This window comes from Anas acuta, chromosome 5 (genome assembly GCF_963932015.1).
Source record: "Anas acuta chromosome 5, bAnaAcu1.1, whole genome shotgun sequence".
NCBI lineage: Eukaryota > Metazoa > Chordata > Aves > Anseriformes > Anatidae > Anas > Anas acuta.
Genome location: NC_088983.1, coordinates 65,480,782 through 65,552,870, shown reverse-complemented (window position 1 = coordinate 65,552,870; position 72,089 = coordinate 65,480,782). Strand labels below are relative to the sequence as shown.

The 72,089-nt window shown below is 37.8% G+C and overlaps 1 protein-coding gene across 2 annotated transcripts; it reads right to left on the bottom strand.

Moving 5' to 3' along the window:
* Positions 1–22,529: 22,529 nt before the first annotated feature.
* On the bottom strand, positions 22,530–60,094 carry FAR1 (fatty acyl-CoA reductase 1). 2 transcript variants are annotated; one of them, XM_068685421.1, is made up of 12 exons: positions 59,937–60,094; positions 47,302–47,496; positions 44,056–44,231; positions 41,241–41,420; positions 40,066–40,243; positions 38,991–39,035; positions 38,780–38,898; positions 38,148–38,215; positions 36,483–36,654; positions 29,321–29,450; positions 27,494–27,621; positions 22,530–25,405 (listed from the first exon to the last, which is right to left on the bottom strand). In XM_068685421.1, exons 2-12 carry the CDS (start codon positions 47,488–47,490, stop codon positions 25,243–25,245), a joined length of 1,548 nt encoding a protein of 515 aa, XP_068541522.1. In that variant the 5' UTR covers positions 47,491–47,496; positions 59,937–60,094; the 3' UTR covers positions 22,530–25,242. The 2 variants fall into 2 exon arrangements, with proteins under 2 accessions (XP_068541522.1, XP_068541523.1); XM_068685422.1 differs by lacking the exon at positions 59,937–60,094 and adding an exon at positions 59,639–59,778.
* Between the last annotated feature and the right edge of the window lie 11,995 nt (positions 60,095–72,089).

Sequence of the window (72,089 nt, the reverse complement as noted above, 5' to 3'; positions counted from 1 at the left end):
CGCCTTACATGGCAAAATCCAACTGCTTCCATCACATCAGGGACACAGACGTTGGACCTGACAGCACTTATAGTCCAGATTCTTTGCGCCAGTGCAACAGTGTAAAAGAGTGGCAAGTGAACTAGGAAACTATTATTTTTTTCCTCACCCATTTGTTTAAAGCATTGACTAACAAAACCTTTCAAACACACCTCCTCAGTTTTCAAATTCTCCTCATACTTTTGATTATAATCTCCTTTATCTTTTAAAAAACACAGCTCAAACTAGAAGAAAATATTAATTCACACTCTTAATGCTCTGAGTGAAGTTAACACCTAGACATATTTTTCTTATTTTTTATCTCCATCTTCTTATTTTCTTATTTTTTATCTCCATCTGCATGACTTTGGAAGTGATTGATAATTTTCATGCGGCTCCATTTTTACAGAGGACGTAGCCCTTCGGGCAGAGTAAGCAGAAATGCTTTTGAGACCATGACTTTTCCCCATACAGTCAAATGTCCAATAAACTTTTTAGCTGAGAAAAATGATAAGCAACTTCAAAGATGTGCATATGGAATTTCAGACGCTTTCAACTAGTTAAATTTCCACTTAAAAACAAAAATTCCAGGCTAACTGGCTAGCTGGATAAAAGGACCATCCTTAAAGGTAATATACAAACAAGTAATACTAAATAAATAAATAAATACATACATCATCCAGATAGAAGACAAAGTGGAAGATAAACAATTGTTTACATCTCAATGTGGTTTTGGCAATTACCAATCGGTACCATCTACTTAAAGGCACTGTGAAAAGCTGTAATACTTTGACAGGAATAATGGGATAATACTAGTACTGTATCTTGAAAAAGATAAATGAAATGTTGTTATGAGACAGAAGAATTGTCACAAGTGAGAGAGAAATTACTGTGGAGACTTAATACCAGCACTCATATTTTCTTGAATCCAGGAATGCACCACACTGAGGTCTGTGAATATTCCTGGTGATTCTCTTTCATAATATTTCTTCTTCTCATTACCTATCCAACCACGAGATATCATACCAGCGAGAATCCAGGCACCATGCTTACGTCAGCACAAAAGAGGGCCCCCTGAGTCTCCCTGTGTAAGAACCCCCAAAACCCACAGCTTACAGAAGTGCACGCATACCAACCACTGAGCAAGCCTTTAAGAGTTTATTGAGTTGTCTTTTTTTATTATATTAATAAACCTGCCACAAAACAAAAAAAATCATTTCAAAAAAAAAAAAAAGGCAAAAAAAGAAAAAAAGACATAGTAGTCAGGATTAAGAAGAGAGGGAGAGATTAATTCACTGCGAAGCACATAACTGCTTTTTTTTTTTTTAATTTACACAACAAACAACAATCAATTTTATCCCACTTCCTTCCAAGGCAAAACTTTCTAACTTCCTCCATACTATGTTAGCAGCATTCACTAATCAATGTTTATCCAGTTTACTAAAGTTAGAAAGCTCTATGCATTACTGCACTGGGGTACACTGAAATTGCTGTCAGATCATGCAATTCACACAATAATTAAAATAGAATAATGTAATTAATTGCATTCCTCCATACAGAACTTTTCCAAGAATTCACACGGCAAAAGAAATACACTCCAAGTATCACAATGAGCAAATAAGTACAAATATGTTTAAGACTGGAAGAATGATGAACATTATATAGATAATGTTCATCATCGGAACCTTCCAGAATGGTTGCTCAGTTCTTCTGGTCTAGGGGTGGTTGGGGCTGGTAGGAGGGAATGCAGTCTGCTGTTCAGTCAAGGTCAGTGGACCACTGACACGACCAGACTGAAAAATGTAAATGCATAAATAAATTTCAGACATTATTCTATTCTGACTAGAAAAGTTGTTTCATGTTATGCCATCCATCCAAGAAGAAAGGTGGAAAATAACAGTAACGTGAAGTTTAAAAGAAGAAGAGATAAGGAGTGAAGGATGTAGGATGAAGATCATAACATAAGCAGCAAATGCTGGTTAGTAATTAACCTCTTAGAAGATCACTAGAAAAGAGATATTTAAATAGGAAATTTGTTTTGTTTTGAAAACACTGGCTTGTGCTTTTAAGGGTCACCGATTATCTGAACTGTTTGCAAGGTCACTGCTTGAAAACTGGAAAACTTGTTTGATAAAATTAACAATTCTGTATTTTGAAAATACGGTTTAAATATTAAACTTCATAAATGTTATGATTCATGTATTACATTTATGAATCCAGTAGTTCTTAACCGAAAAGAGAACCAGATGTTTTAATGAAGATTTAATAGGAAATAAATGTATTTCAACTTTCCAAACTAATTTTTCAGCAATTTTAGCCTACTGTAATTCCAATTACTTGATTCAAATCATGCTTCAGTCTGATGTAACAAAAAAATCAATTTTAACTTTCATTATTCCATTATTGCCTAACATTTTTCCAAAGTAATTCAGATACATATAAAAGACACTGCATATAACCAGCACAAAAACAGTCACTTCATTTTTAATGAGCATAAAAACAAACCACGCACAAACCTGCACACATGAATGTTTAACTTTTCGTTCACTATTTTTTCAGACAAAACCTTCATCTTACTTCAGAGAGCAATGTATTGAAAAGCTGAAGGAGTTCCCTTCTTGAAATCTTCCATTCCTAGATTCATAATGTTTAATAATTCATCTACTCACAAACATTTTCTCCTCTGCCTCCACAAATTATGTCTCATCTCAGAGCAGAACTATATGTATGCTACTCTGCCTTTCTGTTATACCTTCAGCTGGGGTTTACATAGCTGGGATTCTTGTACTTTTAGACCAGCAGAGATAATTCAATAAATTTGTTTGACCTCCTGCATACTACAAACCACAGAGTTTCATCTCAACATTCCCACATCAATCCTGCAGCTCCTAGTTCAGCTATTTTATGGTTTATGATTATGCTTGGCAAAAAGATCTACAAACTAAAATTTTGCTAAATAATGCTCTTAATGCTATCAACTCATTTTCCAGAAAGATTCATATCCATGTTTTTTCAGTTAGAACATTTTTAGGAAGCTAGATTTTTACTGAAAATTAAGAAAATAAATATTTATAAAAAATGGCCAGAGATAAGTGTTCAGCAAGGACCATCCTGACCATTCTGAATCTATTAACAAAAACAGTGCTGATGATGGATTGCTACTCTACAAAGGACAAACTGTTAAAAACACACAACGCAAATTCTTCACAAGTGATAAGTATGTTCCCATTGTGCTTGTAGGTTCACAGTTGCTTTAAACCAATCCAAGTTCAGGCTGCTACCAAAAAGACAGCTGTGCCAATCTCCAAAAAAAGCCCCTGTTGCTACTATTGCCCTTGTGCTAGCCCCAGTTCAGGTCAGGCTGTGAGGAGAGCTGAATATTCTTCTTCTCCTTTTTTTTTTTTTTTTTTTTTTTTTAGCTGTAGCTGGATTTGATTTCATAGCTGGATTAGCTTCTTGATAAAAGCTGTTACTCAAAAATTGAATGCTTGTGCCAACGCAAAGGAGGAGAAATGAATGCATACATTAAACAGATCAGTTCATTCTTTTTGATTGCAACCTCCATAATTAAGAATACCTAAACCAACCATGAAACTGAAGCCAGACTGGACTTTAGACTTGATATTGTCCTAAAACCAGACTTAGTGTTTTCAGTTCTATTCTAAGCTTTGCCACAACATCCTATCTGGTTCTGGTTAGCAAATACATCTGAGTTGAACATTTTGTGATATTTAACTCTCAACTACCACACTCTGGGAACTAGAAAGCTCTTTTTCTTAGAGCACGAAGATCCCTGAAAGGACAAAGCATCCTAATACATTTTTAGCAGCATAACAAAAGTTAAAGGGCACGGTCACCCTATATCTCCATAGCTTCAACAGGATAGTTGCTACCACCCCTGCACAGCTTACACCCACTCCTCATCCTCCCAAATATTAGTCTGCCCAATATAACAAATTCTCTTAGATACAGATTACTTTCTAAGACTTTGTGTTCATCATTTCCTCCTCTGTTACCACTGTGCTCCCAATACAGCTTTAAGCACAACTGAAAGGGCCAGTGTTCTTCCCTCACAGAGAGACATTCAGTTATTGTTTCTAATTAACTAAGGCAAGGACTCAGAGGGAGCAGTAAAACAAGAAAGGTTGGCTCTTGACAGTGTTTTTACTTTATCTTGCTGTACCTTTCTAAATTCTTAAGTTGACTCGCCAAGGCACAAAACAAAGCACACAATAGCAAGAATGTTCAGAAGAGTACTTGGTAGAATAAAAACCCACAGAAGTGACCCACAACTTTATTTCCCCAGAACATTTAGTCTTTATTTCAAACTTCTGGATATGCATCAAAATCTATTTGAGTTTCCTGTGCAAAGAAAAAGTGCAACTTCAAAAGAAAATGCATTAAGGTCTTTTTCATTATGCAAAGCAAAGTGGAATAATTGCTACGCTAGCTGAATGTGACTGAAAGCCAAAAGAAACAACACCTGCTAGCATTTTCCCACTTTTCACAGTAGCTCTGTTATTCCTGCTCCCAGAACTCAGCAGTATATGAGTATCATAGATGTACATGTATGCTCAGTTGTATCTGTAATGGATAATGCCGTGAAATACTTTTTCCCTCTGTAACTAAGCCTTCTAACTGATGATGATTTTATCCTTCAGAGTAAACAAGATCAAAACCAATCAAGATGAATGATGTCAACAAATGCAAAAAACACTGCAGACTATAAAAAGCATGACATGTTAAGAAAGAGGCCAAGTCCCCCTTCCTCTCCCTGAATACTACTGACTTAGCTGCACCTCTAAAATTCATATTGCTACCTAATTTGTGCTGTTTAATAGCAGGAGCCAAATTCTGGATGGTTCACCGTGACTGATTTGCCTTTCTGTGTTTTCTGTATTTTCAAAGCCATTCAGCATTTTCCACTGGAATGGGGAAAGAGGACCCATAACATCCAGTAACAGATATAACTTGAAAAGTCAGCTTGCAGCAAAAGCACTTCAGAGCTTATGAAATGAGGGAATATCTGTGCTTGCAACAGTTAATTTTTGCCCTTTAAAGAATTTTTGCCATATACATATATGTGCAAAATCATTCAGATTCTGTGTGAGGAAGAAGTATATCAAAGACCAACTAATCACTGAAGAAGAACAAGTTTCATCTCACATCGATTACTTGCAGCTAAGCTTATAACAAATTAGCCAGTGAGTTAATTACTGGCAATGTGGATGATAATGCAAATTGAATGTTTGCTTTGCAGACACTGTGGTACTTCCCCACATGATCAAAAGGGCAGAGAATGGCTCTGCAGAGTTTAGGCTCTGTACTCACAATCTCTCTAGCTTCTAGAGCCCTAGAAGATTCTCAGAAGGACTGAAAGAAGGGTTTGTTTGTTTGGCAAAGATCAGCTAAAGGTCAGAATTCACTTGTTCTCTTAGAGGTCTTGAGGAGGACACAACATACTGGAGAGGAGCTAGATGAACTCGAGTCATAAACTTGAATCACTGAAGTGTTGTTTTACCAGTGGTATTTCCATGATAGACCAAGGAAGATGATCCTTAGATTCCAGCTCTGCTCTTCAAAGCGAAATGGGTGACTACTACTATTGATGCAAGTCACGAGTGAAGGGATAACACAAAACAGCTCATGGGACATTATCTCAGAGACACCCTTAGAATAGAAGAGAAAGGCACGAGATGGACTTCTGCTTGCCCTTCTCAAATGGTCAGGATATACTTGTTGTCTACACAGCATGCTCTGCCATACTTTCCTTAGTTTCTGGATGTGCTGTCTTTCACTTGGTTTGTAGAAAGCTTCAAATGCTTGTGAGTGGAGGGACTGTACCTGCTGTGGGTGCCCAGAGATAAACCATTTTGTTCTTTCAGATACTGAGAGATGGGATAGCCCCAGAGTAAGAGGACAGCCCTCTAAGGAGAGATCCTCAACATGCAGTTCTCAGTCCTTTTTGCTGCTGACAGCCACAGTGGAAGGTTTCTGTGTGATTTATTCAGTGACTGCAATTTAGATTGACCAAAATTACTGCGAGCACCCTCAGAGCACTTCTCTCTCTTGCAAAGCACTGCATTGCTTTCCTTTTACCTCAGGGGACTTTGGAGAGCTTGTGGCTTGCTCTCTTGATTGAGGGTCCCCCCAATTCTGTCAGTCACTCAAGGATTTCCCTAAGAAAGTTTAGCAAGTTTTTCACTCATTATTTTCACCACTTCAGGAAGAGAAAAGCTAATCATTCAACAGTTCAAGGAAACAATAAGGACGCCAAGTTTTAAGATTTCTTTCTCGATGCCAAATCTAAGCAATTTATAACAGATAGTAAATTTGCATGAGAAAAGCCGAAGAAACGAGAGCACAGAGTACAGGTTTCATCCCATTCAACAGGATCAGTAATTTGTTCATAAGAAGTTATGGCTTGACATATCTCTGTTTTGTTCAAAGGGTTTTATCATGAATAAATTTGAGTACAGCTCTAGTGAAAACACAGCCGTATGTCAGTGTGGTGGTTCACAGCGCCGGGGCAGAATTTAAAATTGAAATGTGTATCTTGCACTGTAAATTCAATACAGACTATAAACTCTTTCAGGTTAGAGCCTGGCACCACATATCCCTGATCATGTTACAGACCAGGACTGCACAGCAGACATTATAAAAAAAGATAAAATTATAAAAAGAAATTGTTTGTAACAAAATGCCTCTGTAACACAAGGAAGACTAAAAATAGCCTGAAAATGTTGCAACATAGCAATGGACTATGACAAATTGCTTATGTTTGAGATCATTTATGATTGTACAATGATTCACACAATTTTATCATGGGGCAAGAGATGGTTGCTTTTTTCAGTATTTCCCCTTGCAAGAGTTTTAAGAGGGAAGATCTTCTGTGCATGGGTCTCTGGGAAGGGAATGCTGTAAGGAAATCATTTCAGGCAGGACGATGGAGATGCTGCGGGAGGTACCCTTTTCCAGATTTCTTTACTTAGAAGGCAGGATCTAGCTGACTTCTTTCCTATAAACATCCTGCTGGCTCTTCACCAGGCCAATCGAAACATGGCTTGAATCATTTATACTCTGAAAGGACTGAAAAAAAAGTTTATTTTGGCAAAGTTATCCCTATGAGCAAGTGCAACAATCTGAGTGATTTGTCTACTTACGTTCTGTGATTCTGTGATCTTTCCTTGGATAAAGTCCAGCCTTCGACCTAGAGCATAACTGATTAATTGGTAAAGGACAAATGAAGAAAGAGAAAGGGAGCAAAATTTGGCTTAGCTTAAGTATTTGGTCAGAGTATCTCAAAATGCTTCGTAAGAAAAGATCAATACTACCCTTTTTTAGCTAAGGACAGACTGCCATATGTACTAAGGAAATCAGTGCTGGTCAGATGTACCCTAGTAGTTGCTTAGCTCCCAGACGTATAGCATCCCCTCAGGAATGTATTGTCACTAATGAAATACATAGTCCAAGAACAGTGGACGCTCCTCAGTAAACATAAAACAAATGTAGGAACGCTAAAGCATTAGTTTCACACAACTGTACTACCATATGCTGAGCTAACATGCTAGCTTTTACTGTTTTTTGTTTTCCTCCTCCGCAGGCATCTAGAACTTATACTTGGCACCCTCTCACATCCAGAAGAGCAAAGCCTGAAATTCAATGAACCTGAGCTCACAAGGCCTTGTACCACAGTTACTACGAGCACAAAGGGCACAGGGCATCTCCCCCCTCAGCAGGCATGTCAACTACAAGAGATAAATGATTGACACTGAAGAAACAGGCCCTCCACTCCCACCAGCTGTCTCAGTCTGCAGTTTTGCACACATACAGCAGAGGGAGGCCTAGAAGGAGAACATCTCTCATTAAATTGCACATCTCTTATTAAAGGACATGACACATCATCCAAAATAAAGCCAACAAATAACTTGATTTTCAGAGAACATAGTGAACACACATTCTAATGTCTGATTTTAACAATTGGGAAAAAGAGTTCCTGCATTACAGTGCTAAGAAATATGCTCAAAATACATGACTGTCCCATCTCAGTCAAACAGCAATTAGATAAATTCTTGCATATTTTTTTCAGAAACATACTAAATATAAATGTGTAGCACATTAGAGTGGATATCCTGCCAGTGTGATGTCTGTACTTCACATCACATCAACATGAGGATACAAAAGGACCACACTTCATGATCCCATTAAGTCTAACATATAAAGTCTAAAACTCAGTATCATTGTGCAGCTGATTTCAGTGAGGGTATCACTGCTTTACCAGTGCAGAGGTGAAACCAAGTCCAAATGATAGGGTATTAGAGATGAAAGATTTGTCAAAGTAGCTTAAAATTCCAAGAGCAAGACATCCTAAAGTAATCCATGTTGTTGCTCCTGAGCAGCTGATGAGACAGCTTCCACTATTGCATAAAAGTAGCACATAACCACAGTCTACGTGCTCTTGACCATGCTTGCTCTCTATGGCTTAACAGCTTATTTTCAGGACCCAGTATGCAATGCAGTCAGCATAGGAAGAAGCAGAAAGCAGGGTAGCAGCCTGCAGGTACTGGTTTAGACCAAGAGGTCCATCAAGAAAAGAATAGAATGGCAAAAGAAGCATGCCTAGAAAACTTTGTGCCAGAACTGCTGAAAGGCAAATTTTAAAATTTTAGGGGTAGTTTTCAGACTGAAATCGGAGCAGGATGGTGGTTTTGTTTGGGGGAAAACACAATACGTTTTTGTTGTTGTTTTTTTTTGTTTGTTTGTTTGTTTGTTGAAAGATGGCAGACATTACCGTCCCTACATTTAAATAGGGAAATAGAGACAGAAAAGCCAGAGAAGAAATCTTTAACAGAGTCAGTAGACAGTTCTGTTTTTATCTCACACTATCATAGTAACACAGGAATACAGGAAGTACAAGGAAGGTCAGCCCAAGCCCACAGAGCAGGCAATTTAGTAGAGAAGTGAGAAGTTAATAAGAACAATGAGAAGACAATATGAAATTTATTGATAATTAAAACAGCCCCTTTCAGAAGCATCTGCACTCATGTTTATTGCTCTAGCTTCCACACATTAATACAAACACAGTAATCTCCATTGAAACTAAAAGTAGGAAGTGGTGTGTCTGGCTTCAGCTCTGCCATAAGGTGGCAGAGCAACACCATTTCTGTCACAGGTGTCGTTGAGCTACATCTGACAGTGTGATAGTTGCTGCAAACACACAGTTATGAAAGTATCTGTAGAAAAGTTTTCCCTCCTGTACTGCTATGGGTTGTGCAAGACAAACCTCATTTAAATCCAGTGAAATATCTAAAATCACATCAGACTGTTCAAAAGTCTTGTTCATGATCCTCTTAACAGACTTTCAAAGAGTCAGTTCTAAACTGTTTCCATGACAGCAGAGAGAACTTGAAGAAAACCAAGAAACCTGAAATGCTATCTAATCAAAAGAAAAATTACTACAAATAACAGTGACACTACACAGCTCTTCCTACATGATTTTTGTATGGCTTTGCCAGTTTTGTATCTTACCCATGCTGACTGCAAGTGACAGTCATTTCTGAATTTTCTCCCTTTGACAAATCTAAGCAGGATTCATCCTAGTATGTGGATATGCACTGATACAGCATTGCCCAAGTTTTCTGGAATTGTTTACATTTCAGCTAGCTTAAGATTTCCTAACTGGATTAACATGCTTACTTTCCCACTTCCATAACTAGCCCTCTGCCAAGAGGCAAAGAAGGGGCAAGCTGCTTCTACCACTACAACCACCTGCAGTATTTTCTGCCACAGGACACTCACTGCTTAGGTATTATCAACCAGCAATGGAACTACTAGTTCTCCCTTTTAGTGAAACATGCTCCGCGTGCTGAGCTGTGGTATATACCACACAGGAGGATTAAAGAGGGGAAGTACAAAACCCTTCTAATGAAGCCAAGGAGACAGATTCCCCGTCTCTGCAGTAGCAGATGTAGCTACGAGTACAAAAAAAAAAAAAAAAAGAAATTAGAAGGTCTGTCTTACAAGATATTAAGCATTTTCAGAGTTTTGAATATGTCAACACAACTGAGGTCTTTGCAAAAAGAATTGTGGAGAGGTGAGGCAAGAAGAACCATCAGCAAAAACTGGTATCTGGGATGAAGTTCAGGTACCTGCTTTTAAAACAGGCAGGGCTGAGACTTCAGGTTTGTAACACACTGGGCAAATGTTTTAATTAATGTCTTAATGAAGTCAAGACAAATGGTCTTTCTTTGGAAAGAGGAGCTTAGGGAACACTAGAAAAGAATTTGAGTACGCCAAGGCCACTGAACAGCCAGTAAATACAGAGAGCTTCCATCAAATACTCTGGGTACAATACAAAAGAGCTAAATAATGCAGCTACTAAAATGTTTTGTACACCAGGAGTGTGATCATGTATGCTATGAAGAGATGACATGGATGTACAGCCATTCCATCTTGACCCCACTTTGGAGGAGGTGAATTTCAGCTGTCTCAGCAAGATTGGGTAGATGCCAGAGCTTGAGGGTTTAAGTTACTGCCATCATATCTGCAATGACAGGCCAGAACAAGCTCCAAGCAGCACATGGCAAAAAAATGATTATAGGAGATTCTTCGTAGCTTAAGAAAATTAACTTTAAAAGGAGTTCCAGTGCTGATATGAGACCTTAGCATGATAAAAATTAAACCACATCACTGGTCAATTCTGTTAAAGCACTACAGTCAAAAACTGAAGGCCTTTAATGAACATCATAACACCACAAAAAACACATTATGTTCAAAGTGGCATTTGCCTTTAATCAGCAGATGTGTGATATTCCACACAATTAGCAATAGTTCAAGCAGCAAAATTCTTTCTACACAGAACAACTGAAATATAGGCCACCTAAGGTTTAATGTCAACTCTGTCTTCAACTTACTATGTTTCTGGAATAATGCTTTGTATGCTATGTGGCAGTAGAAGACCGGATCATACATTTATTACAAGCTCAAAACAATGTGAATTCAACCAATACAGAAGCAGTTTTCAATTAGAATAAGCAACTTAAGAATAAAAGTTGATCTTAAGGAAGGAGATAGAACAAAAACATCCACAAGTTCTGTACATGCTTGACTTACACTTCATTGCCATAGGGGTCTGCCACACATTTGTGAGCAGCACCATGCTGATCATGCAAGATCTCTGGCCAATTCTACCAAAAAAATTGACAGCAAATACTAACTCCCTACAGATAAACAGCTGAAAAACACTGAGCAGCAGTGTTTCTTTTACAACTTTGTACACAATGCAACCCTTTTCATGTAGGAAAGTGCCATGTCAAGCCCCTAGAACACTGCAGCTCACAAATTCTGCAGAATACTGTAGTTTTGTGCCACTATGTGCTAGGTTACATTGAATTAGAGTACATCACTTGCTGCACTATTCCTTGCCCTAATGCAATATGCATAGGATTAGATCACTAATTCATGATTCATGAACTTTCTGCCTTTTTCAGAACAGAGGTCAGAGGTAAGCTGTAGCTTTTGTTATTTTCTCATTCAACAAAGAATGTGTATATATATATATACGTATATATATATGTATATATATATATATATATATATATATATATCACTCCAACTGTGTACATGTGGGAATGGATGGATGACCGGAAATGGGATAGGCTAGATAAACTTGCAATCTAAGTATAGCAAATTTCAGTGAGGCACATCTCAAGATCCAGAGTAAGCAAAAAGTTTGACACTGATGTCATATGGAGTTGAAAACAGGAGAAGTACCAGGACTGTGGGCTAAACATCAGAAGACAGCCAATGGAGGCACTGCCATTGACATTCAAGTAGTTACTCCAAATAAGCTACCCCATCAGGTTAGCAGATTTTGCATGCTTTTCTCCACCAAAACCGAGAGCCGTTTTCTTCCCACACTGTTTCAACTATTTTAGAGTTCTTCCATGCATCTAATGTATTCTTTGGAGTCCTGAGCTGTTGCCATGTGCAAGAAAGCAAACCAAAAATGTTTCTGTAGTTTCAGCCCCTCATCTCACCTTGCCACATTCCAGATTTAAGACCATGAAGAGTTAATAATTAAACTGGTGTCCAGCATTTTCATTGTTACAGGCAGTAAAGAATCATGCAAGATTGCTTAAGAATCATGCACTGGTTGCTTAACAGGTGTGTTCACTGTGAGTCATTTCTAAACCCAAGATAAATCAGTGTGTTTGACACTGCTGTGCCACAAAGCCTATCCTATGGACTGGATTTAACACTGAGAACAAGAAACTTCCAGTTACATTCCAGTTTTCTATCCTTTCACAGACCTTCACTTGTGAGCTGTGTTTAGCCTAGATTCTTCTGCTTCCTAGAAAAAAAATAAGCTTGAAATACACAAAGCAACTGTTTAAACTTCACAACTGTGGAAAAACATTGAGAACAGACCTAGAAACACTTCAGCTTAAAGACTTCTTAAAAATTTAGATTTTTTTTTTTAGTTACCCTCATTCATTTCTCATATATTCATGTTGAAATATCCAAAGTTTCCTATACAAAACCCTATTATTAAAGGATACATTTAAATACAGCCAGAATTAACTCTCAAAATTAACTTCGTATGAGTGGTCACTGCAAAGGTTAGAATAGCACAATGGCTAAATTAACTTAGAATCAGAGAGAAGAAAAAAACACCAATTCATCAATTGTTGTCAAAACAACAATACACTGTAACATCACTTTTATGTTGCATGTCATTTTACACACATTGACTATTTGATCACCCAGAAGTGTCAATATCCTAAACTCTCCAAGCTCTTAGGCTAACCATCTTGACTTCTTATCAGAACAATGAAGCCCACGGAAAGCTCTGTTTTGTCACAGCTGGAATGCTTTGTGTACACAAACTCCCAGCAAGCACTGCAGTCTTCACTAACATGAAGTTCTCTCTAGTAGCTTATGATTCCTTGAGTCACAGAAGATACTTGTAGACTCACTGTTTGCTAGGCAAAGTCATCTGCTGCGTTGTGGCTTTAATCAGCCATCAGCCTCAAACAGCACTTGAGCTGCGTTGTTTGCCTGCTTGGTCATTTTTCCTCCCCTCTCTATTGGGAAAATTACCTTTAATCAGAACAATCCTCTTCCCCAAAAAGATGTTTAGTGTGCACATGTGCACAAAACCTTGGAAAGAGTTGGCTTTGCCATGTAAGGTATCCGTGATCCAGAATCTGTTTTAAACTTCTCAGAAGACCCTACTCCCTCTTTTTATTCATGATCCTGCAGTTGAGATCAGCAGCAGCAAAATCAGGCCTGGCCAAGTTCCACCCTGAAGGCAGGCAGCAGACCTGGAGTTTACTACAGAAACAGTTTTGTAACAACAGGGGCTTGGAGTGACCTCACAAAAACATAAATAACTATAAATAAATAAATAAAGCCAGACATCTGAATTTCTCATCTCTGCAGAGCAGGACATTCACAGTGATGCCACCTGTTAAGAGTAAGTATTACCACGTAACAAGAGATGAACAGGTATATGAAACAAAAAATTAAATGCCTGTCTCAAGGTATCCAACCCCAGGGAATTCTGTTACACCAAGGAAGTCAGACAATAGTCTTAATACAGCATTACTACTGCAGTGGCTTGTCAGAAAACACATTTTCAAAACACAGCACACAGCAATTGCCATTGACGTGCACTCAGTCTATTTATCACTGCTTACCTAACAGTTTGCAGTGCAACAACAGTCTATTGTATGATCCCTGTTTTAAAACTTCCTCCTTTGGCATGCTGTCTCAATTCAAATGAATTGCCAGCCCATAAGCTCACTGAAGCAACAGTATCTGCAATATCATTACTGGTGTATCAGCACTTTCACTCAGCTTCTGCTTGGATGCATATTTAAATTGCTCTAAAAATTAATCCTAGAATATAGCTTCTACAGAGCTGCAGGAAAAAATAAAACTAAAACAATAGACACACACAAAGCATGCACGTGCAGTTACAAACTCCCAGGTTGTTTTCATTAAGTAGCAGCAGGAAAGTGCCTTTCATGGACTGCAGCTGAACTTGCTACTCTTCTCTCACCTTTCCATTTATTGCTACCTGCTTAAGCATGTAGTAGGTGTGTTTAAAATTCTGACAGCCTCCATGCAGGTTTACTTACTAGTGATCAAACATTCAAACCCAACGGTAAATAAACTAGAACCTACATATCTTGATGCAGTCAAAAAAAAAAAAAATTACTTGCAGCCTTTAGTATTTCCAAACTCTTAATACTTTTACTCAAAATTAAATTGTTTTGGAGCAGAACTAACATTACATGCATCACTGTCTCTATATGCAATAGCTAATAATATATCAAAAATACAATGATATGGGTCTAAACTGCATATTACATTTAATATACCTATAATGATAAACCTTTTAGTTCTGTAAAGCAGTGAAAATCCTCTCATACACTTTGAACTGCAAATGTTTGCTATGTTTCTAGAGAATGTTGCTAGAGATAAACACTGAGAAGCCATTCATACATGTATATGCATACACATGCTTAGAATTTAGACAAAAAATAAGGAAGTCATGTATTTTAGAGGATTATTTTTATTTGGAAATAAGTATTGGGCTAGTATTTTAGTAACTAATGACATGGAAGTTGTTTAATTCAATTAAAGTTAGAGCTTTCTGGCAAAATCACAATATAGCAGGTATTATCCATAGCGCTAAACTTCAATTTATTTGAAAAAATACTGACTGTATTAATGACTCATTGCAGTACTTTTAAAAACCCTATAAGGGCAGACATACATCACTTAGTCTTCTGAAGCAAGACTCTTTCCTAAAGAAATTAACTGCCAGGTAACAGAGATCTGGGATCTGTTTCTTAAAGTTTCCAACAATTAATCTTCATAGTCATTCTTTTATTCTAAAAGAAAAAAAGGTGAAAGAACAGGGATGTCAGAAAATCTACTGTGATAATATTACAGTCTGAGTTCATAAAGACAATTATTATGTTGCTTCCTTAGAACACTGAATATTGCTCTTCTGGTATGCTTATTAATGCATGCAGTCCAAACTGATTCAGCAGTTAAATCTAAGCAGAGTATACCAGTTAACACCACATGTATTCAAGTTACTTTAGCTCAAAGCAATCCCAGACAGTGCCCAGAAGTCTGTTGATCAAAACCTGCCGTACAAACTAAATTTCAATTACAGCCTTTTAAAGTTTTGTCTTCCAACAAATATTTTATTTTGGCAGAACAGAATTCAAAAGCCCAAGAAATATCATCCAACAGCAATTTTATTAATGAACTATGGATCAGTTCCTGCATGAGTAAAATCAGTCTTCGAAATAACTTAGTAAGAATATTTACTTTCAAAACAAATCTTATATTTTCCACCCTAAAAGAACAACAGTTGAAATATTTTAAGAGCTGATTTATCATCCAGCTTCCATTTTAACTTGCATTTTCCACTTCTCCAAAGGAGAAGTGAAGATATTACCACATGCTATACAAGTTGTATTAAATCAGTTGTATAAAATAATACTTTCTAACCACTTCACATTTTCTTTTAAGCTCCTGTGCTTCTTACTTTCAAGAAGTGGCAAGGCAGAAGGCTTTAGAGGAGTCTTGGGAAGTAATTCCTGCAATAAGAGTAAAAGGCTTCTTTCTTTCCCCTCCCTCGCTTTACATGAACACACTAGAGATACCAGGTGACAATCTGTGCTTCCATCACTTCAGTTCTGATGCCTGCAGTAAACTAAGTTAAATCTATTAACATTTTAACATCTATTAATTGTGTATGCTTCAGAGGCCTTCTTTAGAAGATTACTGGCAGACACATGCTTAAGAATATTTAATTCTACATCACAGCATCAAGTCAGTAGCCCAGAAGTTTCAAGTAATACTATGCCCAGGTCAACTTCATGTTTTCTTCTCAGACCAGAGGGTGCTCCTTCATATAACACAGAGAAAGGACACCAGACTAGTGCAGCTTTGATACAAGCCAGGTATTCAATGGTTCACACAAGTTACCATAGGCATTGTATAATTAGCCTTCTAATAAAGCAGCTAGATTTTGAAAACAATGTTTCCACCCTTATTTCCAGAAATAGTCCCTGATAGAACAGCAAAACAGAAACCCTGAATAAAAACAGAGCAGAGAAAGACTGGCCATATATACGTTGTTCTTTATATGCATGTGCGTGAATATTGAGATGAGACATGCACGCATTTCGGAAGTTTCTTAAGTTACTATACTATGCGTGCAAATTAGTATTAGTTTTTGCATTGTAATTAACACAGTTGAGTAATACTTCAGTGAAACAAAACAACTTCTAAATCAAGTTCTGCCAAAGACTATTTCCAAGGAGTGTAAATAGAAGAGCAATAATCCAGAAGGCTGGACAACAGAAACTATATGTACTGCATGTAAAGTTAGTTACATAAAACCTATCAATTAAAAAATAGGACATTACACATCTGGAAAAGACAAAGAGTAATTTTTCAGTATACAATATTTCACATTAAAAAAATCTGTTTTACCTTACAGAAGGCTGACTGTGCACAAAAAATCACATCAGTATTTTTCTGGTGAACTGCATCTCCACAGCCAGTCAAACTAAGGACACTGAAGCACTGAACTGATAAAGGACTACATAAGGGAAGTCATTTGCAGTCTATTTATTAGGACAGTTGAGAAGCTCTACAAAACCCAAAATCCATTAAACAAATTCGAATGCCAGCTAAAACAATATAAATTCCAACAGAAAAAAAAAATTGCTGTCATATCAAAAGAGCTACGCTTGCCAAAAGGCCTGCATTTGAGGACAAATGCTTTAATTAAATGCAGTGAAGTAGAGGAAGCAAACGGTCATTTTGGAAGCAACTGTTTACAAGCCAGCATGGAGGGGCATGTCCATTACATGGAATAGATAAAGAGGCAGATCAGCAAGGAGTTCACCATGGGTCAGGTCAGTTCAACCAAGCTGCTATTCAGAAAAATATCTCAGCTTTTTTCTGTTCTCTCCTTGTAGAGAAACAACACTCATTTGTGCTTTTGCCTTACCTGAAAGCCTATGTCCATCTCCAGACCTACTTCCTATGGAACCTTATGAAATAAGCTGATGAAAACAGTAAGCAAAAGCGTCTAAAAGTGATTGAGAAGATACAGCAGCAAACAACCTTGGAGATCAAGGAATGAAAGGAATGGGAAGCAAACTGTGCAGAAAGACCAGCAACGGATACTTTCAGTTGAAAGCAGTGGCAGCCTATTCTTTCACCAGGACTGGGGGCCCAGGTGGGCTTCTCATTCCATATCAGAGCCCCAGGCAGTTAATTATGTGCAACGCCTGTGTCTTCTTACAAAAAGAAATGTTAAGTAGCTGTTCTAAACTCTCCCACCTGGATTTCTAACACAATCTGTCATAACATAGGAGCCATCCAATACTTTCATTGGTGGGAAGCAGAATTAGGAGATAGATGTCCTGAAAGAGATGTCATGCTTTAAATATCAAGATACAAGTCATCATCCTCACTTAGGTTTTAACAGGTCTTGGAGCAAAACATTCAAATGCAAAAACATTCATGGGTGGTAACACCACCTCAGGAGTTAGAAAGGGTATTACTTTAAATATACAGTGACACTGCATTGACACTGACTTTCCACTTTGCATGGCTATTCTAGGTAATTTTTTCTCTGCTCTCCCCACCACAAGTGACTGAAAGAGATGGCCTTTTCAGGCAAGCTATCTTACCATTACATTGCATATCCAGCTTCATATCCACTTTAATCTAAGAGATGTAAGACATAAAAAGGTTAATTACTAAATCTGGATGCCAACTACCTGTGAAGCTACCATGAGTGAAGGGAGCATCTGTTTCAGATTCCCCATTTCAGCTTAATATGCCAGCTAAAGCGACCACTGCTGGCACACAGGGTAATAACTCCTGACATTTCCACAAAAGACAAACAAGAAGCACAAAATCTGAGTCTACAACAGAATGATTAAAATGACAAGATTACACTTAATTCCAGAAGAACAAAAAGTGTCAAGGACTGATTTCCACACCACCACCCCCAGTACTTCCTTTCTGGTGTTGGGTTTGTACGGAAAAGAACTAACAAAGTAGCAGTCAAGTTCTGGTTGGTTATTTGATAGGTATTGGCACCACGTTTAAAGAGAAAAGCACCAACTGCTTCCATGTTTCGCAGCTCTGAATTCTTCCAGTATTCCTCTTCTATGAAGTTGGGTTAATGAGCTAAAAATAGTTTAATTTAGACATAGCTAGTTAGTATTTCCTACTAGTGGTTTAACTCTCTCTCCATTCTAATAGTGGAGACAGATCTAAAAGTGGTATCACTTAGCATTTGTAAAAGTCGAGTGTTCTTCACCTCTCTCTAGCTAAAGGTTTTTATAAAGAAAGCCTTCACAGAATACTATTGGAAAGACTATAAAATATTTTCAGCAGCTTACTATTCTAATTTCAAGTAATTTCATACTCTTTGAATATGTATATATAGATGCTAAGCACCTATTGGTTCTGAAACACAGAAACTACATGGCACACAAAACAGCACTGAAGTAACTAATTCATCCAGAAACTGGCTTACTAGCCTAAGAGCAGCACATTCCTATTAAAAATGAATAGGCTTGGTTTTAAATTGAAGTCAAAGAGTGGAAGTTACATTACATGTTTTTCTTCCAAAATCAAATATTTAACAGGAAAAACATAGGTGCGACTGGTAAGGAAAGATTAGTTGCAGCTTAAAACCACACACAGATTGAGAAGTAGAGGGATCTGTTCTGCTAAGTGACCATACAAGTGTATAATTTAGACGGATATTTGTTATCACAGAGGAACTAGAAGTCTTTCATTTGTTTCCAAGAGTCAGATTTTAATATTCTTTCTTAAAAAAACTTAACTGGCCAATTTCCTGATGTGTTCAGTGCCTGGAGTGCAGCATTTACCATCAAAAACATACAATTTTTTAATCTCAATAGGCCGAGCACCATGGCTAGGGTCAGTCAACTGAGTGGGTGGCAAGACCATAGGAAACAATGGTAGAACTTGAGTGGGGGAAGAAACCCAAGAAGCCAAAAAAAGCACCCCCTCAGAAATGGGAGAGTAAAAATCCAAACACAGAAGCAACCTACGGGATTGTCATTTGTATAATATGATACAGAAACAAGTGATGATTGTGAATCCTAAGCTACCTAACTGTTGTTAAATAGTTGATTACAGACAAGTGCGCTGACAACAAACAATGTAGTGGAAAATGATTTTATGAGTCCTCCAACACAGAATTATAAAAGAGGTCTTTCACTTGCAGTTTTGGAAAACATCGCATGAACAGTCAGAATAGCATATGTTGTTGATTCACAGTTTACTCTGTGAAGGCTCATCAGATTCAGGAGGATTGCGCTGTTCTGGCCTGTATTAGGCTTGAATCCTTTTCCTAGTTACTATGCACAAAACTCTGAAAGTATGTGCTGTGTGTTTTATGCAACAAAAAGCATCTCTGTTGAAAATTGGGAGGGCCTGTGTGAAATTGAAAAGGTAGATGGATTTGAAAGATACAGGCAAAGAAAAAGCTAGACTAACAACTAAATAATTATAATTTTTAAATTGTAAATTAATAAGTAAGTGTGTTGAACAAGACATCCTTGAAAGAACATGAAGCAAGGAAGTCTACAGTACAGCAAATGGATCTGGAAGTATCCATTCTTCCTGCTAAAGACTTGCAGTAGATACCAAGATGTCTTGTTCTAGCCTACGCAATTTGTTCAAGATTAGTTAGCTCCTTGAAGTACATGATATTTTTTAAAGCCCATTTGAAATATTGCATAGGAGTGGTTAATGTGTGTTTGAGGAACACACTGCTGCCTTTTATGTCATGTAAACAAACTTGCAAAAAAGTTTCTATGCCATAAATTGCAAAGATCTCAGCTTCCACAGACTCTGCAGACTTCTATGCACTGTAAGCAATATTGTAAACAGGCATCTCCTTAGCTGCTGTCCCTTATCCTGGAATGACTACTGTCCAAGGAGAGTATACATGTATTAAGTGAGAACACAGCTGATGAGAGACTTAGAGTTAGCTTCTGCTCTGATTGATCTTCTTGGACAAGAAGCTTTATATACAATGCAAATTATGATCCATGTAACAGCAGTGTCAGTAACAGCTACAACACCACATACCTATTAAAATGAGAACAAATACTGACAGTTGAATGATTGGAACAGTCTTAATACTATTTCCTTCCACTTCCAAAGGAAGTATTTCTCTCCACCTTGCAGTATGACTGCTTTTGAGAAGACCCTGTTTAAGCATTTGCCTTACGATTCTGAACCTTAGTAAGAAAATACCTATAATAGAGGAAATCATGCCTCCTAACTTCAGATTCTTGAATTCTGCCTTAGTTATGTTTCTAAAACCATAAGTATTTTTGTCTCTAGACATCCAGTTGTGAGATAATTTCATCAGAAATGAAGGAACAGATAACATATGGAACTTCCTAAGGATAAAAATTTTCAGGTACATGACACTGTCTTGAATCTGGATTAAGGCTAACATGCTACTTAAAGTTAATAGCGGCTAAGCATTAAATAATTTGCACTGAAGTGCAACTAGTAAATCAGACTTCTGTCAACACAAAACAAGAGTACACCTACTTTCTGACCCTTCTTGTAGGAGGCTGAACTGCTGTTTTTACAGATAGAACTGTCCCATATGTCTTTTGTATGCCATACCTTATGAGCCAAGAGCAATTGAAGATTTAATCCTTTTCCTATATCCAGAAAAGGTTAATCAAGCAGTGTTGTGTGTTTTTTTTTTTGTTGTTTTGTTTTTGTTTTTTTTTTTAAACTTTTCACTTCCTCAAAGAACCTTAGGGAAATTTGATGATTGAGGATAAAAGTTCATGCTTTAATCTTCCTTGTGTCCATAAAAAAAAAAGCAACCAATAGGTCCTGCTTCTACACCAGGATATTATCTTTTTTTTTTTGGAAGTGATTATAACAACAGAATTACCATCCTGAAAAAAATAAAAGTCAATTATAATGCAATTAAAGGCTACTGGTAATAATCGCTACAGTTGTGATTAGTGAATATAGCTGAATTAAGAGCATACACATACAGAATAAAAGCCATTCAAAGCTGTCATTGTTCAATATTCCAGAAAAGCCAGTTGTATAATTACTATCACCAATTGTATAATTACTCCTAGTGAGTCATAGCGGTTGCAAAGCAAAGAAAGCCAAAATATGTATCAACTATGCACTGAAGCTCCAGGATAGCATAAGGGAACACAACAAATATCTAAAAAGCAGCACAGGGTTAAGTTTAGTTCAAGATGACAGAAGTAGCTCAGTTTAAGTCAGTTTGTTTAAGCAGCCTTTAACTTGCAGTCATCTCCAGACAGAAAGGAAGACAAAGGTGTCTGAAGAAGCTCTGAAGAATGCTCTAGAAAAAGAAAGCAAGAAAACCTAGAGTTTAAAGTAAAGAGTGAGACCTGCCAACTTTAGTGTTTAAATTTAGTTACAGTATATATTAAAAATTGGGGTAGACAATAGTAGCTCCTGTGGAGCTGTTTTAAGATTTCTATGGATTTATTCATAAATACACAATGAAAGACTCCAAACAAATCTCACATATATCAGCACAGAGATGGACAAACAGCAAAACACATTTTAATGCAACCCACATTTTTCCTGAGTAGCCCTTCTCCGGTCACTGTTTCACTTTTCTTTTAGTCTGCTCAGCAGATTGTTGAAATATGAAAAAATAGTAATATGAAGAGTTATGCTTCCCAACACTGTACAGAATACTTTCCAGATTCAAGTTACCACTGTCAGCCTGTACATCATTTTTGAAAATACACTATGTAATACTATACTACACAGAAAGGGCAAAATGTTTAAGAGCACAAAACATGAGGGATATCACTGTAAGGTTGTTATCCCATAAATTTGAGGATTCTGAGAAATTAACATTTTAAACAGAAGCCAAACAGACTAAGCCACAGCATTTAGGTAATACACTAACAGTGGTACTTTCCTCTGCCTCACCACAAAATGTAGATGCTACAACAGCTGTGGTTGCTTGCAGTTGTTGAAGTGGTAATCCACAAGCTACTGCGTAAACTACAGTGCTCTTTTAACTTACGTGAAAAAAGCACCTACCTATTTAAACAAAACTGAAATTGATATTACAAGTGAGATGTCAGTAACAGTAAGAAGAAAACTACCTGAAGTAAGCTTCCATGACCACGCACCATATGTTTCATTATCACCTCATGAAGATTTAATTTTTTACCTTTTGATTATTTTTGGGTTGATCTGGGAGGATGCTGGGGGAGAAAGGAGGTGTTGCTTTTTTTTTTTATTATTTTTAAATGCAATTTTAGCCATTAACTTGATTTTCCAAGTCTCTCATAAAGGAAAGACCATGTTCATATATATGTATATTAAGACAGAATTTATACATTAGTTTTCCACTAAAACCAGCAAAAATACAATAAACACTAACAACACTTTTAAGGGATTTGTTTATTTTTGGTTTACAAACAAAAGGCACCCAATATTTCTGTTTGTCTTATAAAAGCTCACAGATTTAGCATTTGTTTCCAAACATGTGTTCCTATAGCAGAAAAACATTACAAGAAAAAGCAGTTTTTCCCTGGTCCCAAATTTAATTATCAGTAACTGTTAAGTGACCATGTTGTTGTTTCAACTGCTTCTCCTATTTAACCAATTAGAATACTTTCTGTAACTTGCTAGTCAGTACAGAGAATCAAACTTTCTCTATCAAAAATAAAGTTCAAGTCTGTTTCTGACTAACATCCATTACATGCAAACACTTATGAAGAAATGCAATAAAACAGAGTTCTGATATGGAAATAAAATATTATCTTCAGATAGAAATTTCACAGACTGACCACAAAAAACAGATGTAACAAGTGTGACACTGAATCTACTGTCAATTAAATAGAATGACTGATGGGTTTAAGACACCAATAGTCAACAGATAACCACAGCCCCCAAAGATAAAGATGGTTTTCTAAACTGCCAAGTGTTTAAGAGGAGAGGTTAAGTGTCCTTACATTTGAAGCAATCCTTTTCTTCAGTTATGTATTCAACAGAATAGATTCCTAAGTAGCATGGATCAGAAGTAATCTATTAATTGGCTTCATAGTTCCCAGTATAAACAAATCAACAATAAAAGTATTACGTGTAATGGTGATAAAGAACAAAAAGTCTAAAGTCAACTGCTTCACAGAAATAATTTTCAGAATATGATGCACGTCTTTTTGCAAACCAGTCACATGCCAACACGGGAAGAGGGACATCACTGGATTGTAGGCACCTCTGAAAAAAAAAGTCTGCAGTGCAGGAATGCTTAAGCATACTTTCAGATCTAGTAAGATGCTTCTGGAGGTAACTAAAAATGTAACATACCTAATGTATCTGTTAAAGTATAACATCTTCAGTCACAGAAGCCATAATTTATTTTCAGCCACAGTAAGGTCTCTCACACAAGGTGTGGTCCTAGACCTTTTAGGCTTTCCATCGCTAGCTTTATATATATATATATATACACACAGGTCATTTTAAAAAGGAATTACAGCTTAACTACTACTTACTACAGAATACTTAGCTTCAACAAGGAAGCCATTATCTTTTCAAAATGGCATACACCTGCATGAAAGGTGTTCTCTTTAAAGTAAGTTTCCACAAGAATAGCAAAATAAGTTCTTTACATACTTAATTCAAATAGGACAAAAAAACTACCAAGGGCAAGTATAATGTAGCTCTTGTGTAATTAAGTCATTATTTGCCTTTCCAAGCAGATTCAAGAACATTCACATACAGTATAAATTGAATGAACACACACTGGGCAAGGGTGCTGGTCAGTGCATCAGTAAGAGGAACAGTGTTCTCAAATAGAATTCTGTGCAACCAGAGTTTCAAAGAATCTTTATGTATTGCCTTAAAAAGGGACTCAGGCTTTTCTTACAACTTCTTATGTCTGAGTTTTACCTACCAAAACAAATTACACAGAAAGTTTAAATTATTAGGTTTAAATCTGAAGAAATCTAAGAAATAAATTAAAATCTGTTAATATATTTCAAATTTTGAAGCAAGATGCCTCTTGCTCTGCTTGCCCAGTGAAACAAGAGGGTTTTATTGGGACATAGATGAGTGTGCTTATGCATTGGTCTATCCATGCATCAAATTTCATAGCTCAGAGTTTTTGAAAAGCTATTAGTTCATGAAGTATTTGCTAACATTACTTAGAATTTAAGAACAGGTATCTCTCAATGAAAGCCTACAGTTTGTCCAACTACAGTTACCAATAATATAAGTATCAACTAGGCATAATAAATTCTTTTTAAATACATTTACCTTTTGAAGTCAGAAATGTAACAATCAAGTGCTGGCTCTGTATTCCCAACAAAAATCATTAAAAAAAAGAGGATGGTCAACAAATATTTTCCCCCCCTCATGGTAATGTTCCGTTTCATCTTTTTCAGATAGGATCACTTCTGCTTTTGGAAAAGCAAATTGCTCATGCTGATAAACACAAATAGAATGGGGCTGATTTTGAGCACAGAACTGAATTACTGAGTGCATTCTGAAAACCAGATAAAACAAAAGGCTTTTCCATAATGAAGGGAGATTTATTTTCCTTTTAAAAGCAAAGTAGTCACCATTATGACCATACTTTGAGAAGGGAAGAAGCGAAAGAAGTAAAGAAATTATAGAAGTACTCCACTAGTTTTTCTAGGAGATCCACCAGCATTTATACACCTCTGAAACTCAAAATCCTTTGTAGTTTTAGGATTTCAAAAAGAATAGTTAATAAACTAGCGATTACTATGACAATTTACCTTCCCTAACGTGGTGTAAAAATTAACAGAATAAGTATGTTAAGGCAGATTTCAATCAAAATGTTCCAAATTGCACAGTTATGTTGGTCAGTGGTCTAAAACATTCTCTCCCTAGGTCAATGATTTAAAGTTATTTAAATGCTTGTCTAACGCCAATTCAGACCGGCACTTGACCATTTTATTTTCTATGTTTTCTGGAAGATATACAGTTAACAGTACATATACCATACCATATTTTGCACTCCAATTTAAGATGAAATAATGCTTCTACAAGATGTGAGATGACTACGTTACAGGCTTTGTGTAGTTAGACCACCATATGCATAGATGCCCTAATGCTCAGTTCTCTTCTTCAGTATCTCATAGTACTGGAGGCTCTGAAGTATGAGAGGAACTTGTAACACAGACTAACCACAAAGTACCAGATATTTCTTGCCATTTGTGATCTTGCAATAAAGATACGCCAGATCAGGATCACAAGAATTGTATTGAATCCATAGCGTATATTCCTTAACCTAAGGGGGAAGAAAAAAAAAAACACGTAAAAGCCAAGGTACCAAGAACTACAGGGTAAAGAGCATTAAAATAACTTATAATGTAGAATTTAACTTGTTCATCTATTCATCTCAACACCACTTTAATAAAGTATCTTAAGTTAGGGTATTAAGTAAGCTAGTAAGTTGAAGAACAAGCAGAGAAGGCCTTTCCAATTGTTCACTGCTCAAAGAGAAATGTGAAAATTCAGGAATAGAACCAGCCTTGTAGCTAACTACATGTATTACTGCTTCAGAGTTGCTTGGTAAAACCTTTGAATGCCAAGGTCACACACACTGACTCACCTCAAGACAGCCACTCACCCAAAACCAGGCTAGTTTCACCCTAGCTCCCTTCCAAGCATTTAAAATAATGTATTTAAAATAATGTATTTGTAGAAACACCTATTACTGCTGACAAAAAAGTTCAAGATTTTTCAAGCTACAAAGTTCATAGTCTCTATGGCAATTTTAAACTTGTTCCTTCTCAGAGAACTTCCTCCTTAATCCTTTAAGGATTAGGAAAAAAGGAAGTACTGTTTTAGGGTATCTGTGATTTTTAGCAAATTTCTCATGTAAAAATAGAAGCTCCAAGATGACTTGAAACCAGAATTTGCTCAGATTTCTTAAAAAGAACATGACATCTTTGGTTCAGTAGACTATAAAAATTTGTATTTGAAAGACAGCTCTTTTTAAGAAAATACTCACTGGTCTTACGTTGCTGCATAGGTATACCGGGTGTTATTACCACCAGGCCTTCTTTTACATAGGATGACCAGATGCCATTCCAATATAGGACTATTTCTCATGTTATTTTAGCGTGATCCTTTGTACAAAGAATGTCACTTGTGTTCGGTGCATTTCTGAACTGCATCCAAATCCAAAACTAGAAGGGGACATCTCTTCAGCTATGCCCACCATTATCAAAGATGAAATTTAAAATCTCAAATATACTTTTTAGAGATATTAATCATCTATTTTCTTCTTCGAAAAGAGCCTCATCATAAGAGGATTCAGGAAAAACGTAGTCAAACTAAACATACAAGGATATTTACTTGGTCCTCTAGATCCCTCACTTTTCAGTCTTTTTCTATCAGCGTTAATTCTGTCAGTCAAGTCCTAGTCAAGATTCAGAACTAATCTCTGGAAATCCAGAAAACCTTCATTCCCATTAAAAACAGCCTGCAAATGTAATTCAGGCTTACAACACATCTAGCTGAAACCCAGAATTTCTCACAAATTCAGATTACTTTGTTGCTATACCATGTGTATATTACAAGCATGTATTACAGCTGTGTCTCTGAATATGCTATTGTAAGGTTAACACTAGCAAGTTTAGCCAAAATTCTCACTGAGATTGTGCCATGCCAATCTCTTTTGAAGATGACCTAAACCACTTACCCTCAGGTTGTCAGCATAACAGACAAGCAATATTGCAGAACAAGATAAATTGTTCTTTTTTCAATCTTTGATTTTTCTCTTTAAAGAATATCAACTGTCTTTATGAATCACCCAAAAATAAAATAAGTGACACTATACCAGTAACGTTCTGAATAATTACAATGCATTTAAATTGGAGGAGTTAAGTCACAGATAAGAGGCTAAGAGACTTCATCTTACAGCATCAACAAAGTTTCCTGCACTGCAGTGGAAAGTCCATGCCTGTTTACTTGCCTCCTTCCAGCAGTCATGTTCCCAAAAGAAGCAATTATTGTTGTATTAAACTAGCGTAGTTGAACAAACCATTCTGACCCTGTGTACCTTTTTGATGTTCCAGAAAGGATACACAAGTAACATCAGAAACCTGGATTCCAGCATACACTAGCAATCAGAGCTATGGCCATAAACCAAGATGTACTAGGATTACTAATATAGAGAATAACGCAAGATCTACAAATGAAGGAAGAAAGATGGCATCTGACTAAAGCATTAGAAAATGCTTTAGACAACATGCCTGGAATAGAAGAACTCTGGTGGAACTAAACAAATGCTATTAAGAACAGTAAATTATAAAAATGGGAAAGCGAAATTTGACAAGGACAGAGAAACAAAAATAAGATGTACACTTACTTATTCAAGTGTTTCCGAGCTGCAGGGAGGCCAGACATTTCTTCATTCAACACATATTTCTTTGTTCCCATGCAGTAATTTTCCATGTATTCTGCCCAGTGTAGTTGTCGAACATCAAAATTAAAAGTCTGCATAAAAATTGAAAGCTTTCACTATTAACTGCCATAAAGTCAATCATTTCTGATAAAGATAGAAAGGTAGTTATTTTCTTTACATCAGATCAATTTCATTGCAATGACAAAAAATTTGTCTTTAATCATAAGAATAATTCACATTAAGATCTGTGACTCAACCACCAGATTCTCATACAATCCATCTCCTGCAAATTTCAACTATTCCATGCCTTGTTTTTCCCTCTTCAGTAACATTCTTCTCTCAGCTTCCAAGCACACTAGTTTCACATTTAATCTGTCCATAAAGAACTCTACTTGTTTCCTTTCCAGACAGGAAATAATTCTCACATACTATGGAATAAGCACACTGCTCTGTACTAAGTTCACTGATAGAGATGCAGTTCTTTTAACTGTACTTGTAGTTGTACCACTATGTTGTAAAGAGTCATAAGAATATCTGCTGCAGAAGTTACTACGGTAACTTCACAACTTCAGTTTCTCACTGATGTCCATTACCTCCATCTCAAACAACACTACAGTACAGCAGCCAGTTAAGTCCCAATAAAGACAATAAAACCTCTAGCTCACAGTTTCTGAACAAAACACTTAAACGTTGCTCTGTAAGAACTTGCCTAATAAGACTGTTCTATGAAACCGCAAGCTAATACAACAGCTTGTTTACTGTTTCTGCAAGTTTCACTCCTCTGTTGTTCACAGTTCCTCCTCGGTTACATGATCACACTAAATGTCTTGCAGTGCTCAGTGATAAGCTTTAACATGTTAAAAGAGCAGAAAAAATAATCTGCTGAGCAGAGATGGGAAATCTGATGCTTAACTACTAAAAATACTGTATTTAATGACATTTGAACAAGCTGATAGTGAAATGTCAAACAGGGCAAGTCTGAAATTGACTACAGCTTATGCTATAAAATGTAGTTAGCAACAATAAATATACAATTCCACTGTGTTTCAGAAAATAACATACCTAATCCTGGAAAAGCTATCAAAATCTGGAAGGGGAGAGGATGGAACAACAGGAAGAATAAGGTATTTCTTATGAGAATTCTTATGAGAAGTTTCATTCACTCTTAACTCAGGTCCTCTGTTCAACAACAGTTTTTGTTCCTCCTCAACCACCTTCAGGACTTTTGTCATCCTGCTTCTAGGTACACTTCCCCATTGCACAGGGCAGTTTTAGTTCACAATGAGTGAGAGAATTTGAGGACATGTAGCTGTATTGCCAAAGCACGAAAAGTGTACCCAGAGACTGTCACTAGTTTGAAACACAAAAAGGAAACAAAAAAAAACCTCAAAAACTACTTCCTGTTCCTCAGAAAAACAAGATAGTGGTCAAGAAATAAAGCTTTGTTTTACTCATGATGCAAGTTAAACCAGTAACACAGCTTGGCTACTTGACTGACATATAGGGCAACACCTGATCATGTATGATCAAGCCACCCTAACAACTGTCTTTTGTACACAGCTTCCTTCAAGGAGTCCTGTCCTTATCTCTGATCAGACCACTGATCTGGCTTACAACACAGCCCTGTACAAAACACCTTGGTACACTCAAATGGCTGTGGCAAGACTATCCAGAACTGAGTTCCTACCATGCTTCGTTCCACGTTGCAGTAAGCAGCATTACTGATTCATGTCATATTAGAACAGTAAGTTTGTACTTCACTTTCAGTCTCCATACCATACAGCTACTTACCTTTTTGTCTTCAGGGGTTAGCTGATTCATTAGCATAGTCATATTTTCAGTATTCCAGATCCAAGAATTGCTCGTAAAATATTCTAGTAACATCATGGCCTTATGAAGACGTGATATTGTTTTCATCATCCTACAGTCCAAGGAACAGAATGTATAGGTTACAGTGGTAAATAAAAAAAAAAGTTCTATAACCCCGCACCTCTCCTTCAACATAACCCATCCTACTCTGTATCTAAACCATGAAAAAAGTTAATACACAGAAGTATCCTATCAGTCTAAAGCAAGATGTTACTGGAGTTTAGCTGTCCAATCTTGATATGAAAGCAGAACTTGCTGGACAGCTTTTTTTTTTTTTAATTCTACTTCCCCATGGAACAGTAAGTTTCCTCTCTAAAACGAATGGCCAACAGAAGACAGAGTTTTACCATCCTTTCTTTGTAATTTAGGACAATACTTAATACTTTGATACTTAACACTTCTCATTTCAGCATAACAAATATCTAGCTGTACTGAACAATTTAACTTGATGAACATGTTTAAAATAGAGTTACACAGTGCAGAACACATCAAGGGAGTAAATTTCCCTAACCTTCTGGCACACTGTGCAATGCCACATCTCTAAGAAAAAACTCATTTATGATGGTCAGTAAGAGACCAAGGCTTAGAACCACCAGAAATAGAGCTTTGCCCCCTACTGTTACTGCAGCAAAGAGCAGGATCTATTCAATGGGCAGATAAACCATAGCATATCCTGCTAATTGGGTGATCAGTTCCAGGCTACTTCAAAATATGCAGAAATACCTTCCATTATTCTTTATTACACATGGGTGACAACTCTATAAAAATATCACTTGGAATGCAGAGAAATTATGTTATAAGGATCAATTTGGGCAAATTTCCCTTTGATCAGAATACCTGAAGTAGACCCAAAAAACATGAGTTATCCACTCTTAGATGAAAGAGTTTTCTTGTTGTAAAGTGTTACAGAGCTACAGATGATCACTCAGCTTTAGTAAGTACTAGGTAGTATTTACATGAAATGCTATTACATTTCTGCTTATGGAGCTTGAGCTATTTCCATCTCAAAGAATTGCTTCCAATTTGATCCTTACAGGAGGGCACAATGGTCATTTTAAGCAGAGCAGAGGGGCACATAGGAAAAGCAAAGAAAGCAGAACAACCCAGCAGTAATAGGAAATGGCTTTCTGAAGCTCAGTTTTGTTCAATAAAATACATAGCAGCAATATAATTCCCTGATTTTTCTCAGAAAGTTGCCTTGGTACGTTCATACTTGTAGAGGAGACAGCACAGTCCCAGAAACTCTTCCAAACATTTACATTGACTAACATTAATGACTGGTATCTCACTATGTAAAGGAATAGTGAAATTGCCTCTAAGTCTCATGAAACAGAGTATTACGAATGGCTGAGACCACTGAAAAAGCAAAAATGTATTTGAAGTACAAAAGTATTAACACTTTCTTAAAACCTTTCACAGGAGCATATTAAAGGCTAAAATTGGAATACAGTTCTAACAGTTAATTTCATTTGAAAGCATCTAGGAATGTCTACTAACACCCATTTATAGTTTCCCCAGCTGGGCAAGTTGGCTGTATGGGAGCTGAGTTGGAGTTCCTCTGATTCAAAAAATAATTAAGAATATAGACTGTGTCCAGTATATATCCTGTGCTAACAAGTTTGAACTAAACACCCAAAAAAAAAAAAGGAATGATCCTCCAGCAGCTGTCTTAACAGATAAGTCTGAAAAAGTCACAAAAACATAGACTCAGAAAGCAAAGAGCTCACTGGTCAGAATAGCCAGAAAGAGCACTTCACAAAATGCCCTGGATAACAATAATGCAAAACAGGACAAGGCAGCTACATGTGGCAGACTCTTCTGTGGATGCCTGCCCACTGACAGTCTAAAGTTTATTTAATGTAGTTGAACTTATTGTGCCTCTCCAGTCTGTTATGTTAAACCAGAAGAATAGCTGGATTCTACTTAGAGTGCCTAGACTGCTTTAGTACTAGAAAACTTAGGTCCCTGGAAAAAACTAAATGGTATAAATGAAAATCTGAATAAGTGTAAATTTGGAGCTTGCTACCAGCCCCTGACATTATTTTTAGCTCTTTTTCTAAGAAGAGTCTCTAACCTTCACAGGGAATCCTGCTGACTCTACTTATGGATATGGTTTTAGAATACAGATAAGCTGATTTAAAAAAAAAAAAAAAAAACAAGCAGCTAAAGACAATTCTTTTACCTCAGCTGCAGATTCTGTCTCACATTGGATTTAGTGACTGGCAACAGAACCAGCTAATTAAGTTCGTCATCATAAAATTGAATTTTTTTTTTTTTAGGATTAGCTTCTCATTATATCAGCCAAAAAAATCAAATGTCTCCACATACTCTTAACTGCTAGATCTGACGCGAAAGAAGTGACAGAAACATGTGGCTAAGGGAGGGCAGCTTCCTCAGTGACAAGTTGGTAGCCTGCAATAAATCAGCATGAAACTGTTCTCCTCTCCCACCCACTTTGCAAAAGAAAAGGAATTATAGTGACAACCTCTTATATTCAGAGATATCAGCAATAAGTGTCATTTACTGTACGCTTATTCTGGCAGACTAAGTTTTGTTAGAGAGATTTTCAAACTTCAATAGCACCACATTCCTCCTGCAAATAGCAATACAGATGACAAAGAAGAATGTGAAAAGTATGTAATGAGGCTTTCTCTCAGCCTGAAATTGATACATACACTTGACAACAGTTAGCTACAATTCTTCAATATCAAAACTATATATATAAAGTCAGTGTAATATCAAATACTGTATTACACCTTCAAAAGCTTAGGACAGAAAAATCAGACCTGCTGATGATAAGGAGCCAAACACTTGCTGCAGTCAGCCAGTGTGACAATATGCAAGGCTTTCACCTACGCTAGGTATAATTTTGCCTCTACTAGCTAGCCCTTATTGCCATTAGCACAAAATACAATCAAAACACAACCAATCAAGAAGCACGTCACAGAAATTGAGTTTTAAGCAACAGTTATACAAATCAAGTATCCATAAATTAGGTGGGCATGTTTCTGTAGCAGACAAAAAATAACCTGGCTTAAGGTTATTACCACATTTTCAAGTCTTACACCATCTATTTTCTCTAGGCTATAAGGTTCTGAAGCCAATACAAGATATCCTTCAGAAGATCTGCGTTGTTAATACGCAAGTCTCTGCATAAGCATTAGAGACAGTTGGAAAAAAAATTAAAAGATTCCTCCTAAGGTATATGATACAAGTATTCATATTTGTAAAATGGTAAGTTTTTATTTAGCTATAAGTTTTGAAGTATAAGAGAAAGAGGAATTCTTTGTTTCTAGCAGTTCTGTTGTTCTTGTAAGTGCAGAACTTTTTTTCAAAGTATTTGCAAGGGGAAAAAAGTCATCTATTCAATGAAAATATACTGTTCACTCATTTCTGGTTTGTAAGACAGAGACTATGTCAAGGGTGCCTCATGTTAAGTTTTAAGAAACTTTAACTGAAGTGATCTCTTTAAACCTCTCTGCACCCACCAGCTCTACCTCCTCTGTAGCTTTCTAAGAAGGAGTAGCAGAAAATGAATTGCTGGAGAAACACATAAATTACAGCTTCAATGTTTCATGCTACTTTCTGTTACAGAATCACAGAATGGTTGAGGTTGGAAGGGACTTCTGAAGATCTAGTCCAACCCCCCTGCCAAGCAGGAGCACCTAAAGCACACTGTGCCAGATGGCATCCAGGTGGGTTTGAGTATCTCCAGAGAAGGAGACTCTACAATATCTCTGGGCAACCTGCTCCAGTGCTGTCACCCTCACAGTAAAGAAGTGCCCTGTCATATTCAGGTATATTCCCTGTGCTTGTTCTTCCAGAGTAATTGGAAAGACCTGCTGGGTGCATATTTTCAAATGGCTTTAAAGATATCATATACACTTAGCTGCTTTTGAGAAGAGATAGTTCTGCTGTGGTAAGTCCTGTACAAAGTTACAGGCAAGAACTATGCCTTATATTAGGCAATTAATAAGCTTTGCTATGCAAGTAAGTACATAAAGCAAGCTACTGACAACACTGCCAAACTTGTACAGTGAGAATTATCACCACTGTTTATATAAAAGCACAATACTACAGAAGTCTACTGAAGTAGTTTGGAATATTAAATCCTCATTATGTCATTTGATCCTTATTGTACTTATTCCATCTACAAAGTTCAGAAGAATTACATGCATTATTTCCTCCTTCATTTTCTTTAACTCTTACTCAGAGAATTGTTAATTTCAATAATGTTTCACTAGATGCAAAAGCAATGAAAAATAAGTTTTGTCTCACTAAAAGCTTTATCTACTTCCACAAGTACAGTGTACCAGAACAATTTCATATTGCATAAAGATTTCAATAGGTTAAGTTTCCAAAAAAATTCAAACCCTTCAATAGAAAGGACTTAGTTTTTGTGGGTGATTTTTTTTATATAGTTATGAACATACTCCTTTAATTCTAAAGGGTTATAAAACCCAATTAGTTTTATTTGCTAAGAATTTCTCATATGGTGATGGTATAATATCCTGACAGTATGCCAATAGTGCAGTTCAACCTATGCAGCAATTTCACTGATTAGTTTTTCCTATATTATATGCAATAAAGAGCCTAGAAATATATTCATATTCAACACAAAGGGCAGATCGTAGACCATGTGAAGTCAAGTTAACACAACATTCGCATTTGCTTGTGCTGATTTCATCTTTTTTTTTTTTTTTTACTACACCACTCAAGTTGTTCTTGCTAAGTTGTAGTGCAGAGGTCACATTTTAGATTAAGCTAGCCCTTCACTCAGAAAAGCATTGTAACAAGCTTTAAAATCTGTAATTATGCTTCCAAGGCTTTAGAAGTTTCCTAGTGCATGCTACTTGGTAATTAAAACCAGAGGTCAACCAGACAGAATGACAACAGCAACAGTAGTACATCCCTATACTAGTACCATCTCCAGCCTGTCAGTTAAAGTAGGTTTCAAAGTACTTTGAACCAGACAATTAGAAAAAAAAAGCAGAAGAATAAAGATCTGGCTCAATTTTCTTCTATTATTAAATAATGTATGAAACCCATTAGGATTTAAAATTGCACCTCTATCAGAGTTCCTCTCTATAATTTAAAAAAAAAAAAGCTTTTTAAAAAGGCTTAAAGAAAAGAATCTCCATATAATGAAAGCTATATAGTATGAAGCTGTATAGCATGCTTACATGCTGGGCATCAAACTTCAAGTTTTAATTCCAAGCAACTGAATAAAACGTGCTACAGTTTGCTACCTTAGCAACTGAATAATCACTTTTTGATTTAATTGAACCTCCCATCTTTCCTCCAAACTTGAAATTTTCTGCATGATAGGAAACCTATCCAGCCACTACTACATAAAACTAATTAGGAATACTCATATAATTTATACTTCAAAGGCCAGAAGATACATCTTTAATGTCACCTCTTGTACTAGTACTGATTAATATTTAAATTCTGTGTTTGAACACTAAATAGGAACTCCAGAAAAAGCCAAAAACAAGATTCAATGTTTCATGCCTGTTGAGTATTCTAAACAACGTGTTTATTTATAGCCTTGTTTTACTCTCATTAGGTTAAATACTTAAAAGACTGGACTTCCAAAGACTGACATGACTCTGGCAGCATTATTTCCCATTTGGAAGATAGCAGGTTGATATCTGTAGTATAGTTATTTTAGCAAGTGATGGAATCTTGACATGTATCAGGGAATTTCTATCAGTTTTTATGAAGAACATTTTATATTGCAAAAGAACCTAAAAAGCTAGGAATTCATGCTTTGATACATAGAGCTTAAAATCTTTTCAACGCAGAGATAATGTGCCTGCATAGGCACAGCTGCCTGTCCCTACTGTTGCTGTGAGTGCTATGCTATTGATTAGGCTTGGAACAATGAAAACCAAGGCAGTTTAGAAGTTTTTGCCTACAAATGAAATACAAGGAGGGGAAAACTTATTTAATACTTAGGACTGGATCAGTAAAAGGTAGCAATGTAAGATAGACCTAGACTACAGGACAATGAATGAATACTCACTTGTATTAATACTGTCACCATAGTGAAGATTTTAGAGTCTGATGACAAATACTTTTGAAAACATAATATATGCAATGAGTTAAGATCATATGGCTTGGCAAATCTGAAACGAATTGTCATGACATTTTATATTTTTTCTATGTAATCTAGTTTGGCCTATTTAGGCAGAATTATGCAATTTTTACCACTTCAGAAGTTAGCCAGCTAGTAGTGTAATTATTATAAACTGAATGGAATGTTGAGATGATACAAAGTATGCCAGATCAAGCTGTATCATCTACAGGAATAACCCACAGTTATTTACTCTTCCTCCCTTCCATTTTCAGTTTATAATAGCAACAACAATCTTAACGCCAACCACTTCCCTGAGTTTAATGACTGACTAGGATTCTGACCTGAGATACATCTTGGACAACATTGGTGAGTCAGACATTAATCTCTTAGAAATGCAGTCAATGGATTGTTATTGCTTATAGTTAGTAAGTCTAGGTAGTACCCATGCTGTGTCATCTTCATCTCCACCACCTTATCAAAATATTTTTAGCCCTGTCCTTCTTACCATGGCTTATGACCTGTCAATCTGAGCAAAACATCGTGAAAAAATGCAGGCAATGTATGGGAGACTGTGGTCCGACAGAGATGCAAAAGGGGGTTTGAACAAAGACTCATGCTAGGGTGCCTTACTGCACTGTTTAACGGATTTGCCGTGTAATTCAAATATAGGTGCTTTACTGTAGGAAAAAATAAGGATCAACATTTTAATTATTTATCATTCAAGAATGAACATAATTTTTCTAGATCTTATATTCTGTTTACCTTGAATACTCAACCCTACCAAACAAAATATCCAACAAAAAACATCCTCATTTTTGCTAGAAAGTTTAAATTCACTTTGAATTCAATGACCTATTCTCAAAGAGAAAAAAAAAGAAATAGAAAAGGTGAGTTTTAGTCACACAACATTCAGGGGAAGAAGAAATCAATATATACCATAGTGTAAGCATAGCTTTGTTTAAAAGTAAGAGTAACAGAAGAGACAGAGCTAGTCACCATTACCTTGGGCTTCTTCCAGTAATCCTGAGGTAGATATCATACAGGAATGCTGGAGCCTTATGGCTTACAGCAATCCAGTAGTGATATAAAAGGTGATTGGAAGTTAGATTAACATTGGGCCGTCTGAAGGCCTGTTCGAGAGGATTCCTCTTGAAAGTAGAAATTACATGGTATTCTGAGAAAGAAAAGTTGCGTAACAGCTTTGATGGTAACCATGTAAAGTTCAATGGTTTTCAAAGTACATTACAGCGTACAATATTTACTTTAGTATGCTATTTAAGTAACCATCCTAACTCTAATAACCATAAAAACTAAAACAGCTATAAGCCTTAAACCTAAGATAGTGTTAAACTGGTTCTTATTATATCAAAGTTTTTCATACCTTTATCTTCAGAATATTTTACTGCAGCTTTACCGTAGCTTCTCTTTCTGGTCCTCTTCCCTACCTTCAGTTGATTTTGAAAGTTCACAGCAATTTCGGTTTATATAGCATGTAAAGCTATTCAAATATCCATCTGTATTTCATAAAGGCTATTCTAATCTTTTAAATGAAGAACACTTTAAAGAAGTAGGCTGAGGACTTTGCAAGCATCTGAAGTGCATTTCAAATTACATTTAACAAGTTATCCATATTTAAGCTTTTCTAAAAACATTGTTAGGATTGGACTCCATGTCAAACTCTCATTGACAACTGAAAATTCTGTACATGGCAGACATGTACATCTTAAAGTATATCAAAATTCACTTTATCTTTGTAGTCATCTCTTGTAATTTCATTCCATTGCTTACAGGAAGTCTTTAAATACCCCAATTAGAATTGCAATATAAATGAAGCCAGCAACTTTCCAACTTCAGCTGAAGTGATAAGGCTTATAAATATAGATACATAAATCAGCAAAAGCAAAAAAGGGTGAAGAAAGTTGTCAAGAGAAATAACATGGATTTAAGTATTTAAGATAGAGGAAAAATGATGATCTTAACTGAGAAATTATTTCTTAAAAAAAAAAAGAGCTAATTAACAGCTTTACCATACCAGCCAGCTTGCATTGCTATTTATTATAGAAGTCTATTACAGAGCTCTCAAAATGTGGGTTACATTTTAGTCAGGATATCTAAGATGAAAATAGGCGGCCCTACTTTCTTAGAGATTACTTTCCCTCAGCATGTATAGAGGAAGTCTCATATAACCATCTAAAGATTAAGAGCCACCTCAACCAACAATTAAATGAAGCTAGACGTAACAAAAAAGCTTCAAGTGCAAAAATTATCATACACCCTCAATTACGCATCTGTATAAAGTAATCCCAATTTTGAGCTGTTTACCCATATATTTACAGGAAGGTTGGCATTAAACCCAACATTAGCACTACTCCTTTTGGCAATGCTTTTCTTTGCACACTACCCGCACTCTACAGATTAAGTCATTGAAGCATAAAGCAGAAAAATCAGTTCTGCCATACTTTAAAAGAATTGAATTAAAAAAAACAAAGAACAAAATGGAAGTGATAACTCTACAAGGAGAAAAAATTAACAGAAGAGAATGAAAAAGCACAATGCACTGCAAAACTGGGTTATGGCTGTTATACTAATTTCAACTATAGCCTGTGCTTTTAGTACTGATCTTATTTTTCTATTAAAGCTCATAAAAAAAAAAGAAATATGGCATACCAACTTCACTCCAGTGGAAAGGGTTGGTACCACCTGTAGTACAGTTATATACCATGATATTTCTTGGTCTGGAGGGGAAAGAGGCCAAAGAGCACATCAGAAGACCAAAAAACACACAAAACTTATCAAAAGCCATATCTAAAGTTACCTTTGCCCTCACCATTATTTACATAAAGCAAAAGTTGTCAGCCTCACATTAGGTTTTTTGCTTCCTGAATCGTTCCAGTATTTTAAGCCATCTTTAACTACTGTATATATGATAGCTTATAACTACGTATGTATATATACACACAGTTTATATATACATAAATGACAAATGTATATTTTTTCCCTAGAGAAGGCTTTGTCTACAGTATTTTAAGTCATACTGATTGCACTGAAGCCCAGGAAAAAAGAAATCAGGTATAGCTTATACAATTGAATCATAGGTGATGTCTCCCTCTTCATCATTAAATGTTGGCCATTATCCTAAGTTACACTCTGGTGGACTAATGCTGTTAAAACCTTAGAACCCCTTTGTCCTAGATGAACAGCAGGACACTGATTAGAAGTTCAATAGAAGACTGATTTATCAAAATGCACAGTACCATCACTTCAAAGTATTCAGTACTTTCTATCGTCACCCGCTGTACCTATTAACTCCGGAATACCAGGCTGCAGCCAGTGTCATATTGACAACAACATCTACTGGAACAAGATCTGCTACTGCACCATTGGTAGCTCTCATTGTTCGAAGAATTCCTTTTCCTGCCTTAAAAGAGAAAAAAAGACAAGACCCACCAGTAAATCACATGAAATTTTGCTGCTTCTAAAAGGAAGAAAGATTTTTTTCCCATTACTTACAGCAATGAAGAGGCCACTAGGTCCATTGAAGTTATCAATCCATCCCTATCACAGGTAGGAAGGAAAGGTTTTAGTTAGTGTAGTGAAGTCAACAGTTTAAAGTGAAAACTTGACAACACAGGAGAGCAATACCAATTTCCATGTCTCTAAACAAAGTTCTTCCATAGTAACTTGTTATATCATCAGATTTTGCTACAACTCAAACATGAGATCCATCTGTAGTTTCATTTGGCTCCTCCAAATGCTTATTTTTTAGTTAATAAACTGCAAAGTACTTCCTACATAAATACATTGTGTTGAAAATATTTCACTAGCTTATATCAACTCAGTTTAACAGTCCATAGCAAAACTGCTTGTTTGTTCTGGTTTTTTGTTTTGTTTTGTTTTTTTGTTTTGTTTTTTTAAGTTTCACAGACATTTTCACTCAACTTCAATGCTAACGTTTAAACATTATATGTTTAATTAAAACTTATATACTTACTGTCTAACATATACATACATTGTACCTACTCAAAAAGGCATGTGATGTTGATGTGTTTTTAAGTGCTTAAGAAATATTCAGCATTGAACTGGAAAAGCTGTTCCAGCACTATCTCCCATACCGGAAGAAGCACATAGCATATATACCATACATCAATATAACAGAGTACATAAAGCTTCTACTATCTCCTGTCTTGGCTAAAAGAAGTGGAGTCCAAACATTTTTACATCCTGCAGACCCCAGATTCCTTAATGATACTATTCAGCTATTGACACACCAAAGCACCTTGAAGAGGGGAAAATAAATGAAATTACCTTTCTTACTTCAAGATTCTGTATAACTATATTGTGTGTAAAATAGTATCTCCCATTGTAACAGAAATGTATTGTTCTATGCTTAGAAGTAATTTATCCACCTAAGCTTCCCATATACAAATGCGATATTTGGTATCTTCTGCATGAGAGTTGTTACCCAGAAGCAGACAAGCCACAGCTTTAAGTTTAAAAGATTTTCCTCTACGAAGGTCACTACATACACAAGCTGTCAGTATGTGCTACCGTTTACAGGCATGAGTCATGTTAAAACTCAACTTACAGGAAAAGGCTCCTTCCAGCTAGCACCAACAATAGATGGCCTTATAATGGCTGTGTTTAATTTTGCACCTTCTTGCTGTACTACATATTCAGCTAAGGCTTTTGTATAAGTATATGTGTTAGGCCTATCGCCGATCAGTTTAGGTGTAATATCATTCACTAGGCCATCATCCATCCACCTACAAAAACAAAATAAGAGGCAAGTATAAGTTACTGCATACTATTTTACGGGGGAAGTGAAGGAAAAATGATAGCCAGACCAATCAAAAATAGTTCTGCAATTAAAATACAATCTTTTCTTCAAAAGAACACGCAGGAAAACATAGAAGTATTATCATTACCTCAGTTCATTTTTAATGCTAATGCTATTACATCTATAGTAAGTAGTAAGATTTCTTCCTTACCTTGATAATTATGAAACTAAAAATGATTAACTTACAAGAAGGTAAGATTTTGTATGACATGGAGGAAGTGATAGACTGATTTATATGTAAGATTACTATTATTTACATTGCATATGACTCGTCTCACACTTGTCCTTTTCACTTAGGGCTTGACAGCTATTAAATAAGACTACTACGTAAGATCTCAGGACAGCAAATGTACACAGACAATACAGAACAAATAACTTTCCCCTAATAATATCCAATACAAAAGTCTATAGAACATGGGTATTCAGAAAGCACCAACATTAAAGACCTAACAGAACTGCTTGTACATTTGTTTCTGAGTAGTTAAATAATAGTATTTCAGTATATCAGACTGATCTTGCAATGGCCTTAGATAGAGGTAGTGAAGGTTGAAGGTAGTAAAGGTGAGCTGCTAACTTAGCTCTCTGTCCTTCACAGTACCAGCACCAGTACATTTGGAACATTGCAGCTTTCTTCTGTTTGTTTTTAATAGCTCCTGATCTAGCTCCTCATACAGAAGGCTTCAGGAATAGCCTGGAGCATCTCCCCTCTTTCAGCACTGTTCTACACCTAGCTCAGCTTAAAAAGAAACCATGAAACCTTAACCTATTGCCCTTACAGGAAAGGGTAGCATCAGCCTTACGTTAGACTAACAGAACGTCATAAGCCAGTTTCTTCATCTGTTTCTTAATCATTGTTTGGTACTTCATTACTAGGAAGTAAGTGGTTACAGATTACTGAAGTAACTTGGTAAAGCAACACATACTCAAGAGAATCCATCAGTTTCTTGGGATCAACAGGAGGTGGATAAACAATTTCTTCAATGTGTTTTCGATTGCAATATGCATACGCAGTCGAAACATGTATAAATACTTCTAGATTCGTCATTTGGTGTGCCAATGAGAGGAGCTGTTTTGTGGAAAGCACATTTAACTGAACAGCATCTCTGTTGATTAAACAGAAACTTGATTAGTAGAAAGCAAAACAAAAACAGCAAGCAAAAAGGAATAACTGGTCAACCCCCTAATTCTTTCCTAAATGCTTTGGTGGTGGATGTATATACAGTAATTCTAGTTTCTGGACCCCTTCCTCAACCCCCTCCCCACCAAAACCACTATGGATAGTAGTATCCTAACTTTCTACTCAAAACAATGACACATTCCACCTAGAAATTTCTGTGTTCAGGATAACTTTTGTAAGTTTTACCTTGTTCTTATTGGCATCCTCATGCTCTGTTACTAAACAGGCAATATCAGAATATTGATCTGCTCAAGCTAAATTCTAATCCAGTAAGCGTTTCCTAAAATGTGATGGAACAACCGCAACAGGACACCTAGCTGCCAAAGGTATAGATGCCAGTCAATTTTAACAGCAGCCTTGAGCTTCCTAGGTCAAGGCCTCAGAATGAAGGTTTAGGGGGCTAGTAAGTTGATCTTCATGTAGAATAGCACAAGACTCAATAGTACAACAGGATTACAGGAAGGAAAAAAAAGTGAAAGGAGAAAAAAAAAAATCAAGATCCACACTTGCATCCCTCCAACCTTCACAATGCTTCTCATTAAAACAGAGTCCTTAAGTACACTGTAGGAGAGAAGGTGTATCTCTACATTTTGCACTGTATCAGAATACAGGTTATGGACCAGCTATGATGATTTTTATGTATTTCAGACCTTTTCTCCAGCCTCTAGAAACTGTAAACAAGGCTAGTGCTTGTATAAATGTACAAATCAACTAAGTTTTAAGAATACTGCTAAATAAAACCTCAAAAATCTTTGCATTGGTGTTACAGTTTAAGGCTTCTTTATCACATATTATTACTAAAACATCAGGTGTGCAATGGACAAGGAACCCTCATCCCAAAGCAATTAAGTCTAGAAAGTGTTACTTCTGAAAAAGTTACTTCATCTAAAATAAGGTTGTTGTTGTTTTTTTGTTTTGTTTTTTTTTTTTAAGTCTTCAGTGCTTCTTTCAAAGAGGTCAAAGGAAAGAAGTTCATAATCATAGCTGCAAGCATCGTTTTAAGATATAGAAATACAGAGCCAATACAGATCAGGAAGGGTTCCAAAATAAGCTGAAGTATTCGCTTTCTTGGCTTTATTCCTATCACTGACCCTGAGCTAAATACTTTGAACTTTACATCAATTAATCCTATTAATTAATATAGGAAGGCTGCTCTAAGTGATATTCAGATTTGTAAGGTTCCTCAAAAAAAAAAAAAAGCCATTCTAGCACATCTGCTATGTGTTCCAGCCTAAAATCCTTCCTAAGAAACTAATTAACTGATTTTCTATTTTGCTAAACAGTGTACTAGGCCCTCCAGGAAAGTGTAAAACTGCCAGAAGCTTTCTGAATCAAGACCTTTCCACCAGTTTTTCCAATCACATTGAAGTCCTTCCAGACTTTTGACAGGTTGGCAATTCCCCAACATTGAAGGTCCATGAAATAGCAATAAATATGGGCTACCTTATGTCATTTCAGTATACAATACAGCACTCTTGGAGGTAATGCGAACATTTAAAAAAAAAAATCAAAATATTTCTCAACTCAGATTTTCTTTACCTAAGAGTTGCTTTACATTCATAAAAATTGGAGTTATTTTTCCAAAGTCATTTCTCCAAATTGTTTATTTATTCTAGTGTTTCATCACTAAATCAGGTCGTTGTTTCTAAAAAGCAGATATCTTTTCTTGCTTTTGAGAATCCTTTTTTTTTTTTGGTTTATTTCTTTAATAAACTTTGTACAAGATAGAAGTTACTCAATTTTTAGTCTTAAGCATTCTCCTTCCACACCTAATTCTCCCTACACCCTCCAATGCAAACTTGCATTCTTCTTACTGGTGGACTTTCTGAAGGCTGAGCAACATTGAATTCACTGTTTGTTCATCAAGTAAAGAAAACAAGTACTAGAGTTTCCACCCCCATCCCAGTTTTGGGAAACTCATTCTCTAAACACATATACTTGCTAACAAGGGGAGCTAAAGGAAAAGTTTGTGTTCTCTTACACAAAAAAGCTCTGGTATCAGTAGTGAGCACAGTACATACAGCTACAGATTATTTATAGCTTCTTCAGCCATCCCAGAAATCAGAGCAACACATGAGGTTAGGAAGACTTGGAAAAACAACATATTCAAATCTCTCTCAACAGCTTCCCTTCAAAAAGGGCTTTAAAATTCAGGTACAGAAATTTAGTAAAAAACACTAAGGGGCCTATAACAGTACAGAAGTCATTTATTTTGCTTCTAAGCACCATGAATAGATGTCTTTTTGCCTAAAGCTTTTTCAAGATGTGATTTTTTTTTCCATGTCAAATAGTGTATTCTAACTGCTGGCAAAGCAGGTTTAAATAATGTATCTTCTGTGTTTCTATGAAAAGCAAATGAACACCCAATAGCAAGTTTTAGGTAGGGAGAAAAGGTTAATACCTGATGGGGAATCATTGAATTGACCAGACACACAAGAACAAAATGAGATTAGTAGTCAGACAGCCTGAATATTTGCAAGATTTTGCAGACACCTGAATTACTCCTTCCCTCTGAATACCATCAGCTTACTGAACTAGAAGGTACAGTATTTTAAACTCACCTTAGTGTCTCATTGAATCTGACTGTAGCAGCACAGTGAAATATAATATTAATGCAGTCTATAAGTTTTTGTTTGATCGGGCTACTAAGGTCCAGTTCAGGCTGTGTAAGTTCACTTGTAATTACTATTATTTTTTCTTTGAAGTCAGGCTGCTCCTCTCTCAACCTGTCAAAGAGCTGTCAAAACAGGATTAAGAATTCAAACTAATACCCAGTGAAGATAAAAGGCACATTTTATAATTGGAGATAAAAGACATTTTCTGGCCATATATAACTATATTGCCTTATTTCTCAAGATCAGTAGTGGTAAGATAGTGTTTTAGGTGTCCTACAATACGTTACTGACTTACCGTGAACACACTCAGTGATGTTGTTTGTATACATTTTATCCCAAGTGGTGAAAACAGAAGTATTGCATGCGTTGCACAGAAAAGCAGTGAGATTGATGTATACTTTTAAAGAATTTTTCTAATGCTCATGCCTATCCTTAAGATAGGATCTCTCAATGTCAGAAGAAACAATTAGACACACAAAATTAAAGCAATTTTCGACAGCTTAGCCAGTTTCCAAGGTAGATAGTGTCTATTCAGATTCTTGCAAACCTGCACAAGTCATTCTGTTTCTCAGATTTAGAAAGCTTTCATCAAACTTGAAAAAAAAAAAAACAACCATTTAAGAAAATCATTGACTTGTGCCAGTTCTGGGGAACTTCCAGATTAAAAACCTCAACAAAACATCTGTTTCTCTGGCCAGTTAAGAAAGAAAAAGCCAGGGTTAAAGGCTGCTTGCTGCATTAGAACATCTAAGCAAATCTTACCCATTTAAGAAAACTTCACCCACAACTGTGTTAACTGCATTCATCATACACCCTCTTAATTAAGTGGATTCTAATCACGCAGCTTAACACACTGGTAATCAACATGCAAGTTTTCCTGAGCAAAATACTATGGGACTGAAATAAAACACCTTTTTTTTCCCTTTTTAAACCAGAGCTAACCCTTCTTAATTGCACACGTGCCAGTATTTTATAGTGGTAATACTGCAGTGAGAGTATGGATCATATCCAGTGCTACCAGTCTTGGACTGATCTCCCAAGTATGAAATTTCACCTTAAAGGACAAAGTTGCCAAGGCAGCATTTAAAGCCTGTGATTCTTAGTTCACATGTTACAGCAAACAGTGCTTACTTAAGGGTTGGAAGCCTTTTGTCATTTTTAAATAAATTTGTTATATTTTTACTTGGAACAATGTTGCCTGACTCTAGCATACTGAAACCACTGCCCTTTAACCATACTAAGATGTGTGACATGAATTATAATAGAAAGCAGTCTCACTGATAAACATTTAAAACACACAGAAACAGTATGGCTTTTTTAATCTGTATGTTCTCCTTTTCACATCCATAGCCATACATCCTTATCACATTACTCATACTAGCACTAATACCAGTACAAAAGGGAAGTAAGAACAAACAGCTAGAGTACGTGCAACACATGACAAGCTGTTGTGTTTACATAGGAATTAGATATCTGAAGTCCAATGGAAACAGAAACCTCAATTTTTTGGGCTATTTGCAGATCAGTTCATCTTCACTATTGCATTCACTCATTTAGACTAGATTCTTCAAGAAAGAATGCCCAAGCATCTGTAGAACCAATTAATGGGCCCATCTAAATTGAAAAAAAATTAACGGCAGGGCCCTTGCAAAAGACAAATTAAGACAACAGGTCCCATTAAAAATGTTCAGTGTCCTTTGGAGGCATCCTAGTTAATCTATACACTTTCAAACCTATTTTGCCTAACCATGAGATAATGACAGAACAAACATCTGGTTTTAGCTATCCCTGTAGATAGTTGGGGAACAGCATCCACTTACACTCTTCTCTAGGGACTAAAATATAGGACTACCTCAAGCACTTTTTTTTAAAAACAGGACATCAGATCTGAACTTCCAGCAATAAATGCTCACCCAGCTTAAAAAGAACACAGATTGTTCTAACTGAGCACAAGTCACTATAGGCTATAAGCAGATGATTTGGACTGAAATGTAAAATCCTCTTACAAGACATGAGCTTCCCAAAAGCTACATACAGGGGCTTAAACTTCAGCGAAGCTTAAGTCAGCCCAGACCAACACTACTGTCCCCTCTGCCTGAATACTATCCAGTTTTTACTTGGCTAATAGTGTATACAAAGGACGGACTGAGAAGCTTTCTCCTTTTGGAGTTTAGTTTGAAATTTTGTTTTGGAGAATAAAAAGTGATGACTTCATGTACAGAATTTGAAACTGGATTTTAAGACAGAACACCACTGTAGCTCATTCTGCTGCATTTTGTAACATGGTACTGAACTGCAAGCAGATGCTTTTGGGTAACGAGCTAGAGTTTTGACAAGGTTATTGAGAAGAGTTTATGACAAAGCTATCTTCTATCTTCTCATCCGCTATAATCTTAACCAGTCAGACATGTAAGGAAATTCAGAGTCCTGCTTTAAATAACTTACCTTCTCATGCCCTAAGTGCAGTCATACTCTTACCAAGACCCTTTAAGCACCCTCTAAGCACACACTTTGAACAAACCATACTGCATCTGAACACATTTCCTAAGCCTGAAATATTAAACTGCCAACCCTGCCATCCCATAATAGAGGAAGGCATGAATAGGAATAAACAAACCCTGTTTTACCAAAGTTTATGCTAGAGATCACTCCATTATAAATGGGATACACCATATTGGAGAGGGGCAATACAGATGCAGTTTAAGCTATTTAAACACCCTGTTGAAAACATATCTCCTTGCATACCAGTAGATCCAACAGCACGTTCAAGAGAAGCGAAGCACTAAACCTCATCTTACAGAAAAGAAAATAAGGCACATGGAGAAAAAGCGACCTGAAACCCTCCAAAGAAGGGTCTTAATCTAGTCTTAGAAATCCCAGTCCACAATACCTTTTGCACTTGATTACATGTTCTCTTAACAAGTTTTAACTCAGGTATTTGACTTCTCAATCCTACATCACAGCTGAACACCCTCCTTCTAAATTAAATACAGAATAATTTTCCTTAACTGCACTTGTTCTAGAATAACAGTTTGAAAAACTGTCACAAACACTGTAAGAACCTAGGTTTAGGATTTCTGCTAGAACAAAAAAAGTAACTATTTTGCTTTAGGCAAACCAAAGTTGTTTCCATTTCATTATGAACAAGATACAAAATGACAAAAATGCACTTTGTGAGTACATGATACATACCTTACAACTGGTTATTTCCTGTATTCGTGCTTCAGGTGTCTGCCCCGATTTGTGTCTTACCAATACATACACTGCTTGTACTTTAGGACAAGATCTGAGCAGCTTTTCCAAAAGCACTTTTCCCATGAAACCTGTAGCTCCTGTCAGGAGGACATTCTTTCCTTCGTAGTATTCAGGTATGGAAACCATTATGACCTTAAGAGAAGTTAAAAAAGCAAAAATATATTAATGAACCTCTAGGAGCTCAGATTTGCCGAAGATACATAAACTGCACAGACGCAAACACTGAACTTCATACCTGAAAGAAACTTTTACCAGACTTTTTTTTTTTAAAACCTATAACTGGTGCCTAATGTCTTCCCCCTCCCCCCCCCCCATGACAGTCTGAAGAGTCCTACAGGGTCAGCACAGTCATTCCAGATCTTATTGTAAACTGTCTCAATAGTTTCTTTAAGGAATTGGACATCCATCTCATTTAAGTAGCTCAATTTTTAGTCTATTTTTATCTGTGCGCATGGTCCTTTAAGACTAAGTGGCTATTCCATGTAAACAAAAGGTCATATAATTGAAATATAATCACAAGTAGATACTTCAAATATGTTGACACTGGCCCTGGCATTTTTGCCTGAGTGAGCCAAGTCCCCTGTCAGTATTAGGCTGAACCTTTCTACAAAGGGTGCTATGTCACAGAGAAGGTAGCTGATTGTTAGTTGCTTGGTGTGAGATCTGTTGTTTCCTACTGATTACAAAAAACACATTTCCACAGATGATACAAGGTTCTAGTCTTTTCATCAATTGAAAACTTATCCAAAAAAAGTATTAGAATTCTTACACAGAATGAAGATTTAAATATGCCTTCTAATGAAGCAAAGAGAAAGGAATTGACCTCTGTGCTAAATTTGAGTAACAAGTGTTGTAGGCTTTTCTTTCGCTTCAGTTACTATAAAATTCTTATTTCTCTCCCAGCAACTGCTTGGGGACTGTATCTAATTCTAGATACTAGAAACTGGAACAACTGCTAAGGATAAATATAATGCTCTCTCTCACATGACCTTAATGACCTTTAGAATTCAAACTGTGCCTCGGGCCAACTTCAGCCCATTCTGTGCAGTCCAATACACTAATGTCTTCACCAGAACCTTAAAACAACTTACTGTTACTGTACAAGACCACAGAACATGGCTATAGTTCCATAATGGTATATTAACCTAATTAGACTGTCATAAAAAATAACAAGCTGATATAGTAGAATTACTATAGTAATAGTAATTATAGTGGTGAGGCACTGGAACAGGTTGCCCAGAGAAGTGTTCAAGACCGGGCTGGATGAGGCCCTGGGCAACCTGATCTAGTGGGTGGCAGCCTTGCCCATGGCAGGAGGGTTGAAACTAGATGACCTTTTAGGTCCCTTCCAAGCAATTTTACAATTCTGTAAAGAATACCTGTGGTCCCCCATAGCAGATCTATGGAACACTACCAAAATGGACAGACTGCATAAAAAAACATGGTTTAAGAACAATGTCCCCCTAAACAAAGTGGGAGACTGTTTCTTAAGCAAAGAAGAATTTCAGTTCTGAATACCCGAAGAGGATGATAGCCTTTTTTCACCTAACACTCAAGAATACAGGAATGCAACTGCTAAAGTGTTTTCTTGTTGCTTTTTTTTTTTTGCAGGGTATTGCAAGGAGGAACTTATCATGGAATATACATGAGATGCTGTATGTTCGGAATAAAGAACTGCAGGCTTAATTTGCATTTCTGCCCGGAAAAAAAGTATACATATAGTTTTGGAATATTTTCTACATGTCAGGTACCTTTTATATTAGAGCCCTTGTGTTGTGCTTTTCATGTGCTCATACCATGACAACACTTCTGAATGTGCTCTAAGTGGTTACTTGCCAGAAATAAGTTATCACCTGAAAGAGTTTCAGTATCAGGAATTTGGATACAAAGTCTTGTGCTTTGTTGTCCCATGTGCCAACACTGTTCAACTCCCTTTGTTAACAAGAACAGCTCCTGCAATTATTGCTGAATTGCAATAACGTAATAGTGAGATACAGTAGCAGGTTCAGAACTGAACAAGTACTGCTATTTTCTACTGGTCACAGCATATCGCACCATTATTTCACCTGCCCTTCCTTTAAGAGAAGTTTAGTATTACTTCGGAAACAATGCCATATCCCCAGTTTGCTAACCTGTTTGCATGGCCAGAGACAATCTTTAAGTAAGTGTAGGAACCTCACTGCAAGCCCCAGCACACAGGCTACAGTTCAATGTCTGTTTTGTAAAAGAACTGAAAAAAGTAATACTACTGGTATTGAAATAAGTGCATTGCTATGGTCCAACTTTCAGCTAGCTAGCTGAAAAATCTGACAAAATTCAGGGTAATGTGGCATAAAGAAAACTAAAAGCCAGAATAATCATTAAAATTTCCTGCCTCGGTTATTTCTATGTTCCTATGAGTATGGGGCTGGTATCAGATCCAAAATATCAGTACTATTCTCCTCAAACTTTTACAGAGCACCAAACCTATACATTATCCAGCTATGATTACATATGAAGAAATTTATTCACTAGGAAAAAAAAACACAAATGTGCATAAATACTCATATACCCACTCTTAAGAGACAGGAACACCTACATTTGCTGTTTTGTTTGTTTTTAAGTATTCTTAACTGCACTATTTCCAAAAAGAATCATATTTTTTTGGCACTATTATTGAAAAAGTCTCAATGCCATCTCCCTTTATCCTGTTCTCCAACAACTACAGTCTTTGGTAGTCTTTATTAACAGCAGTTTTCCACACTGTCTTCTCCTGCTTTATTCCTCCGGAAGTTTCTGGCTACAAAAGATATTCACCTTTTCATAAGCATGCATTGCTGTCAAAGTTACAGCAATAAATACTGGGATTCTGAATGAATTGCCTGGAAGCACTACAGTTGAATTAAGGATAAAAGAGCACCCACAGAATCCGGAAGTGAATGAAGAACTAATAAAGCAGCAGCCTATGCTAAGCCCTATCAAAAAGAAAAGGGAGTCATCTCAACTGCAGGAAAGGGAAAGAACAGTCCCATCCTCCACCCACCCTTCCCTGCCTTCTCTGAGAAATCAAAACACACCAGTTAGCACAGTATTGCTGGCAACTCCTAACTTCAAATTCAGAAGAGGCTTTTCCTTACAGGTATTATACGTTAGTTGTGTTACCTTTTAATGTTCTTTTTGCTTAAGCTGTTTAAAGGTGCTTAAAGGTGTTTAAGGCACTTAAAGGTGTTTAAAGGAAACACCTGTGAATCATAAGAATTAGGAAGGACTCCTCTAAAAAGGTGATGTGGCCCATAGCCCAGCTGACATGCCTCTACACCAACACATCCAGCTCCTCTTGCTTGTTTCCCATGCTGAAAGCCATGGTACAATTAGAAAACTAGGATTTAATTGCTATCACAGAAATGTGGTGGGACAAATCACACAACTAGAACATTGGAACAAAGGGCTACAAGCTTTACAGGAGAGACAGGCAGGGAAGGAAGGCTGGGGGTGTTGCCCTCTATGTTAAGAAATGGATAGAGTGATGAAGATGGTGAAGGGCCTAGAGGGGAAGATGTATGAGGAGCGGCTGAGGGCACTGGGCTTGTTCAGCCTCGAGAAGAGGAGGCTGAGGGGGCACCTCATCACGGTCCACAACTTCCTCGCAAGGGTGAGTGGGGAAGCAGGTGACCTATTCTCTGTAATCACCAGTGATAGGACCCGTGGGAATGGTGTTAAGCTGAGGCAGGGGAGATTTAGGCTGGACATCAGGAAGAGGTTCTTCACCGAGAGGGTGGTTGCACACTGGAACAGGCTCCCCAACAAATTAGTCACTGCACCAAGCCTGTCTGAATTTAAGCAGCATTTGGACTGTGCCCTTAGTCACATGGTCTAAACTTTTGGGCAGACCTGTGCGGTGCCATGAGTTAGACTTGATGATCCTTATGGGTCCCTTCCAACTCGGGATAGATTGTGAAGAGTTCCCTGTAATGAACAGCCAAGAGCAGGTTAAGAGCCTGTGGGTAAAAATTAAGGACCAGACCAAAAAAGGACCTCTCGTGGTTGGGCTCTACTTACAGGCTGCCCAATCAAGAGGAGCCTGTTGATGAGACTTCTTGCTCCAGCTACAGGAAGGATCACACTCAGGCTCTCATCCTCCTGGGGGATTGCAACTATTTGTATGTTTGCTGGAAAAGCCACGTGGCAGGAAGCAAGCCATCTGGGAGACTCCTCAAGTTCACTGAGGACAACTTCCTCACCCAGGTATTAGACAAACCAACCAGAGGAGAAGCATTACTGGACCTGGTGCTCACCAGTGCAGAAGAGCTCAAGAAGAGGTTAAGATTGGAAGAAGCCTAAGTTGCAGTGACCACACTCTGGCTGAGTTTGTGATCTTGAGGGATATGGGCATGGCTAAGAGCAAAATCAGGAACATGACCTTCAGAACAACCACCTTGCAGCTGCTCAAAGAATTAGCGGATGAGATCCCATGGGACATGGTCATTAGGAACAGAGGATCTGATTGCAGCTGGCAACTCTTTAAGGATATTTTCCCTGGAGTGCAAGAGCTCTCTATTTCCATATGTAATAAATCAAGCAGGGAAGGTAGGAAACCAGCATGGTTGAATAAGGATCTGCTGGTCAAAATTCAGCAAAAGAAGGAAATGCACAGAAGGAAAAGACAGGAAGGAAAGGAAAATACTTCAAAAGAAGGAAGTGGCCACACGCCCTGGAATGAGTGCAGAAATGATGTCCGGATTTGCAGGGATGGGATCAGGAAAGTGCCAAGGCACTGACAGAACTAAACTTGGCAAGGGATACAAAGAGTAACGAGAAGCCATTCTATGATTCTATGAAAGCAGATTACTGAAGAACTACATGATACCTATGCTTTAAAAAAAAAAAATAGTTAAGAAATTGGTATTTCCCAGAGTAAGTTTAGTTTGACTTTTAATACAGAACAGGCTGAAGTAGGTCCAGGAAGGATACATACCTTGCAAGACAATAAAGCAGAATCAAATTTAGCATTTAAGGTTCAAGTGTCTGCAATCTTTTAATCTAGTTTTAGAGTACAATTTGTTGCATGCTTGCAACAGCTGAATTGCGTCTATTAACCAGCAATACATATTTTCACCAGTTATCCAATGACTTATTAATAGCTCCTTCACATGGCGACAGGTAGTTCTACTAAATACAACACTGTCTAATGCACACTTTGGAGAGCCTGAATTCCTATAATGTGGCTACTTTTTGAGCAAATAACAGTTAGGGGGGAAACAATCTAAAAGATGCAAGGATTAGTAAGACTACTCTTAAGAGCTCTTGGTATAGAACATGGATGATCAATGTTACCAGATGATTTATGGGGATAAATTGACTTTGGAAGAGGAAGCTTCCGTTAAACTGCTACAGAGAAACTGATATTAGCGTACTTCCAAATCCACAGGCTGAGGGCTAATCCAATGGTGACACTTGGAAGATACCGTTCATTGGGTGGGTGCTGTACTTTAAGACATCAAGGGCTTCTAAGCACTTCAGAAAAACAAGCATACAAGCCACCTCCCAGATCCTAGCCATCTTGTAAAAAAATAATAATAATTCTCCTGTCTGAGGCTGGGCAAGAGCTATTATGGAACAAACAATGGCAGCTCTGTTTGCCTTCAGAGCTACTGCTGCAATATATAACTCATTGCTTCAAACAGAGGTCTCTATGGCTCTCAAAACAAGGACAAGTCTGTCTTTAGATGAGAAAGAACAATTCTCAGATTTTCCAAACACAAATTAAGATGCCTAAAAATTTGTCTTTTAATTGCCAAGAAAGCCTGTTGCAGTTCCAGCAAATGTTTAAATGCTAAATCCAGCAACTAGGAGTATGCACCAATGTCCTTGAGAATAAATGGCCTGTTTTCTAAATTATCACTGATGAGCATTAGTTCAGCAACACGCTCCTTCCCAATTCAATCATACTGAGATTATGCAGTCACAGGAAACAGAAAGTGTCCATATCCCAGCCTCTCACAGATCAGCAACAAACCAAAGTTCTACAAAACAGAGCTTGATGAACTCACTTCCCCCTTTCCCTAACAGCTTGAACCTAGTCCTAGCAGCAGTGCAACAGAAAAAGGTCTAAAGATAAGGTCTACTGATAAGATGAAAGAAACATTTCTCTGTATTCAGGGGATGTAGTCCACCTAGAAGTCAAATCTGAATGCAACAAGTACTTTCAAGAATTGTACACACATGCATACACATCACAGATAAATCATTACAGAAGGTAAAGCCTGTCATGTAGGGCTTCAACTGTCATATTGGAAGAACACTAGTGCAATCCAGAATAAAATCTAGGATAGATTTTGGACAGATTCAGGCAGCAAAGGAAGTAATATTTCACTCATCTAAACAAAGTTACTGCCAGAAAGACAAGCTTGGGTCATATCATGTCTCATTTCACCTGGAGCCCTGTTTCCACAAACATAAATCAATGAATGCTATCAGCAAAATGTCCACATTTTCAACAACCACAGGGGTCAGTGATCTGCCCTATTTGGGCAATACCTACTCAAAATATCACCAAAGAAGGACAGTTTGTTTGCCTTCAAGGTCCAAGGTTATATCCATTGAGAAACTTTATCTGTGAAAGATATGTTTTGGAAGACAAGTAGAGACTACAATAGAAAATACTGTTCCACCATTTCAAACTGATTTTGGTGTAAGTTAACCTCAAAACCTATCTATTCCAAACTTGACAGTCATGTGGAAGATTTGGGATTCTTCCCACAACTAGATAAAGACATTTATCCATTTTTTAGACTATTATTAAAATTCTTATCTCCTCTCTGCAAGGAGATTTTCTTTACTAGCTGTAAGCCACAGTCCACTGCAGGATAAACCTAACAAGAAAATTTATGTTTCCAGGAGCTGGGAAACATATTGCCAGGTCTAGAAGCTAACTAGAACTACATTTTGAAGAGCTATCAAAACAGGTTTGCTAATTTAATACTAACTAGCTGGTCTTTCGTTTAAGCTGGGCATTATGCTAGACAGTAAGGGTCTCATGCTTCCCCAAAGCTATACACAGCAAACATGTGGCTGACACTCACTGGTTATATTAGAGATTTTGTGAATAAAAAATACTTCAAACTAGCTATATTCTTCAATCTTGAATTTGTTCGCAGACCAACCTGCTACCAATGAAGATATTTGTCTATTTTAAATGATTTAAGTAATGAAACAAGACGCCAGTTAGAGCAATTAATACAGTGAGGCCAAAGTTTACATGACTAAGCATATAGATGTATGCCCACAAATCAAGTGAGCTTGATTTTTAAAAAAAAATCCTCTTGCCCATAAGAATACATTGGATACTAGAAGTTCTTCCTGGACTACACACTCCACAAGTTATTCTCCTCATGGGTAAAATACTATCCTTTTCAGTGCATACATTCAAGTTAAAAAGCATTATTAAACTGCTTTAGTTTAGGCTTAAGTAATGCTGCATATGAACTACTTAACTACACCACTGCATTCTGATACAGAAATCTGAATTTATATCAGAAGCAGAAGTAGTTCCGTGAACTCCTTTAAGACCCTGACCAAAAAAAAAAAAAAAAGTACTCAACTACTTTTGTAAGACAGTGAACTCGAACCAACTAACCCTATAATTTATTAGCAGAATTTGAAGTAAACAGTTTCCCTTTCAACCCAACCCACAAATTATTTGATTTGCAGTACAAAAACATTCTTGTGAAAACAAGACTCTTGAAAACCAGAGCTGTGCCTTAAGTCATGGGGTCTTTACCTTCCCTGCAGTAAGACAGAAAGATTAGAGGAAGTTAATCTCAGTGCAGGCCACTTGAGTTATCTCAGCAGAACTTCATTATTACACAAATTTGATGCATGTAGTTAGTTATACAACTAATTCCTATGTGCATGTTTGCACACCTTTCACCCATAATTCTGATCTTACTACAAGTTTGCATTCACTTATGCCTCTATCCAGGGATTCCATACCAGTTAACCTGGAAATGGCTCTTGTCATCTAGTAAGCATCATGTTTCAAAGAGTACTGGAGAGACCCATGCTCTGCTGTAATTACACTTCCTTTGCAGTAAGGGCACTGAAAAGGAATTAAAATAAAAGTCCTTTTAAGAGCTAGTTTAATTCAATTAAGTAAAAGGCTTTTACTACTCCTTTATAGGAAGTCACATTTGTAACCTGATGTTTTTTCTAAACTCTTTACTGTTTGAACTTGGTCTTCAAGCACATGTTGAAAGAAAATATCTTTTGACACAATTAATCTGATTTCTCCAAGTTGCACAGAAGGCAAAGGCATAAATCAGCCCAGAAAACAAAACACTATTACAATAAAGCACATCTCGTAAGAGAAAAAACATTTATTGTATTTCATCTCCAGTTCACATGCAACTGTGCTTAAGACTTACACCACAAGAACTTGCAAACATGTTTTAGGAAGCAAGAGCCAGGCTTCAATCAAGATTCACAAAACAATCTGGGCCTATGGTCCTGTTTGATTTAAGTTAATTAGAAATCAACATTAGATGTCTTGGTTGCACTTTTGGTTATGAAAATATTACAAGAAAGTCTTACCGTGTATCAAGATAGTTGCATAAATCACAGCTCTACTGCTAACCCTAGAAGATTAAAACCTGCCTGAGGAACTGCCTGCAACATTGATGGACAAAGTAACACTGTCTCACAGTTGCCTACCACTGAAAATGCTGAAGCCGCAAGATGGCTCAATGTTTATTCATTGCATCAAGAAAACAAGCTGAAGGCATCAATTAAAACTTCATACAAGAGTATTCTGAGAACTGGTCCATGTATCCACTAGGAAAAGCCTGAATAATCCTGAAAGCAGGATTATTGTTCCAGTTGTTATTGTGATACTGTCATTTTGCAGTGGCATGGAAGATTCTTTGAAATAGTTTAGAAAAGAAAAAGTGAGAAGAGAGAAGGAAGAAACAAAACCAAAGCAACAACAACAGAAACGGGTTCACCGGTACATCTAGTTTCATAGCTAAGAGACAGAGACAGAAGTTTTAATTAAAACCCAGATTCACGTTCCTCACGCTGATCAGCCAGGACAGAGACAACAGCTCAAACTGCATCCTCTGTGACATGCCGTTCAAAATATCAGAAGGCCAAAATAAGCCATTTGAGCTACTCTTTTAGCAGTATTTCCTTGAACTGTGTGATTAATTTTATTAACACAGAATTTGCAGTCAGAATGTTTTATCTAAAAAAGCCTTCTTATCCTTCCTTTAAAGTTACACATCTATCATGGAATGCAAAGGTGTGAGTCACATTTTACCAGACATTATACAATGGATCTGAAGTCCTAGGAATCACCACTTCCAGGCTCCTTCCATTATTTCTACAATTTAAAAGGAAATCCTTACCAATTAGTCTTTGTGATCCTCTGAGTTCTCCCAACTGAAATAGTTTCAGGTATTTTAATAGAGATTTAAAGGTACAAAAATACTGTAATTCCTCATTTGACAGGTACATCTGAATGTTTAGTACTAATTCCCTACATTTCCACAAGAAAATCCTCAAATGCCCTTGATGTTTCACCAAACCCTGGCTTCTAATGCCTTTGTAGTAAAGGACACACCTAACAAACACACTCATTGCTGATGAGCAAGTTGTAGAACAGCTGTAAAGAAAAAGGCAAGTTAAGACTTCCAGAAATTACAGCCATTAAACTTAGAGCAAAGTCCTCCGTAGCCATGAATTTAATTCTTTAACATTAAACAAGCCATTTTCAAAGTTTTTCATACAAGTATATTGCCATCAAGCAATGTAACATTTCAACATGAAGTAATTCAATAGCTTTCCAGTGCAAATCAATGAAGATTGCTTCTTTTCCCAACACTTTCCTGCAGATGTGCCTAAGAATACTTCTAGAACCTAAAAACCCATTCATTGACAACCATTCTGGTAGGTTGTATCTGAAGCCTAATCATATATTTATTAAAAAAAAAAAAATAGTTTACTTTGCCTTTTCTCAAAACTTGTAGAATAAAACCCTATCAGAAAATTAAAAGACCTTTTTCCGCAGTTTGTGTGTCTTGAAAAAATAGCTCACACACATACGTAGTTAAAGCAAACGCTACTGACATACTGCCTACCTGTCCTGTTCATAAGACAAACACAAGTGAACACCAGTTAAATGGCATACAGAGCCCCTATTCATGTTCTCAGAAGAATTGAGATTTTATTCCAATTCTGCAGCTGTTATTGACTATGTAGTTGATATGGGCTCCATATGTTACTTAGATCTATCCATTACACCTATTTTGCACAGGAATTCCTACAAATTTACAAACATCAAGCTAAGTAAAGACACAGAAAGGTTGGCATGATGTAGTTTGTGTATAGGTAACACCAAAGGCTGCTTACCAAGACCTAGTAGACACAGTCTTTCTAACCACACCCTAAGGAAAAACACAATAGGGCACTCAAATAGAGTCACATTCTTTGTAAGGATTTCAGAAAAGCTCAAAGGTGAGGAGGAAGTTTTATAAAAGAAAGCCTCACAAGAAACCCCATGTTGGACCTACTCAGAAAGATAAGAAGGAAAAAAAGAGTATCAATTTGATTCAGAAAGACAGTGCTTGCTAGGACTGCTTGCAACTTCTACACTTTTAAAGTGTTGAGGCTAAATAAAACCTCGCTGGAGGACTACATTACAGCCAGATTGCTGCAAGGCTCAAAATTAGCAACTGGGAGAAACAGTATGGATGTACATGATAGCACTAACCATACTCAGCCATTAAAGTACTACATGAGATAAACCATCCATCCATCCAGAGTACCAAAGTAGCAAAGTTCAAGTTTTGATGCTACTAGTTGCTTTTCAAAAGGTTTGTTTGCATTTTAAAGTTCCAAAGCTGCTCCGCTTCCTACAGACAAGAGGCATGCTTTACCAAACACAAACCTTCCTCAGACATCAAATATTTTGGGACACACACAAAAAAAAACCTAACACGTTCTTTCAGGTGAGAAGCTAGCCAAACCTGACCTCCATGCAATGATACAGCTGAGCCTTTGACTACATCTAGTGTGTTCTCTAGCACTCTGTAGCTTCAGATGAAGCATTAGTTGAGCCTGTCAGGAGCCAAGAGGTTCTATGGATAGACACTTCTATCTCCTCCATTTCCAGGAAATATGTTAGTACATGTATTTCAAGATATGTGTTACTCCAACTTTTAAAGGTATTGTCAGGAAACACACTAGAGAACTGACACTTAGTGATGCTCTCTACTCACACCTAGCCAGCAGACATCCTGTAAACTTGCAAAAAAAAATAAATAAATAAATCTGAGGAACACCAAATACTGGATGAAGAAAAAACATTTACTGTTACCAGTCACAGTTATGCCTCATTCCTAACTTAGTTTTCAATACCAGCTCCTAGGGAGAATTAAGATAGTTTGTACCATCGTAATTATTGGAAGGAAAGGAGTATTTAGCAAATATACACCTCTAAATTAATCAGTCACACAAAATGCAAAACAACTGCATATGGTGCATTTACTGTTGAAACTATTGTCTCTAGTAAAGCTTCATTAGACCTGCAGTCCTGCATAAGGTAACTAAACCCAGTACCCACAGTAGAAAGTTACAGACCTGCATTTGTATATTGCTTTTACAGTTTGTTCTAGCTGTTGCAGGACTATACAGCCTATCTTTAATATCCAGAGTTTTTGGGCTGGGAAAGTGCATTTTTTTTTTAAGTGATTTATATTTGGGTAGACAGTACAAGAACAGAATAGAAAAAAACTAAGATATGAAACCTGAGAAATATACTCCTAATACATCACCTGCAAGTTGTTAAAGCATTGGTACCTCAGTTATGAGGTGTAGACAAGATATCACAAATTGGAGGAGACGAGGGCAGAGGCATTTAGAGCTTGCTTGTACAAACAGATGCCCTAGCCAGTAGAACTCCTAAGCGCTCCAATTCTGTTTTAATTACTATTAAAACGGTTATTAAAATATTAAAAGCTTCCAGTTGCTAGAGCTGTGAAATAGGTTAAGTGAAATTAAAGGTTTCTACCTCCCTGGGACTCAGGCTGGCTTCAATTCCAAGCCTGCTACCAGTCCGCGTGCCGCTGCAGCTGGCCCCCCACCAGTCCCACTCCCCGGCCCCACGCGGGCCCCGAGGCCCTCCCAGGCTCCCCCACCGGTCAGGGGCCGCCGCGACTTCTGATCTCCTATCGAACGGCGCTGCCGTTCGCGGAACGAGGCCGTTTCCCTTCCCCCGCACGGCCACCCCCGGCGACGTTACCGAGAAGGGGGAACCGCCGGGCCGCGATGCTGGGACCGGGCCCGCCTGCAGGTGGAGCGGCGGCCGCAGGCCTCGCCCACGCGAGAGCGCGGCGGCAGCAGGCCGGGCCCCCGCCCCTTGCACACGCACCGAGCCGAGCTCCCCGGCCCGCAGCGGAGCCCCGCGCTGTCCTTCAGGACCCCTCCCCCCCCCGCCGCCGCCAGCCCCCGGAAGCGCACGACGGCAGCGGCCGACTCCCCCCCACTGCCTCGCCTAGCAGGAGCGGGCGCGGCCCCCGCCCCTCCGCAACGGCCGCTACCTGCTGCGGGCGGCGCCCCCCGCCGAGCCCCCTGCGCTGCTTCCCGGACGCGTGCCCCGGCGCTGGCCACCGCTCCCCGGCGCTCTGAGCGGCCCCACGCAGCGGCCCTAAAAGAGCCGCTCCCGTTGGCCGTTGCGCGCGCGGCTCGCGCCCGCCCATTGGCTCCTGGCCCCGTCGCTCCGAGGGACGAGGACGCCGGGGGTTGGCGGCCGGGCGGGAGCCGCACCCAGCGCCCCCGGGCGGCCCCCGCCACGCCGGCTCCGTGAGGCGGGCCCGAGGCCTGCGCCGCTCGCCCCGCGCCCCTCCGCGAAGCGCGCGGCGCTGCGAAATGGCTGCGGGCTGGAGCAGGGAGGCGCCGGGCCGGCTTCGGCCGTCACTGGCTGAACTGACGCTTGAGAAACCAGGCAGCCAAACGCCCCTGGACCCTGTGCCCGGCTCTGATTACCGGCCTATTGCCCGTACACATCGCGCCTCCGCTACAACAGCTATTGTGCTACATTGCCCCACGGTTGTTACCAAATACCGCCGGGCCGTGCGGGGCAACGTGCCGTTGTGCCATCCCCTGCCACCGTACGCCATTCGTTTCACAACTACGCATTGCACAGGTGGACATGCATCAGATTTAAAAAAAATACATCAAGTGTTCAAAAGTTAGGAAATACCCAATATGAGCTTGCCCAACCGGTATTAGCTCACATTACAGTGCATATAAATTATTACATGAGAGCTGCCGTAAACATTGACTTTGCTTGTGCAACTGCATGTTACTTTTTCGGAACAGTTTCTGCCTGATCCAGGCCATGAGAATGGGAGGTGTGCTCGTGTAATTAGCAGCTATTCAGTTTACATTTTCCTCATTGTTAGATGAGTCTCTCGTGATTTATTTATTACAGAGCAGTTAAACCATGCTCTGGATATGAAAACCTTAATCTCTTAACAGACTGCTTAGAATCATACAACGCTGGATAGCAGAACATCTAGTGGGCAGTTTTTCAAAGACGTTATTCCTCAGGTAATACCTGCTTATCGAAGCTGAAGCATTATACGATCATCTGCTACACAGGAGAACCAGGGAACTCAGGCAGTGCAAAGATCTTAGTTCAAATCTCTCACGATCCTGCTAAAAGATTTTACTGCTTCACTATAGTAATTTTTAGCTATTATGGCACGGATGTTTCACCTTCTTGTTCTGGTGAAATCTTGACATATTGTAGCCTTTCTGACTATAGGAATGAATGCCTGTGTGAAATAGGCATTTCAGATTCCCCTGTATGGTGGAGCAGCTCAGAGATACAGTTGCAGAGTTACTTCCAGTGCATACCTACTCTTCAGAAAGATTATTAAAAAAAAAAAAAAAAAAAAAGTCCACATCCTATTGGGCACAAACAAATTATTACAGTGGTTCAATTCGGGTGCATTTTTTCAGAAGTCACTTTTTAAAATGTGTGTATTACAGGAGTTGGAAGGTTGGAAGTAAATGGGCAGATATTAGTGGTATTTCAACAAGGGAAAAGCAGTATATTTTGTCCAGTCTCATTTTCTCATTTGATAACAGCTAGGAAATGGTGGGGTTTTAAACTTTCTATATAATAAATGCCGTATAATCTAATGATTGTCATAACTCATTAATGATATGTTGTAATGCAATGACAATACCTTAGCTGATGCACTCGATATGAATTGTAGTCTATAATAATAATAATAATAATAATAATAAAGCAATTTTGGCATCAGAACTTTAAATCAAATTTCTTGGCAGAATAGGGGAAAACCAGAAAAATACATGTAGAAGTTATCAAACATGTAATCGATACGCTGAAAGTCACAGTTTTTCTTCACATTCATGGGTTCTGTGGGTTCCATACCTCTGACAAGATCACCACATCATCAGCACACATCAGGTGCATGCAGCACCACGAGGTGACTTAGCAGCAACACAGCAGAGCACAACATCACAAAGCTACCTTCAATGCCATCAGATCATTACAAGTATAAGAGCAGCCATAGCACAGCCTTATCCATTCACACTGATAATTGGTGAGTTCTGTTCAGTGAACTCAAAATATCAACGTTTCAATGTAGTAACATTTGTCTGACTCAGTCTCTTGCTGCACTATGACAAAATGTCTCAACAAAGCAAAGCATTCCAGTGATATGGAATGAGTTCACAATGCTGTAAAACTTTTTCATCTTCTCAAGAGCCTTAGAAATTTTAGAAATACTGTGAGATCCAATGATCTGATTATTTTTTTTTGCCAGAAAATCCTGTCAAAGTCACAATTAATTTATCCTTCCTGAATTATTTATGAGCAGGAAAACATCACAGTGACATGGTATCACAATGCATTTGCACTTTAGTGCAGTAACATATGGCTTCTCAAAGAACCTACCCAACTGGTTATAGTAGGTAGCAATGTGAAATCTTCATCTGAGGCAAAAAATGAGAAGGCACATAAACATGCTGTAGTTTGGGAATGCTCAATAAATTACTAAAAAAAAAAAAAAAAAAAAAAAAAAAAGGACAAACAAACAAAAACTAACACATAGGTTTGCATCAGTTTAAACAAAAGGTGAAAAGCCTGTTACCCAGCACAAAAATGTAGTGTGACACAGGGTTATATAAATCTCCAGGTGAACAAACAAGAGAGCCTCCAAAGGCAAACCTTGGTTTGTTCTCTGTGAGAGTATGAAACAAATGCCCCCATATTCACAGTCAGGGGGAAGAGAAAGAGAGACTGAGACCCAGTTCACGTCTTTATATCCATTCAGGTTTCTGACACCTACCTACAAGTTATTTCATTCACAGGAATGTTCAAAGGACTGACTTAGTTGCGTCTCTCCGATTTTAAGTGAGCCCAAGAGTTGTAAAAATGTTGTGCATTTTATCGACCTTTAAATCTTCACTTTTACACCCTGCTTCCCAGACTAGGTGCCCCAGTCTCTCTGCTTTGGAAACTGAGAAAAGTGCCACCAGCAGAAGTGAGAAAGGACAAGTACCAAAATCATGAAGTATCACTAGAAATGACAGCCATGCCATAAGAACAAGATGTTCATATAAAAACTTAGTTTCTCTGTGCATAACTTTATCATTATTTACCTCAGAAACAGCTGTTTTTAGGCAAAAAAACGTCATTTTTTTCTTTTTTTTTTTTTCAATAGGCTGTGGACATACTATAAAGGGTGCTTTTTTCTGCATAAAATAAGGCATGTATTTACCACAAGTTAGCTACTTGTGAGAGCCAAATGGATGCTCACTTCTGTTTGGTGAGCTTCTATATGGTAAATGCAACCATTTAGTTCAAGTATTAGTAATTATCAAATTTTACTTTCCATGCTGCCAGAAGTATGGACACAGACAGTTTCTGTTCAGCAAACTTACATGGTAGTAGCACTTTTGTGCTTGTGCTGATACTATACTTGAATTGGGTTAACAGCTGTATGTATAGGTGTTTATGAAGAGTGTATTTATGATGTTATGAGCATTAACAGATCTTACCCTTAAGCTGCAGTGCATTCCAGGACTGGGATTTATGCTAGAATTTATACTAGAATTTACAAACTTGCTTCTGCAGTTCATTGTGATATGGGAGATGCGATTTTGCAAAAGCACAAATCCAGGGTTTTGTATGAGGTACAGGATACTGTAATTAATACACGTAAAACTATTTGTTTTCTAATTTGAGATACTATGGTTGAAAGCAAAGGGCCTGACCAAAAGTAGTTAAACCAGTTTAGGAAAAGTCCAGGAAATTATTTTCATCTGTGTATTGAAACTAGTTACAGTAATAAAAGCTTTCTTTGGCTTCAAAACAGAGCAAACCTCTCATGAGAAGAAACTGTTACAATTTCACTCTCCCACGATGTAATGCAGGTTTTCGTCAAGTGCTGCTTTTGTCTTTTACAAATGAATTAATTGATTGAGTATACGTGCTTAGCATTATGGATGTTTTTAAAATTTAATCTTTGCTGTGGGGGCACATTGCTGGCTCATGGTCAACTTGCTGTCCACCAGGATCCCCAGGGCCTTTTCTGCAAAGCTGCTTTCCACCCAGTTGGTGCTATCTATATGGGTGCATGGGGTTCTTTCCCAGGGGCAGGACTTTGCATTTCCATTTGTTAATTAATGCTAATTAATATTCAGTCTCTATTGAATTTATAAAGAATAATGATATTCTACAGCAGTCTCTTTTCCTTGGCTAAGTAAGTTATTTTAGTCTTTTCTCATGAAAGATCTCTACATCCCTAGTCATTCTTGTAGTGCTTCTCTGCACTCTTACTCTTCCTGATTTCATCTTTCTTTAGCGTGAGCCTAGTAACTATAATAATGTACAGCAATTAAAGCAATATTTAACTCGCCCCTACTGGAAACTCTTCTCTTAGGTTTTATTTGTCTTTCTCATAGTTGCAAGAAATTACATATGTGTACATATGTACTTCTCCTTCTGTGTCATTCTCCAGTGAACAAGTCTCTAGCATGTAGCATTTTCATAACAGTTTCGGTCCAATGCCTAACACCCAGTACTATCAAATTTCATTCAATTTTCTCTTGCTTCAGTCTTCAGGACTACCATATTCTCAAAATGTACTCTGATACTGTACCTTTCGGCTCTTTCAGCTTTCTGATTACGTAGATATTATTAACTGTATCTTCCCTTTTTGTACTGAAGCCATTAATAATGACATTATATATTGTATTGCCAAAACAGACTTTAAAGGAATTGAAGTAACTTCTACTTCCACTTGTGTATTTAGCACTGGTGATTATTTTCTAGTGGATTTGTCATCATTAGATGTGATTTCTTCACTGAAAATCAGTCTGCAATGGCGTGTTTCCTTTGCATTAAGCTTGTTCAAAAAGACTAGATTCACTAGAAAAATTTTCACAGAAAAATACTGGCCTCTCACACTTTGTCTTTCATTGGGCAATACTCTGCCTTTTAGGCCTTAAGCTGCTCAGCTATCAGCTATGGCTGATTCTCATCTTTTCCTGCATGACTACACACAAATGTCACTTCTCTTTTTGCATTCTTGGTGCTTCACTTAAAAGTAGCAAAAGTACCTGTCCTGAGACAGGTATGATCAAAAGTATGAAACTTAATTTCCAAAGAAATTTATTTTTTTCTTTGGAAATTAAGTTTCAGAAAATTGGAAAATAAATCTCAGAAAATCTCCTTATTTTGAAAAAAAATGACTAAAACACTTTTTACCTTTACTGGTACCATGCTATGTTCTGTCAGCTCAATATTAGATATATTTGTGTTTGATATTTTCTCTCTTACTTTCTATTGAAATTTTCTGATGTAATTGCATTTTGGAATGGCTGATATCTACAAGAAGTGCTGTAAGGTGAACCTTTAAGAGGAAGGGTGATCCTTTAAGAGGAAGGACAGCGGCTTAGTTATGGCCATGTGAGGCTTAGGTCATCACACCATTTAAGAATGTGGCTATACAGACCATAGGACTAAAATATAACAGTCCAGTATAGAACAAGTTGTTGAAAGGTACCAGATATTACAGATGTGAAAGTTACTGCTCAGTTAGGAACAGCAGACTGGCTGAAAAAAAGCTGTAAGACAGAAAGTGTAGTTATACGATCAAAGAAGCCTAATGGACTCTAGTGCCCAGCTATCGAAGGCACTGAGTCAGAAGTGTCCCTTTGTAAAATGATTGCATTCCATTTTTAACACAGTTTTAGTTTGTTTCTTTTATTTATTTATTTATTTATTTGTCCTTTAATTTCCATGCTAAATGTATTTATCAATGTACACCTTTCTTTCTCTGCCAGCACTTGCCTTTTGATTCAATGATTCCATGCGTAGAGAACAATTATTTCCCATTTCAGCTTTCATCTTATTGGGCTAGAATAGCCACATTCTGTAAACTTTCTTTTGTATAGAGAATCTCCTTCTTAATCATTCTGGGAGCCCTTCTTCACTTATTTTCTGGATTCAATTCATAATTGTATACGGTATTCCAGAAGAAGTTTCACTGAGAGCTTACAAAACAAAAATACGTTCATGCCTCTGCAGAAAACAGATCTCTTGATGAAAGCTTAGTGTTATGTTTGTTTTTCTATTAACTACCTCATGTCATCAGTTCATAAAAAATGTGACTTTGTTAAGTATGTTCTCATTTCCTCTTCTGTTATTTAAAACTGTTGAGGCTCTAGCACATAGCATTGTTTTTTGTTCTCAAGCACATTTCTATAAGCATTTCTATATAAATGAAACTTATTCCCCTACATATTTCTCTAGGCTATAGGCTCTTTTAATGTCAATTCAAACTGGTAATCATTAATTATTTGCGTTGATGATATTTTTTCATTTTATCACTGAATTACACTAGTGTGTGTCCACACATCAACATTGCCTGCTGCCATTTCCTTTTGTCAGCTTATTTCATGCTTCACTTTCACTCATTTTAGCTATTAGTTTTCCATATATGATTGCTGAAATATCCTTATTTCTTTTGCTTAATAATTTCATAACATATTCTTAGATTTGCTACCTTTGAGTTCATGTTCTGCTCCCCCTTCTATTTATATTTCAGCTGTATTTTTCTTGCATAAGCTTCCAATTTGTTCTCAAGGACCGACTACACATACCAACATCTAGTTCACATAAACAAGGACAATCTCAGTCTTTGTTATTACAATGTCAAGGACAATCTTCTCAATCTTTATAGTTACATAAAATTACACAAGCTTTTGTCTTATGATTACTTCATATTTTTTGTTGTTCTAGTATGCGGTTAATAATATCCTTTGTTATAAGCAGCACATCTTCTCTCAACGGTGTTACAACCACCACTATTTCTTTTTAGCTTAGTGACTGTTTCTGATTTTGTAACATCGAAATAATTCATATATTTCCCTGTCTACTCTGGTAAAAGTAAGACATTTCACACTTTCAGCTATGACATAAGGTGCTATGTCTTCATCAGTAATATAATCACTGCTTCAGAAGCTTGCAGTTTGTTGGTGTTTATTGGATCCTTTATCCTTTGTTTGATAACGTTGTACTATATTCATTGCCACTTGACATGACAGGCAGATGAGAAGACTGAAGCCCCTCTTTATCAAAGGAATAAGCAGAGGTGAGAAAACCTAGCCTGTCAAATACAGGGCACTTTTCTGTTGCCTTTTGTTTCTGTCCTCATAGTGCCCAGGTTCTCAAGAACAGATTTCAGTAGGGTAGTGGAAGAACTGGGACAGAACTGTTTCTGCCTTGACTATCCACTGAGAGGGATGGATGAAGTGAACACCTAATAGTGGTAAGTTACATCAATGTCATGGCTGGCACAGTTACCTAAGTATCTCCTGTGAAGCTGCCTGTGGATCCCTGTAGCAGGAAAATGCTGAATGGAAAGAGGCGTCTGCAGCAGAGGAGGAAGAGAACAGAGAGTTGGGTAAGCCAGAGAGAACAGAAAAGTTCCCTAAAGAAAGGTGGATCTGTAATTTTTTGTAGCATGCACTGAATGAAAAGTGAGTCAAAAAACTCCTGCTTGGTCCTGTGACTCCAAGGGATAGTTAGTGGGTAAGGCCTATATATTCAGAAAAGATATATACCAGATTGCTGGGCATCAATTTGCTTATACCATGTGACTGCCTATCCAAATTGAGCTGCAGGGATAGCACAGAGAACTATGGTCTTGTCATCAGGTCAGCAATGTATATCAGTTCTCTACAGCTCACAGCTATTTGCTGTTAGTCCACCAGAAGCCCATACTTTCTGCCCTAAAGACACGTTATCTAAAAAGCTCTAGTTATCTTAGCTGCAGTCAGGTGCACTGGCACAGGGTGTCACTGTTGCTGATTGGGTAGGGGAGATAGTTAAAGACAAAGCCCTCACAGAGTTTGTCTGTGGGATTTGGAATTGGATCCCCAGAGCAATGATGGAAGGCACATTTTCCTGTGTAGTGACCATAATACTGTTATATATGGAGTGGTAATTTGTGTTGAGAATATGTTTGATATTAATAAAGAAGGGGATATGTGGGAGTGTGGCAATGGGGGTTGGCAAGCCCCTTGGTTGATGGTAACATCAGACTCTAAACGATGAGACCATCAGGAATGTAAAAGAGTTTAGAGGGAACAAAGAAGTGTGATTCAGGAGACTCCATGCAGTCTCAGGTTGCTTGTTCTCCAGCCATTAAGGCATGGAAGTTTCTGGGTGTTTGCTGGTGCTGTTATATGCAAAGTTGTTTGACCAATGAAAAGCTGTTTTTGAAAAGGACTGCTGTGGGGAGAAGGGTGTAAGAGGGGAGCCTGTCCTCAAGAAAGAAAAAAAAAAAGGCAACACGATGAAGTTATGTCATCAATAAAGAAATAGAAAGAAGGAATGAAAAGGAACAGGCTAGCAGAACAGAGACCAGGATGGGAACAGGGACATTGATCACCTCATGAAGATAGGTTCGGACAAACTCAGCAAACCAAGAAGTACGAGAAGCTTGTACTGAAAGTCATTGGAAATGGGCGCGCTGGAGCTGCAAAGAAGCTCGAGCTGAGAGAAGCGGAGCCGCACACACAACTGCCCCTTGCTGGTCAGCAGCTGCACATTATGGGGAATCATACGTCCTTAGGAACAAAGACTGTCCTGGTAACCTTGCAGCTTATTCTCCTTATTAACAATTGGACAGTTTATGAGCCTGAAATATGGGACCAAATTGAGGTCAAGGTGTGAGACTCTGCTACGAAAAACGACAAGGTTGCGGTGGGATTGCTCGGCACCTGGCAAGCAGTCTCTGAGGCCTTTAAGAGCCATGTGGGGCCGCAATCAGAAACGTGTGGCTTGCTAGATAGTGAGGGAGCTGCAGGCTCCTTTCTGATCCCGACTGCTATGCCATCAGCACCCCCCACCGCTACTGGCATCGCAGGCCTTTGCTGTTACGCCCCCTGGTGACCTGGACATATGATTGTCACATATGATTAACCTACTATAAATTACTGACTGGACAAATACGGGCCCTCTTGACTATAGAACTGGAAAAGATGTATGCAATTATACTATTTACAAAGTTAAAAATGAACATGATATAAAGAAAATCCATGCAGGAAGATTTTATCACATTGCATTCCCAGGACAAAATTTATTTTGACTTACACTGCTTCCGGCAGGTAAATTTTTTTTTTTCCTGCTGTTGAGACTACAGGGTTACACCTTCTCTATAGATCTTTGCCAGAACATAGCTGTATTCCTCTGATCAAAACACATCTTTGGCTTAACAGAAATGAATAAGTGCATGGTCTGAGACAGCAAGATTTATTTATGCTAGAAGTTCATTTTGGAAAATGAGTGGCTGAACATTAGTGATGTGAAGTGCCATTGACTTTCTTTCCTGTAATGTAGTCATGCCCCCTAGCAAAGATTTGTCATTCTTCATCAAAGTTTTCAGGCTGGCAAAACACATAGAGCCCTAGATAAATCACAAGAACAGCTACAGACTCAAGACAAAACAAAACTTTAATGCGTAAATGAGAGCAAATATTCTTGCTGGAGATTCCATCCACAGATATTAAAGTATGGACAAATGCAAATCATACTTTAAGAAACCATATCATGATGAAACAAATGTTATGTTGAAAAGCAATTCTTGTTGCTACTGTGAAATAGTTGCTCTGCTAACATCCCTGGCCCGAGTCTGGAAACTATCTCTAAATGATATAGCATGCAGCAGATATAGCAGTACAAAGACAAAAGGATTTTGTCTGGGTTACATTTATCTTCTGGCTCTTAGCCATGGTCCTGGTACCCATCCTGAGGTTTTTGACTTCTTCCCACCTGCTTGAGACATACTCTAGAATCCTATGTGGGACTGTTGTGGTTCCACTCGAGTGGGCAGCCGAGCTCCACCATAGACACTCTCTCACTCCCCCTCCTCAAAGAGGAACAGGGAGAAAATACAATGAAAAGGGCTCCAAGGTTGAGATAAGGACAAGAAGATCATGCAGTAATTATTGTAATGGGCAAAACAGACTCGGCATAGGGAGATAGTAAGATTTATTGCTTATTACTAACAAGCTAGAGAAGTGAGAAACAAAGGAAAGTAACCGAAAAGCACCTTCCCCCCCATACACCCTCTTCCACCTCCTCCCCCCGAACAGCACAGGGGAACGGGGGAATGGGGGTTATGGTCAGTCTACAGCGCTTCTTCTCTGCCACTCCTTCTCAGTCACTCTCATCCCCTGTGCCGTGGGATCCCACCCACGGGATACAGTCCTTGATGAACTGATCCAGCGTGGGCTTCCCACAGGCAGCAGCTCTTCCAGAACTGCTCCAGATATGGGTCCGTACCACGGGATCCATCCCTCAGGAGAAAACTGCTCCAACCTGGGTCCCCCATGGGCAGCAGCTCCTGCCAGGTCACCTGCTCCTGCGTGGGCTCCTCTCCACGGGCTACAGGTCCGGCCCGAAATCTGCTCCGGCAGGGGTCTTCCACAGGCGGCAGCCTCCATCGGTGCAGGGCTACCTGCTCCACCGTGGTCTCCTCCACGGGCTGCAGCGTGGAACCCTGCTCCACCGTGGTACTCCATGGGCTGCAGGGGGACATCCTGCTTCACCATGGTCCTCACCACAGGCCGCAGGGGACTTCTGCTCCGGCGCCTGGAGCACCTCTCCCCCTCCTTCTTCACTGACCTTGGTGCCTGCAAGGCCGTTTCTCACTCCTCTCACTCTCCCAGCTATTGTGTGGTGCAGCATTTTTTTTCCCTGTCTTAAATATGCTCTCGCAGAGGTGCAAAACAAAATCGCTTATTGGCTCGGCTCTGGTCAGCAGTGGGGCACTTACCAAACATGGGGCAGCTTCTAGATCCTTCTCAGAGAAAAACACCCCTATCGCCCCCTGCTACCAAAACCTTGCCACGTTGAGTGGTATGACCTGGAATGTAATTAGAAATTAAAATTTAGAAAAATAGCAGTAGTGGTAGGAGATCACATTCACAGAAACTGTGGAACTTCCTGCAATTAACTAATTTAATCACACACAGCCACAAGTCAGTAACAGAAAAAAAAAAAGAAAAAAAAAAAGTAGAAAAGACAGAGAGAGCCCACAAGCACTGGGCTCTCACATATAAGAATAGTATATTACACTGATTTGTAGCCATTGCCACAATGCCATATACAGTGTCCACCTTATTTATGGCATGTAAACACCAATGAAAGGGAGATGTTGAATATCAAGGAGACCACCATCCTGCCTTTTGTTTTTTTTAATTCCATTTCCTTAAGTGTCTGCTACTGGTCTTACTTTGGATAACATTGAGAAAAGTATTGGCTCAGTTTGGCAGTTATTATCTTTGTTAATGTCCACAGAGCACATTTACAGCTATTGAGCAATGTAATCTAAGTTTATGGTGCACAGCTGTGAAATGCCACCGATGCTGAGGCAGCTCTGTTAAGATAATTTCTCATCAAGTAATGAACTATATGAATTCTAATCCAGAAAGTGCTTTGCTCAGAAAAATTACAGTGAGTTGAGCATAGTAGAGAGCCTCATGTTAACATTTGCCATATTAGATTGCACTTTTATATTCTTGGCAACACAGTAAACTTAAACTTTCCCAAGGCAATGTTGTAATACTTGCTGCCATGAAATCATTTCTATTTAAGACACTAGAATTTATATTCTATGCTTTAATTTTTGATTGCAGCTGTAATATTGCTATAACATCTCTGCAATCTGAAACAGGACCTAACTCTTAAAGCAGGATTATCAGGTCTTCAGGTTCCCAAGGACCCAGCTTTTTTTTTGCTGAAGACTACGTAGAAATCTTTGCTAATGAGAAATGAAGAATATTGGCTATTTGTCAAAGGTTTCTAGTTATACATGTACTATCATTCAGTCTTCAGCACAGAGCAGGATGTTTAGAAATCCCAAACAGTCTAACAAACACACATTAGTCATGGCATTGCCCTGCAAATTTGGATCTAATTTGCATATACTGTAATGATGGTTTGCAAATGCACAGCAAATCCAGCAACTCAGGGTGTGTTAGAATTACAGAAAATGCCTTGTTTGCCCATGAAGCATATGGTCTACGATGGTCTACGGCTGCCTGAATGTGTCAGACTCACTGTTTAAGTGCTAAATCTATGCACATATACTTCTGTCCAGGCAGCGACACAGAATCCCCACCCTAAGAATGTCAGTCTAAAT

Coding starts and splice junctions, on each gene's coding strand:
- FAR1 (XM_068685421.1), bottom strand. CDS start 47,490: ATGGTTTCCATACCTGAATACTACGAAGGAAAGAATGTCCTCCTGACA. Junction 40,244..41,240: donor AAACTGATGGATTCTCTTGA/GTATGTGTTGCT, acceptor TTGTTTTTGTAG/GTGGATGGATGATGGCCTAG. Junction 38,899..38,990: donor CTAGTGGCCTCTTCATTGCT/GTAAGTAATGGG, acceptor TTCTCTTTTAAG/GCAGGAAAAGGAATTCTTCG.